The following is a 70,378-nucleotide window of genomic DNA, read 5'->3' as shown; positions in this document are numbered from 1 at the left end:
GAACAGGACTCCCAATATCTGCCACTGTGAAGCAGTAAAATTGTTTCACACTCACCTATGCTAATTGCTAGGTAGGTAAACCCCATTTAGTAGAAATTAACTTTTCTAATCTATTTAAATAGAGAAATATTCTGCACCATCAGAGCTGTCAGAACTTCAGGGGTGTGGGATAAGCCAGGTGCTGCAGACAGAAGGAACAAAAGCAATGGGCTAAGTCCCTGTACGCTGAAGGAATTCTCTCTCTATCCACTTCAGCGTGGCTAAAGCCGGCCTTGCCTGATTAAAAACAATCAGGTTGTGCAATCCTTTGGCTCCGTGGCTTTTGGAACACAGGCAGCATGAGGGGCAGGAGGATTGTGAGCTCTGGCCGGTCAGATCGAGCACCACTGTTTGCTGGTACAAGAGCACCTTCTACTGCCCGTGCCGTGCCATTGTGTTAGCAGTGCTGAAACTCAACAGCTCCCTCTGAACTCATCAGCGCCCTCCTAAAAAATGTTCAAGGATGATCTCATGTATAGCCTGGCAAAGGAAATTAGGCAGATTTCAGACTATTTGCGTTTTTAAAACTATTCTTTGAGCTTCAATTAAAAATCTCATTTATTTCCATGCTCTGTGACCCATGCAGATGCTTTCCCTGCTTTTTCCCTGCACTTATGTTGAATTTCTAGGTTTTATTTCAGTTCAGACATAACTGTTGGGACTACTTCCAATTTTGCTGGAGTGGAGGACCACATAGTTCACAAACCACCCATTAATAAAGCAGCAATTTTAATTGCAGTATGTATTCAATGTTGAAGCATTTGAATTCCACGTTCTCAAGGAACAACAGTGTCCTGCCAAATTATACACTACAGGAACTATAAACATTGTTTAGCAAAATGCTACTACAACCATAAGATACAGTTAGTCATTACAGACCTATCTGCCAGGGAATACTGGAACTTTTTCTTCCTTTTTTTTCCTTCTTCTTTTTTTCTTTTCTTGGTTCTGTATTCTTGCTGAATCTGCCCAAATTAATACTGAGTGTCCTCAGTTAAATATCTCTTTCAGGGTAAAAACACTGGTTCAAGAGTTTTTTTGTTAACTATTACATGAATCAATTCGGTTGCAACATGACACCAGAAAGAAGCTCTGACCTTAACAAACCTTATGGACATGAAAAGGGATGACTCAGCAATTGAATGGAGAGAAATAGAAATCATCCATTAAATCATTTAGTGGTGACAATCTTTTTTGTCTTAGCAACCTAGTTCTCACTAATGGAACTGATGGACCCATTGCTACCAAAAAATCCCAGTGGTTCCTTCTCTGCCAGTTTATTTGTAAATAGCCTACTCCTTTTTTTTTTTAATAATAAATCTAAACAATCTTGAAAAATCTAATCCAGTACTCTGTTCCAAACAGTTCCTATTTCAGACATGCCATGCAAAAAAAAAAATCTCCACAAATACTCAGCTTATAAACTAATACAAGCAGCCACATGCAAACAAATAGAGATTTTTGTTCTCTTAGAAGACCCCCTTGGGACTGACACTGTAATATATCTGAATGATTGTGGGTTTATTTTATTCTGTCATCTCACAAGATACAGCTTCCACGAGCTGATCCATGAATTTGCACTCCAACCACGTGCACAAGTGCTTGGAATTTATCCTGATAATTAGGATAGTTCAACCAGGATGCAAGATGTGTACATGCTGCTGTCACCCCTTGCTTCCAGTGTCCCACTCTACATGAGAAGGCTAAAAAAAAAATAATTTTCAGAGAAGAATACTCAGCAGAAATCTTAGCACCTCATTTTTGCATATTTTCCCTAGCAGAAATTTAACCCAGTTTAGCTTTTCTCCTTTTTCTAAGAGTGTCTGGATAACATCAAGTGCTTGCAGTTAGGCTAATTCTGTTCTTGTGTGAGCAGATCCATTTTGACATCATGCTAGACTTGGCCTCAGTTTTGGGTACATACCAGTGGGGACAGGTGGAATTTCAATAATAACTCTTGTCTCCTTGGCTGTGTTATAAAGCTAACCGGTGGAATCCAAGCAGATGAAGCAAAAGTGTGCTGAGGTAAACTGTATTTTATTTAGTACAATTGTATTTATACTGAACATTTTAATGACTGAGTATATATCTTAAATCTCATAGACAACACTAGTTTTACCACTTCTCATTAATAGATGACAAAATAGTGATCTGCTTTTAGAACACTTAATTTTTGTACCACTTTCTAAAATTAAGTCGTGGGAGCTCAGTCTGTTTTTTCCCCCCCGTGTGTTTGGGCATTGTGAGTTGATAACTGTAGCATGTTTGTACTACAAACCGTGCTCTGAACAAGGGCTTAAATCTGTTCAAGTTTCCTCATGTGAAAGGAATGTTGGCAGGGCTAGAGAGAAAATAGAAACCCTTTGGAAAAAAAAAAAAATGGTCCTGCATGAAGAAAGGAACTTTTTCTGTGCGGTAAATGTGATGTAAATAGAGAGAAGGACTGATTGTTTTCCTCTTGTTCTGGCACATACAGAGTGAATCAGGTGTGATTTGGTTTAATCTTGATCTATTCAAACAGGTTCTGCTGCTACTGTGCATTTCCTCACCCCATTGCTGTTTGCTTTCAGTAAATTCTCTCAACCCTCAGTCTCTGCCTTTGTCCCTCTCTAACTGAAGGGAGCAGGCAGGAAGGGCAGGAGCTGATCTGAATTTCCAGCTGGTGTTAAACACCACAGTGCCCAAAGAGGCAGCCATGACAACAATCTTTCACTGCAGGACACACTGCAAGGAATTATCTTATTTCTTTGGTGGAAACAAGGAGCCCCGGGCTTGAACTGAAGAGAGAGCTGTTTGGGATAGGCATTTTGAAAAGTCCTTCCTAATTTTAAGAAAAGTATTGATGTGTAATAGAGTGCTTAGAAAACTCTGGAGCCTGTGCCAGGGATATATTTAAGGGCATGTCAGGAATGACCACAGTGGCTTTTTGATCCTTCCTTGGGGGAAAGGACAGTCTAAACCTCTCAGGTGGATGGAATTGGGTGTAATGGTAGATTCGAGCATTTTCTCTATTTTCTCACAAGAAAACAGGTCAGAGAAAACCCCTCTGGAGGTCTGTCCAAGACTCAGCTGTGCCAGGTGCTCGATGTAGCTTTGGATCAGGCCAGCAGTGTGTGCAGCCTGTCCCCACCACTGCCCCTGCCTTCTGTGGCCCCCAAATTTGTGGCTTGTGAACCAGAGGGAGCCCAAAGCTGTCCTTCCCTGTGCCACAGCAGGGACAGACCTGCTGTCCCACCACCAGGAGGGGGAGGCTGGACTAGCTGCCCTGAATGGATGTTGTTTGGTAATTTTGGGACATCAGAAAATAAAACACTTCCTTCCATGCCTTATACATACTGCAATGGGAATATCCTCCCATTCCTGCCCTGTTCTGATGCTCTTATCCAGACATCTGCTCTTGTCCTCATTGCCAGTAGCTCTCCATTCCTCAAAATCTTTTCAAGCTGGCTGTTGTTAATCAATAACTAAATATTTGAGGATGCTTGCCTCAGGTATGGAATACTGAGACAGAGCTGGAATAGTGTTGAGTGATGAGCTATTAATAATTTTTTACTCTTAGTTAAATCATTAATGTTTATTGCCTGCAGTGCTATTTCTAAAAATACCAGTCATATTCCAATGTCAGTGTGATACTAGAACAAATATTTGAAATTAGATAAACTTCATGTTAGTAAAATGCCATAAGGTCAAAAGAGATTTGGAGAACAAAACATTTCAGTTCATGCCTGGATTGACTGAAACAATAAAGTTCTGTTATTTTCATATTAAGTTCTTTCAAACACCCTGAAAATTTTCCTTCTTCCTCCCCTGCACTGCAAGATACTAAACTTATACTAAAAGTAGAGTTTTGAACAACTGCTTAACTTCTCATTTTATCTCAGTAAAATCCTCTTAGAACTAGAAAAAGGCCAACCTGTTTGTACTTTTGTGTTATGAAAATGTAGTAGGGGAAACCATCTATAAAATGTTCACTTTGTAAAGACTTTACTGGATTTTTGGATGCAGCTTTATGTTCCATGCAAATAGTTCTGATGGAAGGTTTACAAAGTTATATATAGTGTGGGAAGAAAGATGACTCTACTTATTGTCATTCAAAATGCCTAACAATCTTCATGAAGTCCTTAAAAAGCATTTTGGTTCTTTTTATTCTCTTGGGAAAACCACTCTTTAACTTGCTCCATCCACATCTGCACAGAGTCAGAAATTGCCTGGAAATAAAACATTTAGGAGGTGTTTTATTCCTGTTCCTCAGGTGTTTTGCCTCTCAGACTGGCAGATGTTGGATGCTGGGAAGACATCGTGATGAATTGTTTGTGGGGGAAATAAATTCCTGACATTTTCACAGGTTATCTGCACAGCTGGTTAAAATACAGCAATTCCAAGGTTTTCATACAATTTCCCTTAGCCAGGCTGCTGGGAAGCAATGCAGAGCCCAGGCTGCTAAAGAACTGGGACAAGAAAGTCACAAAAAATGGAAGAAGATGGATCTGCCAAGGCCTTTAAAGCCATTATTTTTCAAGGAAAAGTGTCTTTGCTTAAATAAATTCTACAGGCATTAACTGACGTGGCTAAAGTATTCTAGGATGTCAAACTTCTTGTTTGTTCATTTTCAGAAGGAAGAAGTTAGATCCAAATATAAGTAAGACCTCTGATACAGTGAAGTATTTATGTTTGATTCAACCATGGGGTTTGTGTAACTTTTTTCTTTCTTTTTTTTTTTCTTTTTTATCCCCAGAACTGCCAGTTCAAACAACTGTAGAAAGGAGGATCATATCACTTATTTTTCTTTCTATTTATTTCTGTATCTGGAGCTCTGATGAAATTCTTGGTGTTAGAAAAGGTAACTCTGATTTGTACACCATCATCAGGTATATAAATATCACATCCTTAGCACAGAGAAGAAAAAAAGGTCTTTGGAAATGAACACCAACACCAGTATTAACTAGAAACATCTCATTTTCAAATTATAATTCTACATATGGCTTTCTGTAAGGTCTTGTGCAAACCCTCTGCCTCATCATCTCTCTCTGCAAGCTGTAGCTAAGTGCAAGAATTAATTATGTGACCTGTGGGAAGTGAAAAAGGCTTGATGAGCCAAGACCTTCCCATTCATTTCATACCTTCATAAAAGCATTGTTCTGATTTGCACCATTTCCAGCCAAAGGAGGATGGATGGTACTTGGAAGAATTGCATCAAGACAAAATATTGCTTTTGGCATTTAAATGCAAAGTTGATAGCAGCTTCAGAAATGCCTGACCCTGACAGTCAATGCCAAGGGCTACATTTCTTGTATTCTGTAATTCTCCTCAATTATTGCTCCAAGACTCATACAGAGAGAACAGTGCACAGTGAGGGCTGTTACTAATTCTTTGATCAAAATCAGATGATTTGCTCTTCTGATTTTTTAAACTTTCAAAGCTGCTCGTGCTTTGGTTTTTGCTATAAGAGTTCTTGATGCAATGTACAGCTTACATGTTTACCCCAGCTCCTGAGCCTTGTACATGTGTGAGAAATAACAATCAAGGTACAGTAAATTTCCTGAGGATTAATGCCTGGCTGGGAGTGGATGAAGGTCAGCAGCACAGCCAAGGATCATTAACCCAAACTGGTCATTAATCTCAAGAAATTATTTCATGCCAAATTCATTATTGTTATTTTAAGCTGACAAAGAAAAAAACATGGTTGTAGGAATTTTTATTTGATAGGTTTCATGGTAACATCTAGCATATTTTAAAAAAATTCATTTGACTTGGGAGAATTACATGAAGTAATCAGACCACCAGCCCATCTCCCAGTGATTGATTAGTTTTGCTTTCTTTAGCATATGTGATATCAGAAAGGATTTATACAATTTTTTTTCCATGTGCAATTGCTGTGGACCTTATTTGTGTATCTATTTACAGGTTTCTATTCCCTTCCCAGACTCTAACTCCTAGAGCTTACTTACATCTCTCTCTAAAATATCTGTTTGACTGAACATGTGCTCAGGGTATTACATTTCAAAGTGATGTTCAAAAGGCTGGTTTTTGCACAGTGAGGATACTACAGATTTATTCCCTTTAGAAGCAGTATTGTACCTTAGTACTCCCTTTCCTGAAATAAGTCCCAAAACTCCCCTTGTGTTTAGGCACCAAAGGTTCCAAGGAGCTCAAATATCCCCCCAGTTTTCTGGCATATTCCAAAGTACAACTGATACAGGTGACAGCTGATGTAAACCCTTACAGACTGAGCAAAAGGGAGGAAAAGTGCAATACATCTTACACAATATGAGAAATGTTTAGATCCTTCCAAAGCAAAGAGCATTTTTCTTGTTTTCTTTGCTTGATCTGAGTTTCTTCTTGCTAGGAAATTTCTCCCTGTGAGGTGCTCCTCAACTTTTCAGCCTTTGTAATTTAAATACCTCTAGGTGGGGATTTGCTGCTGTAAGGGACAAAAGTGTTTGAGTTCAGTCCTCCAAGTTTTCATGCAGCAGATGCAGATCTCCAGGGCTTTGTCTCAACTCACCACCACATCACAAAATGTTTTCCAACTTTGCTCACAAACTTGAGCCCCACACTAAGAGACCAAAGTGAGGCAGAAGGAGTGACAAGGATCCATCACTGCAATTTTCCTGGATCCAGCTGAGTGGATCAACCTGCAGTGCTTTGGAGCATGGCTCACCAAGCAGGCACCTTGAAAGTTTTAATTCAAATCACCTCATTCCTTCTTCCTGACATATGTTATGTCTCTACTTGTAACATATTTTTAGTATTTCCTTTAAAATATATTAACAGGTGTGAGTGTGAAAAACAGACAACTTAAGGATGTTGTTGTTATTGGACAAAGACTCAGTTTGGGTGTAGTCCAATGAAAATGTTACAAGCCAAAAATAAAAAAGTTTCACAAATCTCACATTCTGATTGTAGGTCAGGCTAACTCAGCCAGGAATGTGCTAATCTTCAGGTTCCTTCCCACATTATATTCAGTTTCTTCTTTCAGTCATGCTTTTTCATGTCTTTTTCTTTTACTTTCCCTTTAAAAAAGCTAAGAAAAATAATTAAAGTCTTGATATAAAGTTATGGAAAGCCGTACAAAACATGACCTCTCGTTCATAGTCCCTTGCACTGAGATTGTGTTGGTGGCAGTTTGCTCCTGTCTTGTAGTGCCATAAAATCCCTCATTATGTGCCAAATTTTGCTATTCTATTTTTGACTGAACAATGTATCATTTCAGAATGTGATTATGAAGAACACTCCAAAGGTTGTTTTGAAGGAAAAACCCTTTTTAATATTTCTTTATTAGGTTTTCACACAAAAATACAGACAGGGAAATACAGAGAGGGAAACCTTTTCTTGTCTTTAATTTTCTGAGTTCCCGAGAATTCACTCATATTTTCAATTTATTCCTTTCATATGAAGTAGTTTTAGACATTCACTATTTTAAAAGCTCCAATCACATTTTATTCTTATTCTTCTCTTGTCTCCCATTCTAATCTAGCCCTCAGAAAGTCCAAGTCTTTTCCTGGCTTCAACAGCTTTCCATCACCCATTTATGAGACTCTTTACAAAACCAGGACACAAAAAAATGGTATTTTATTTATATATATATATATACACATATATATATACACACCCACATATATATATACACATCATGAGGTAAGATATAATACATAAATTACCATGTTGAAAATTTCCATTATAAATATATGTATGCTTAAATATCTCAACATCAATACATATAATAATACAATAATATTTCCAATTTTATTTCCTCTCCTTCTAACCTAAAGTATGCCTATGGTATCTCAAACAAATTTTCCCTGATTTTCTATGATGCTGGTTTATTTTCTGATGGATGACAATAAATTTATCCTGAAATGCATAAGGACAATTATAACTGTGTTTTCTAGGTTTTCTATCTTCTGTTTATGAACACTAGAGTAGCTACAACTCTGATGAAGTCAATAAAAGTATAAATTAAAAAAGGTAAATTAAAATAGTGCATTTAAACCCACTCAGATGCCTATGATGAGACAAAATTGCTGTTAATTATTATTTTCTCTAGCACTGTCTAATTTAAATAACCAACTGACTGTGGTGTTGCTGCTTCTCTGTACAGGCCTGTACAGAACTTAATTTCTTGTGAGTTCCTGGGGAAATCAGACATCATTCCTGCTCACTGAAGGAGGAAATGTTGGTAACCAGTTATAAAGGAAAGCTCCACCACAACTCTGCTGCTTGAGGTGCTGTGGTTTAAAATGCAAATGAAAACCAAAGGACTTGGTCATTGGTGACTTAAAAACCCCAATTTCATTTTTGCCATTAGCAGCAGGTTTTTCCCAGGTTTCTGGCCTAAATCCAGTTAAAACATCTATATATGACTACTTACTAAACATTCCCTTTCTGCTTAGTTGATTATGGCATTATTCACTTTCTCTCCTGAAGTGCTGAAATACTTCTATGCACTATTAAAAATTCCCTGCCTTTCCCCTGAGGCAGCTGCATTTCAGTGTTGGAGTGATGTAATAATTCCTTCAAGAGCTTGCAATTGGTTTTTAAAGCTTAACATGAGCCCTGGGATCTTTTCAGGAAGGACTGTACACAAGCATCCAGCACTCCTGCTCTCCAATATGTCATCCCTGGACCATTCCTTAGCAGGTCTAAAAATCCTACAGCCATGCCATGCTGTATTGCAGCAATGTGATGGCAAGAAAATGATCTACTTTTAGGAAGATACTTGCTCAGTTGAAGAAAGAAATGATGAGGTTTCTTCCAGCCTTCTCCTAGCAGTTCTATCTTTGAAGTTATTCTGCTGGCTCTACTTCCTCAAATGCAGCAAAACAGAATTCCCAGGTCCAGCACAAGCCAAGGTCTCTTCCAGGAGATGCATCTATGAAATGTCTGAGAATTTTACAGAGGAAGCCTTTGAGGGCTGACAGGAAATCATGGGTTAAGGATTCTGTATGAGAGGCATGGCACTGAATTCTAGATGGGATGAAGCCATACAGCTTAGTGTAAACAAATGATTATGATTGCTGTCAAGATCAATTTTTCATCTCCATAAAGCCCAGTTTAATAACATGGCACAGGCACCGCTGAAAAGTGGGAGTATCAGCTTTCCAACAATATCCCCAAACTGAAATAGAATCTGTTTTGGCAAAAACAGCACAGTTGTCTACCAAGAAAAACATTTTAGGTAGGTAGTTATATAAGCAGTAAAAATAAATGTTTTATAAAATTCACCCACAAGGACTTAGAAGTATTTAAAAAACCCCCCATAATAATTAACAAGATTTCATGAATTATGAAACAGCCAAAAATAATAATCAGTACAGCTGAAGGAGGTGAAGTCATTTCTCCTACTGCACTCCAAAGTTTGACCACCTGGAGAGATTAAAAAAATATATCCAAATAATTAATTTTCCTAATATGGGCACAGTGCAAAATTCTGTCTCTTAACATGACTTCATTTGGCCAAAGGAATGGAATTTTATGAAAGCTTAGTATGCTTTACAAGTACTTGTTTCTCTGGCACAGCAGCAAATCTTTTGGAAGGCAGATAAAATGAAAGAGCATCTACTACATTTCCTTTGGAGCCAAAAAAAGCTGGTATTGTCTCCTGAAGAGAAAGTAACCTTTAAATTAGAAGGTAATATTAATACAAGATCAGATAAATTTACTCTGGAAACTGAAATATTCTGAACTTCTGAGTTTCTAGAATTGCTTTTTTTTAGACAGTGGAGCAAGAAGCCTATTTTAAGATAAAGCATGGAGGTTTATTTCCGTAACAGGACAAAACCAATCCTTGAGTCAAAAACCTCATCTTTGGACGTGTGAATATTAATCTCTGGATGTCTGATTGCACTGACTTTGTTAACATCACCTTTCTCCTTCACTGACCTAGGCAGTCACCTCACTCAGGATTTGAGTGTTCAGGGCATTAATAATCCAACACAGACATTTAATGGGAATTAGACTCTGTTCAGCTCTTTCTTCTTCTTTTGATCAGAATGTTTTTGGGTTTTGTTGAGTAGAAAAAATTATTGATCCGATCTGTGGCCTGAAATTTTTCCTCATCCTTAATTTTGCAGAGCTTCATTTCTGTTCGAGTACTGCCTCTAGCTCCGGGGTCCCAGCACAGGAGGGACCTGGAGCTGCTGGAGAGAGTTCAGAGGAGGCACCAGGATCATCAGAGGGATGGAGCAGCTCTACTGGGAGGAGAGGCTGAAAGAATTGGGATTGTTCAGTCTGGAAGAAGCTTCAGGATCATCTAATTGCAGCATTCCAGTACCCGAAGGGACCCTGCAAGGAAGATGGACAGAGACTATTTACAAGTGGCTGGAGTGACAGAACAATGAGGAATGGCTTCAAATAGTAGGATTTGAGTGAATATTAGGAGGAAATTATTTTACTGAGTGAGGGTGGGGAGGCCACAGAGAAGCTGTGGCTGCCCCTGAATCCCTGGAAGTGTCCACGGCCAGACTGGACAGGGCTTGGAGCAGCCTGGGACAGAGGAAAGAGTCCCTGCCCATGGCGGGGATGGAATGGGATGAGCTTTAAGATCCCTTCTAACCCAAACCAATCTGTGCTTCTGTGACTCTGAAGTTCAGATGCTTGGTACAGCAAGGATGCTGTCTGGTGTTGCAGACAAATGTAGTCTTTTATTTATTATTGTGAAATAGAGCTTTTTGGGGGTATCAATAGAAGGGCTTTCCCGGTGCGTTTCAGAAACTGCCTCAGCCCCTCTTTCCTTCGTGCTCGTGCTGCCTCCCTGTGGCCGTTGTTGTGATGGAAACACGCTCTGTGAAGCCGGCACCGAGACCGGGAGCAGGAGCAGGGCGCGCTGCCTCCCCGCCCTCAGGGCCAGGGCGGCGGCGAGGTTTAAAACATAAACACTCGGGATGTTTAATGCTGTTAAACATTAAGTGTTTAATGGATCCAGGCCATCACGCCGCACTGCAGCGGCCGGACCCCCGGGCCGAGCACATCTCAGAGCTGCGGAGCGATGCTGACGGGCAGCGGGCGCGTCCCGCCCCGGTCCCTCCCCTTCCCCCGGATGCGGCCGGGATGGCGCTGCCCACACCGCGCTACGGGCCCCTGGGCCCGCGGGGACCATTCCGGGACGTGTACGAGCCGGCCGAGGACACCTTCCTGCTGCTCGATGCGCTGGAGCGGGACGCGGGCAGGCTGCGGGAGGCGGGGTACGGCACGGCCGAGCTGAGGGGGATGGATGGTGTTGGAGCCGTGGGGGAGCGGACAGAGGGGCTGCGGGATGGGGAAGGGCCGAGCTGAGGGGGCGGCTGGTGTTGGAGCCATGAGGGAGAGCCCAGAGGGGCTGCGGCATGGGGAAGGACCTGAAGGCGAGGCCTGGCCTGGAGCGGCTGAGGGCGCTTGGCTTCTTCAGCCTGGAGGAGAGGGAACCACATCCATGTGTGCAGCTTTCTCTGAGAGGCAGGGGAGAGGCCAGCGCTGTTCTGCTCTCTGGGACCTGAGGGAAGGGCCTGAAGCTGTGTAGGGAAGGGTTAGGGTGGATATCAGGGAAAGGTTCTTGTTCCAGAGGCTGGTGGGGCACTGGAAAAGGCTCCCCAGGGAACGGGCACAGCACCGGGCTGACAGAGCTCAGGAAGTCTTTGGACAGCGCTCCCAGGGATGCACAGGGTGGGATTGTTACGGTGTCTGTGCAGGTTGGACTGGATGATCCTTGTGAGTTCCATCATGCTCAGGATATTCTGGGACTCTGTACTTCAGTACATGTTCTATAACTCTGTCTTGACCAGTTCTGTGTCTGTTACAAACAAAAGTCATCCAGAGTGTTCTCTCTTTAGAGTCGAGATCTGCCTTGAAATAGGATCTGGATCTGGTGTGGTTTCAACGTTTCTGGCTTCTTCCATCCTTGGACCCTGTGCACTGTACATGTAAGTATAACAGCACCTAAACTGCTGCACGCAATAATAAAGGATGCTTAGCCCAGGATGCTTAGCCCTTTCATACTATTTCTCATTTTCACATTTTAAAAACTATTCTCAATTTTGTAGATTCATAAGTCAGAGCAAGGAGAGCCTGTTGAGCATTTCCGAGCTTATGGTGCAGCCTGAATTACTTACTTCAGGTTCTGTAACAAATCAGTAGTGCTCTGACTGGAAATCCATTTTCCCATTTCTCAGATAGTTGCTAAGCCTGCACTTGTGTTTACTGAGTTTAATTCTTGTGGGTCCCTTTTAACTCAGACTCTTCTGTGATTTTATAAGCTAGCATGTGGTCCATAGAGTTAAACTTCCAGGTACAGTAACCTATAATTTACACTTTGTAATATTTCCCTTTTAGATGCACAGATATCAACCCCATGGCAGCTTACTGTACCCAGGAGACAGCTCTGCTTAACAATGTTCACCTGCAGCCTGTCATTACTGACTTGGTAAGAGAGAGGTTTCAATAGTATCTCCTTCATAGTTTGTGTAATATTTTAATACTTGCTGGAGATCATGGAGCCAGACAATAGTTAGGGTTGGAAGGAACCTCTGAACATCACCCCTTGCCAAAAAACCCCCAGCCAACTACTCAAGCCCTAAAAATTCATTGTATTAATTAAAAAAAATGAATCTGTAGATATAGTTTGGAAAGTGCTGGACGAGGAATTCTATAGTGGCCTGACATTATCACAGCCCTTTGTCTAAAGTTATGCAATTCTTGGTTCTCAGCCTTTTCTGGTCTATTTAGAACTTGTGTCTGTTGTTACCTTTAGTTTCTTATAAAATTTGATATGGAGAAAAGCTAATTTTCTCCCTTTTATATGTTTATAAAAGATGATGTAGCTAGGCCACAATAAACGGGATTTTAAATGGTTGAACAACTTTACTATATAAATGTATTCTTACAAAATATTTGGATTCTTTATGTTTCCAAAAAAAACCACAATACAATCATCAACTTCACCTACAGGTCAAAGGATTATCCCCAAGATTAAATGGGAAGGTTGATCTCCTGTTGTTTAACCCACCATATGTGGTAACACCTTCTGAAGAGGTAGGAAAGTGCTGAAATACACAGTAAAAGTAGTATTGCTACTGTGTGTTGTTGTGACAATTGTGTCTTTCTGTATTATGACAATCTTTGCTTTCCTTCTTCCTAGGTGAAAAGCCATGGAATAGAGGCATCCTGGGCTGGGGGCAAACAGGGCAGAGAAGTAATGGATAGAGTTTTTCCATTAGTACCAGACCTGCTTTCACCAGGAGGATTATTCTACTTGGTCACAATTAAAGAAAATAATCCAGGTGGTCACTGTCCTTGGACATTCAAATATGTCAAACCAGGTTTAACATGGTATAAATCAAAATGTTGATTACTGCTAGACCAAAAATGTAAGCAAATTTATCAAAATTAAGAGCTCTCCAAGCTAGTTTGGGAAGTGAAAGTGTGTGGGACCCCAGCAGCTCTTCAGTAGTTCAATTCCAAGTCTGAAAGGTGGATTAATTATGTCTAAATTAATTAATGATGCCAGGCCAGTTCTTTCTTATGGAAGAGAATGGTGGTGTTAACCTAAAAGGCTTGGTGGGAAATGTCAGCTTTCATTTTACAGATGTAGAGAAAAGATTTGGACTTGTTCTTCTGATCTAATGCTTAATGGCCACAAATGATCATGTAATGTCAAGATTATTCTTCACACCTGATTTATTAGGCAGCTTTTGTGAGAAGGTGCTACAGATTTCACTTTCCCCTACTGTTTAGTTTCATACAGAATACTAGCAAAATACTGAACTTCAGTTTGTAAATGGTGAGCTTTGTTTGGGCTTACTGGGAGATTATTTTGCATAAAAATTCCTGTCTGAAAGCGTTGGAGGACAGAGTTTATAAACTTTGCTTTACTGTTTGACAGATGTTTTAGAACTATCTTCTAGAAGCAATTTTAACTCTTCTGTAAACACTGCACTTTCCATTACAGATGAAATTCTGGAAACAATGAAGAAAAGTGGCTTACAAGGCACACAAGTACTTTCCAGGCAAGCAGGACAAGAGATGCTGACAATCCTCAGATTTAGGAAGTCTTGATAACTTCTCTTCACCTGCCAGGTAGTAGGCATGAAGAAAACTGAACACAGAGTTGTCAGTTGGTAAACACGGAGGTGAATGAAATCTGCCTTCTGTTAATGGCAGGAACGTACTCATACAAGCAAAACATCAAGAAAGAAATGAACCCAACAACTGAATTAGGGAATAAAGTATCAATGGGTTCATAATGATCTCATATCCTCTGACATAACCAATGCCACACACCAGAGTCTTACTTCTACAAGCCAGGCACACACATCACTTTGAATTTGTAGTCTTCAGCTGTCATTGGTCAGAATGAGGGTCATTTTACACCATCAACATTCACAGCAAACTGCAAGTTTACAAGCAGCAATATTAAGACATCCTTCTGTTGGCTTAAAAAGTTCTTTATTCTCCCAGGATCAGCGTCCTCAGCAAGGATCACTTTGGCCATGATTGGACCAGAGTCTTCCACATCCCTCTGACCTTCAGAGAAGAAGAAGAAAGAGCTTGGTTAAAATACACAGATGCTCAGAGTTCACCACAAAAGCATTTGGAGGAAGTTTGGCTCAGTGACAGATGAAGATACAGTGGCACTTTATACAATGCAAAATGTGAAGGCAGAGTTGTTTCACTTGTTCTCACATACCTGTCCAATATTTTGCTGCTGTACTACTCAGGGTACTGAACTTCTTATTTCTTCCATCATATGAAGATGTTCCAGCAGCTGACAAGGAGGATTCTCCAATCCTTCAATCCCTTGTAACGAGCACAACAGTTCTGTAACTCATGGAACACCTTCCCTGAGCTTCAGAGAAGGCTTCTCAAGGAATGATGGAAAAATTTATTTTAGTAATTGTACATATTTATATTGCCATTGGGATTTTTTTGAGGAATGTGGTTTTGCAAATAGAGATTGAATTTTAGTCCTTTTCACTTTTTTCCCCCCATTTTAAAGAAACACTGATGTTTTTCTGGTGTACACTGGAGGGTTTTCTGGGGCTCTCATTGTTTTGTCTGTGGATAGCTTTGCCACATACAAAGCTTAAATAAATTGGCTTCAACTCCCAGCTTACTTTTGACCAAAAAAAACCCAAACAAGTTTAGAAGGGGTAAGATGGAAGCACATTTAAAAAATATTTCCATCATGGTTCTGTAGAGATTGACTTGCAAGACTTTTGTTTGTGTAATGCTCCTATAAACATTTTTCTGGTATTTGTAGTAATTCGTGTCATTTTAGCAGAAGCTCTTACTCAAAAACTGTGACCATTCAAAGTTGAAAGTGGGATGATAATTAGATGTAGTTATGCTAAATAATTGCAGATACACACAGATAATTGCAGATAATTTGACTGCAGATGGGACCTAGAGCTTGTAGGATTTTCAGATTTCAAGTTCATGGTTGAATGCTACCAAAACCTTTGGCCATGGTTCAAAAGTACTTTGTTCTCAGGTGCTGGAGTTCTTATCTAGCCAATTACTAAATACTTCTCAGTTATTATCATTACCATCCTCTTCAATTAAATTAGGAGGCTCTGCTATGGTAATAAAATAAGATCCATTTTCTCCAGGGTGCACTGAGCACTGCTTTGGTTTCTCTTCTTCACCTGTAATGTTTAATAGCTACAGACAGGTTTAATTATGAGGCCACATCTTCCTGTAAACTTGATAATTGCTCTGAGTCAGCATTACCCGAAGAATGCACAGGAATATCCTTTTTATCAACATGACTGGAGAAACCTTTATTGTCTGGGCATTAGAAAGAGAAGGTGATCCTGAGGGTTGAAAAAACATCTCCCCTTCTCTGGCACCTGGCTCCCCCCGCAGAGCAATGAACAAAGTGCAGTTTTTTTTTTTTTTTTGAAAGATGCTCCTGCAAGCAAGGTTTTGATTTTATAAGAAGCAAGATAGCAGAGAGGAGGGATGCAAAGCAGGATTTTAAACTTTGTCAGTGCTTCTGCATGACTGTACTTCAGCATCAATCAATTTAGAAGTTGAAAAAATTCGCTGCTCACACAACAATCTGCACTGTAAGGGGTGATTGTTTCTGCTGCTTGTTCTCAGCATCTTCATGAGGACAAGTAATTTGGAGTTTGTGTGTTCCTTTCTCAGAATATCTTTGTTTTTTCCCCCTAGATATTTTTAAGACATTGAAGCACTTAGCTGAACCTTCCCAAAAACCTCTGTCTGAGCAAAGTTTCTTCATAATGTTAGAACCAAATTGAAGGCAAACAGGAAGTTTGTATATAGCAATTGTCACTTCTGCTTATGATGGAAATGCTTAGCAAAGTCCAAATTATCAGGATTTTTTTTTCCCAGAGTAATATTTTGGAGAAAATAATGGAACAACTTTCTGAAATGTTATGTTGGGATTTCATTTTTCTATCACAAATTTTGTGTTTGAATGGTGTGATGATCAGGAGAATCCTATTGATGTTTATGAGGAACTGAAAAAGCCTGACAAAAATTCCAATCCAGCCTAAATGGAAAATATTTATGGAATAAAACTCCTTGAGTGTAACTGCACACACAGCTGGGCTCCACTTGAGCCAAAACACTCCTACCAGAAATTGTATTTTTGAGCATTGAAGATACCTTGTGGCTGCATCCACAGCCAGCTCCAAGAGAAAAATCGGTTTTTCAGGGAAGTTTTTCTCTTGTTGAGACTTAATTACCATCTTGAGCCATTCTAGTTTTATGATATTAAGATACAAATGAGATCTTTTCGATCTCCAAATGGTAATTTAGATTTTTAAATTTTGCTTTAACTCAGTCCATGCATTTGAGATACTGCAAGAGTCTAGTTTTGCTTTAAAAGCACGTTTCAAGGGATAGTAAATGCTAAATAAATATAAGTGTTTGTCAAAGTAAGGAATGAGAGTCCTAATCCTGATGTGCACTGTATGTAGTAACTCGGTGACTTTGCTGAATCCTAACAAACAATCAGGTATTTAAAAACCCTCATTCAGTGTAATTGAATTCCAAGAATTAATTCAATTTAAACATAACTAGCACAGTTCTCTGTGTTGCATACGATTATTTTGAAGAAAGGCTCCAAAAATATGAGGTGAAATTCAGACCTGAGGATTGCTATAAATAGAAACTTTCTTTACCTGATTCAGTCCCCTCTGTCAGGGCTGTTGCTACTTTACTGAAAGTGGAAAGTGAAAAGGAAAACCCAGCCATAATCTGCAATGTTCTTTCTATCTCACCTCAGTTTTTCTTCCTACAAGACCACTGCTCTATTTCAGGGCTGCATTTTTCCTGTTTGCAGGAAACCACAGAGTGAGACACAGTGTTCTGAGAGTGAGCTCCAGGAAGTCTGCTGAAAATTGCCTTTTACTGCATGAAGGAGGTTTTAGTGCCTTAAAGGTACAGCAATGTTCCAGTGTGCCATCACTGATGATCACAGAGCTCAGGATTTACTGCTGCACCAGCCAAGGTGGCCCCTGCAGCTTTACTCCTGTAATTCCCTGTTAAAGGAGGGATCAGCTCCTTCATTTTGATGCAAGTGTTTCACAACACGAGATTCTTTGCATCTCCTCCCTTTCCCCTCAGCAATTTCAGTTTGAGGAGATGAGCTGAGCCTTGTTAAACCAGAGCACACATCTTGAGCCAGGTTCTGAATTGTAGGCTGAGCTGGGGTGCTCTCACAAGGGGGCTCAGTTCATTCAGTCCAGAGCTGGTTAAAGCTCCACTCGGGGGTTTGTTGTCTGTAAACACTTCCCTAAGTGAAATCATGGGTATTTAGCTGTTGGATTTGTCTTGAGGTAATGACAGGCTTCAGAAATAAGGGAAGGGAGAAAACAATTTAAAGCTAATTATAGAAGAATTAAGGTGAGAAGGTGTCAATTACTGCAGTGAAATCCAACGCTGAATTTGAGCTATTTTGTACACTGAAGGACAGATTAAAAAGCCACTTGAGGCAAACCAATACACAAACCCCTCCTAAGAACCTCTAAAGTCCCTAAATACTTTTCTTCCAGTTCTGAGCAGAACTACTGAACAGTAGCAGTAGTTGAACTGTGTATTCCAACTCTCATCCTGCACGTCCTGCTCCAACCTGAGATGTGCTTTTGGATATGAAAGAGGTGGCATCTGGCACCACATGAGCCACAAATTCCAAACCCCTTGTAAAAAAGGGGTGGGATGAGGAGGAAAAAAAAAAGGCAGAACTGCCACAGATTGTCTCTCCTCCAGCCTATGCAAATAACAGATGTCAAACCTAATTATCAATATCACTGTGGCCTGACCGTTGTGTGTACCTGATCCTACTGCATCCTGCATATGGATTGAACTGCCTTGATTCAGTTAAAAAGGTAAAATGGCACATCAGAATTTAGCATGGCCTAATTACTAAACTTTAAATATTTGCTTCACCTGGTTCTGCATCAGCTTCCACACAAATCCTGACTGATACATTGATTTTGCAAGTATGCTTGTGCTGTTTCATACACGAATTGTCCACACAAGGAAATTTTACAAAGGGTATGTTTATTTCTATTCTGCTTTTCCATTTCACAACATAAAGCACTTGATCTTAATGTGCCCTGATCTGCAAATGACTGAAAACGAGAAAATAATGGTTCATAAATTCATCAGTCAAGAGGTTGTCTGAATTTATCATTGATCTATCCTGAGATGTCAAGGCAGGTCAGAATTCTGGAAAAGAAATGTGTAAACAAACAAACCCACACTTGATGATAATTTTTGATGGGTTGATGTTATTTGCTCAATTTTCATGAAGTCCCCAAGGGAGAGGGATCAAACTGTGACCTTTTTGGATTCTTCCACATTGTGAAAGCCCTTCCTGAAAAGATCTGAGGCCTCGGATACTGCAAGATCCTATACGTACAAATCGTTTACTGCAGTGTCAAAATGCACAACAGTCATTCCACCTGGTATTCACTTGGAGCACAAGGCATCATTAGGGAATTTCTGTCACCATGAAGAAAATGAGGAATTGACAGGAAGCAGAAGTTTTGTATAATCAGCACTGAAACAGATTTTAGTGTCCTTGCACAGATAAATCGACCAACTGCTTCAATATCTGATGTTACCTTAAGCTACAGCAGCAGCTCCTTAATTTTTCCTGTCCCCATCCATTTCTCCTGTCTTACATTACATCACTGTGAATTACCACATATTCTTAATCCACTTGATTGATAAAATAAGAGATCATGCATAAATTCTATAAAAAAGGAATACCTTTATTTTTCTTTTTTTAAAGAGACCGTTTTTTCATTACCAAGTGAAAACTTTACAATGTAAAGTATTTCTCTTCAGTATTGTTTTAATATAAAAACTTAAATCACTTACTCTGGTCTTACTGTTCCTACAGGAAGTCTTGTGGCACTGCAGGACCCAGGTATCTTCAGCCTCACTTTAGTATCTAATCATAAGTTCTTGACTTTTTTTATTTTAAATAAAACCATTTCTGTGGCCACTCACCATCAACAAAACATTCCTACCACCAAAACAAAAATAAAGCATCTTCATTAGACCAAAAGAGACTAAACTCTAACAGCACTATTACAGTGAGAAGCTTTGTTAAAATAAAAATATTTTGAAAGTTAGACACAACTTTAAAATTGTACAAAGACAACAAGCACTCAAATTACACAGAGTAAGTAGCAGTGAGTACAACGTGAATGCAACAACAGTGAGCCTTGCCTCTCTTTATATGTAAATGTAGAGATTATCCTTGCCAAACTTCCAGCATTTTTTTTTCCTTTTTCCTGAAAACCAGCTCATTATGCTGCAAAACCTAAGAGGGAGCATCTCACTCCAGTTCAACAGAATTGCTAAAAGGGGCTCTGGCTAAAACCAGCCTTTCTATCATGAGAATATCCCATACTGTGCAGAACAAGCTTCTCTCTCTGTTGAAAAACAGATTTCCCTTTCATTATGCTGAATGCTTCACCTTCCCATGGCACCTGCCAAATTACAGGCTTCAAAATAATTAGAAATTTTGAAGCTTACTCATGTTTTTTCAAGAACAAGCTGAAACTATCATGGTGTGTCCATGTAAGGAGCCAGAACAGAGAATGCTCCTGTTTGTATTTTACTCTTTGCAAATGTTGTTTCAAGAAAAACTCTTGGGAGCAATTTTAGCTAATTTTGCTAAATTAGTTTAAGTATTGGTCAAATAGGAAAATACTTCTTCTTTTATTTTTTTTATTACATTTAGAGTTCAAATATATTCCTAAAGCCACCTGGCAGAAAGTATCCCTTAGAGCTTGTCCCTATATTTGGATGTAAAGTGAAAAGCTGGCATTGCTACCGTCCTCCCTTCTGAGAGTTTTCTTCTTTACAGGAAATACATTCTTGCACAAGAAATTAAACCCCCATGGTGACTGTTCAAACAACTCCATCACAGCCTCAAAACTAGGATTTAGTTATTCTTAAGGTTTAAATAGATGTGAAAAACTCCTGCTGTAAATCTTCCTTGAGATCCACAGCAATTAAAAGAAAGTCATGTTTTATCCAACTGCAGCCATACTGGCAAAATTATGGTCTGAATTTGAGTGTTTGCAGGATTCTGTTTCATGACAGAATGCAACCACTTACTCATATTTTCTCTAAAAATGTCATGATGATTTGGGTTATTTCATGATGCTAAACTTATTCATTCTTTTTAGATTACCAGAAGTGCTTTATTTTTCATAGCTTTACTCCATTATTGTTTGTTGCAATGCATCAATGCCTTGATTTTAAAAAAACTTTAAAAGTACTTTTTATTTTAAAATGAAAATACTCTATTATTAAGACAGCAGTGTCCTGCAAATTGAGTTCATTACACTTGCCAATTTTTTTATTTTTATGTAAAATTGTAACTTTGAAAGCAACTTGATTTTTTTCTTTTTTTTTTTTTCAGTTATGCAAAAACCTATTTAATGTTTCCATGAAGCATTTCAAAATGTCTGTCAGTAAAGAGAAGAACATACAGCAGCTAATCCTATAGAAAACTGTTATGGGGTGCAGCCTGGAAAATCCCATGTTAGCAAAAACTGAGTGAACTAGCCCAAATTCCTGCCTTTTGACCATCCCATTTCTCTAGCTGCTTTTGTTTTCTCAATATCCCGTTATTCTCCATTTGCTTCACTTCTAAGATAGCATTGCTGAGGTTTCAAAAAAGATTAAAAATTAAAGCAAGGATGATGTTTCACTGTAAGGAAACAGCAGCTGTGAGAAAATACTTTCAATTCTTGTCAGGACAGAAAAGGCTATTGGCAGTTTACCTTTCACTTGGCTTCAGAAGATTTATTAAACAGTTCTAGCCCAAGGCAGTTAAGGATTTTAAGGTAAACCCAAGCTTGTGTAATAAAAAAAGATATTTAGAAAGGCATATCTTGATCTCTAGGATTAGATTAAAAAGTTGCTATTTCTGTCTGAAGTCCTAGACCAGCAGTGGGCTGAGCACCCCTGGACTGATGCACATGGATAAGAAACCTTCTGCTTTTTAGCTCTGTCCATTTATTCCAGCAGGACATGGAACACAAGTGCATTTTTGCAGACTAATTGCACAAAAAATTGTTCTTACTAAGTATGTAAGCCTCTCTCAGCCCAGCAAAGGAGACTGCTCTAGGCAGAGCTGGGGAAATAGCTCCAAACTCAAAATAATTTGGTTATTTTGTCTCTTTTCAGGAATTCCTTGGTATCGCTGTAAATAAACTGCTGCGAAACTCTGCTGGGGAAAGGAAGCTGGACAACTGGCTCCACCCTTGGGAGTTAAAGCATCCTTATGCCATTGTACTCATGGAGAGGGAGGATTCCTGTGCTCCCAGGAGATGCTTGGCACCTCTCTGAACCCAGAGCATCTCCAGGCGATCTAGAGCAGGCAGAGGTCAGTTGTATTCAGCACTTTGCACAGTACTCCCTCGCTTCATTCAAAACCTTAACAGAACACTTGTGTCAGGTTAACTATTAGGCATCATCATTTGGAGTAGCTTAGTAACAGTTTACTGTATTTTGGAGAGAGTAACATTATTGACATTCTTCAATTTCCCATTTTGGTTTTTGCCAGTAAAATAGATGTGGCCATGGCACAGAGTAAGAAATACAGCCCAGATCTGTAATTCCAGTATAAATTCAAAGTGTATGTGCCTTCCTACTTTTGTTTACAAGTATTCAAGAGCCTTTGCAGAAACTGCTTTAAAAACTATTTTAGTCACTTCACCTCCCTTGACTGAAAGGCTGATGACAAGGCCAGAGATGTAAAGGACCTTCAGGGAAAGATAGAGCAGCCTCTTCTGTGCCCAATGAAAAAATCTTCCCAACTCCTCAATTTAGTGCCTCTGCCATCCCCAATTTAGATTTAGCTTAGTCCTGCTAGTAGGAAAAAGGCATTAATCTTCTCTGCTAAGAACTTGGTCCAGCATAAGCTTCACTTGACAGCAGCTGCACTGCAAACCACACTGAGTTACTCGTTTGTCTACTCATCTTTCAAATATTGGCACTGAAATGGAAGGGGGCATGTGAAACCAAGACAAAAGAACAGTGATTTTAGAAAAGCAGACATGGCAAACCTGCAGAACTCCCAGCCTTATGAGAATAGTGGAGTTCAGAGGTCAGTACGACAGACTGGCTGGTTAAGCTGGGTAATGGATACATCCACAGTTGCACCAAACAGCGTAAGAGAGAGAGTTCTAGAAGAAAAATGTTTCCTGTTTCAAAACGTAAACCAAGCTTGAGTAGAAAGTTCCAATAGTCCTCCCCCAAGAGAGCAGTGATATTTTAACAAACCATCCTAGAGCTTCTTGCATTTCAAAGGTGCAGCACCTCTTCTTGGTCACTCAGGGACAGGATAATGGACAAAGCAATCCACTGCCAGGAGTAGCAATCCCTACCACACCATCTTCTTAGACGCACTGTGAAGTAGGGTCCTCCATTCAAGTGCCTTTTTCTCAGCCTCAGAGATCAGGTGTATGCCAGGGATGCTCCCTACATTCCTCATGAGCTCTACATCAATGTAGCTCTGAAGTCCACAGCAGGGTTAGCAACAATCTGTGGCACGCGGCTAAGTTCAGAAGCAGATTGTCATTTCTACAAGAATACAAAATAGCTTGTAAAATCAATATGTAACACTGTATATATGCGTGAATATAAAAATAAACCACACCATCAATATGTAAAACTTCACAACAAGGATGAAAACAGTTCTCTTCTCAACGGTCTTCGGTGTTGATGAGCTGGTTCTCATTGTCATAGCCATCGGGCAGATACGCTTTCCTCAGCTGCTCCGACTTGGGTATGGAGCTGCCGTTCTTCACGTAGCGGGACAGGAAGGCTCGCACAGAGGGGTGATCGGCCTTCTCCAGCGGGATATTGGCCTCCAGGCACATTTTCACAAAGTCCTGGATCACACTGCTTTTCTCTGTCTGGGCAGTGCTGTTGCACTGCAGGGAGGCAGTCAGAGTCCTTTGCTTCTTCCTGACGTTCTGCTCCTCGAACTCGGCCTTCCTCTTGGTGTGCGTTTTGGACTTGAGGTGGTCGTTGATGGCGGACTTGCGGACGTGGTTCAGCACCACGTTGCAGGAGGTGCAGAAGAGCTTCCCCCCATCCTCGTGCAGCTCGCTGCCGAACTCCGTCACTCGGTCCTGGGGCGTCACGTACAGGGCGGTCTTGGAGCGGTTCCGCGACGGCGCCGACTTCACCCCGAACCGCTCCATGGCTGCCCCCAGCCGGGCAAAGCTGCGAAACAAAACAAGGGTTACATTCCGTAGCCAGCCTGGCACCTGCTGACACCTAAAACGCCATTAGTTACACGTTTGTGACACTGGTACTGAAAGGCTCCTCATTTGGAAGCCCAAAGAAATTGGCAGAATGAACTTCCTTGTGGGTCAGAGTAAAACGCTTCTTAGTTTCTCGACAGAACCCTCAAAACTCAATCTGTTAATCACTTAAAGTCTAACAAAAACTTTTTGCTTTTCTTAAAGAGCCTTTTTTATCCTTATATTTTTTATTCTTAGCATTTTCGACATATTTGACAGTTCCTTAATTACGTTGAGTCAGTACTTTTCTCTGTATTTTGTCCATACAAAGCAAGAAAACCATTACTGTCACATATAAAAGCCAGTAACCCCCAGCTAAAAAAAACAAAACAAAAACAACACAAACCCAAACCAAAACCAAACCAAAGCTTTGCCAGCACTTGTGTGGAAACAGCCCTCGTTTTTAAACCACAGCTATTGGATTGAACCTGAACTTGGAGCTTAGAGCAAATAATTTTGTTACTGCTATTACTGCTGGAACAGCCTAAAGGGAACACAGAATTGCATATATTGCCACACAAAATAAGAATAAAGGGAACATAGAATTGCATATATTCCCATGCAAAATAAGAAACAGTATCTTCAAAGATGCTTAATATCACTCTAAACTAGACCATGTCACCAAAACAGGCAATAACCCAGTTAAGTGCTCTGAAATAAACCAGGACCTATGTCCTTTTGTTGTTGAGGTATGGAGTAGCTACTGCAAATCTCAACTAAAGATAATTTAACTCCTTTTTAAAGTAAAGTTGAAGTCAAGTAATAGCTCTGTTCAGATTTGGGCTTTTCTGAGCAAAATTAACGGTCATCATATTAACTACCCATTTCCTTAAAAAAAAAAAAAATCCAAACAAAAAAACCCTAAAGGCAACAATATTTCTTCTAAGTATCCAGATACCTCTAGATGTACTTCTTTGTATTCGTTTTCTTTTGTTAACCAGTTTGCTATTGCAACATTAAAAAAAAAAAAAAAGGTTGAATACAGTTTCTGCTGTCCAGAATGATTTTTGCCCACCCTGGAGCTAAAGGAATAGAGAATTGTATCTTTAACATTGTCTTTTTTTCTCAGGCCGTTGCTACCTGAAGAGATTACAAGCTTCTGCAAAAAAAGGAAACTAAGATCTTGGTATTAGCTGCTTTCCTAGAGAATATTTTTTGCTCTCAACTGTGGCTTTGCAGAACCGTAAGTCTTGGACTGATACAAAGATAAACAATCTTTATTTAGCGTCAATGTAACCTTCTTCACGCTTTTTCTTGAGTTATACATGAGTTTTCGAAGCAACCATTTCCTGAAATCAAGCAGAAAAAAAGTCCTAAACCAACACAAACTTGTTGCTTTGGCTTCTGAAAGGCCAAACAAAAATTCCTCCACCAAACCAGGTGTTGCAGTCCTACTGCAGCAGAATCCCTGGGGATTCTGAGAGCAGCTGAACACAGGATTTTTGGTAGGCCTAAATTCGGCGGGGGAGGTGTCAAGTTTTGTCGTGTTTTCCTTGCAGAGGGCTGCTGCCTCCCCACCTCGGGGTGACGGCGCCCACGGATCCGCTCCCCGGGACACTCCTCGGCTGTGACCGCTGTCACCGCACCCGGAGCCGCTGCCAGCCCCGGAGCCGCTGGGTGACGAGCACAACGAATCGCGATCTCCAAGCACCGGGCGGGTTCCGCCCCGGGATCGAGACCAGAACTGGATGCGTTCCTTGCCCAGGTTTGTTCCGCGGGCCCGCGCGGGTTAAAGGCGCAGAGCCCGGCCCGGCACACCCCAGGCCCCGCGGCCGCGGCCCTTCCCCGCAACGCGGGTGTTTCCCCGTAAGGCCCCGCAGCCTCCTCCCCACGCGCGGATCCGCGCAGGCCCCGTGCCGGGCACCATTACCCGCAGCGGCCGCGCCGCCCGCCCGGGGCCGCCCCGGGGCTCCGCCGCCGCCTCCGCCGCTGCCGCCGCCGCTCCGCGCTGGGCCCCGCCGGGCCGGGCCGGACGCGCCGCTCCGCCGCAGCCACACGGCCCCGCCCACCCCGCCGCCGGAAGTCACTCGCTGATTGGTTCGCCGCGGAGATGGGCGAGGCTTTCGCCCAATTAAGAGTTGGAGGCCGGTGTGAGAGCGCTGATAGAGGCGGGCGCCGGTCAATCAGAGCGCGGGAGGCGGCGCGCAGCGGACGGGGCATAGGGCAGGCGGCTGCGGAGGGGAGCGTGACAGACGGGGAGAGCAGCCAATGGAAAGGCGGGAACGAAGTAACGACGAGACTTTTTCACCAATCGCAGCGCGCTTCTGCGACGGGGCGGACCCAGAGGCGAGCGGCGCGTTGATGGGCAGGACGGACGGACCAATGGGAGCGCGGCGCGGCGGGGGCGTCGCCGGACGCTGGGCGGCGCGGCGGGGGCGGCTCTTCCGGCGCGGCGGGGCGGGGCGGGGGCGCTCGGTACGCGCGGGGCGGCGGGGCCGCCATGGCGGAAGACGAGAGCGACCAGGAGTCGGAGCGGCTCAGCGAGGAGCTGGAGGCTCTGGCGGCGCCGGGGCTCCCGGCCGGGCTGCCCGCTCTGCTCCGCAGCCAGTACTACTGCCGCCGCTTCTGCCAGGTGAGCGCGGCGGCGCGGGGGGCAGCGGCGGAGGGAGCCGGGCCGGGCCCTCAGCCCCGCCGGGCCATGAGGAGCGAGGTGCGGGGCGCGGCCCGGCCCGGGGGAAAGGGAGTCGGGCCGGGCCGGGAGGGCAGGGAGGCTCCCGGGGGGAAGGGAGTGGAAGGCGGCTCCCGGAGCGGGCAGGGACAGCCGGGGGCGGCTGCGGGGACACGCGTGGTGCTGCCGGTGCTGCGGACAGAACGATTCCGGCTGGCCTCGCCTGCGTGGCGGAGGGAGGCAGAGAGGCAAGAAGGGCCTCGGGGACCGTTCTCGTCTCGCTGACCGAATAAGACCAGGGTGTTTTATGATTTTCAGGTTTTGTGCTTGGAAAAGCAGCGTTTCCTTGATGCGGGCCCGGAATTCTTGTGCTTCTCGCAAGCCCTTTAGGTGTGCCTTGCAAAGTAACAAGCACCAACAGGTTGCTTTTCCTGGCTGTTTTCATCAGCAGGTGTGGATGGAGCATTAGTTACCTCTGGTGTATTCCAGCCATACCACTTGCTGCTTCCCAAAACACAGCCCAGAGGTTATTTTATATAGAATTGCTTCATTTTATCAACTTTTGGACTTACCTCACCACTACAGTTGTCTTCTGCCATCTAAAGAAACGTGCTGCCATGTTGTCACTTTGTTCCTGTTTTATCGTTCAGTGAGACATGCTGTTTGAAATTTTATTTACTTTTATACGTGCTTACAATAATTTCGGGGGTCATTCTGCTCACTAACCCTGTAGGTTGCTTTATGGGGCTGTTGATCCTTTCATATTTTCTTCTGTTCCATGATTGTCAAAAATTGCAGAGCCAGTAGAAGGAGAAGCACATGTTTTTGAAATTCTGGCGTTTTCTGGAACTGTAAGGAATGACAACCGTATTTGATTATGTTGGTTGGAAAGACATTTACTTTTGCTCAGCCCTGAGGGTTTTATCTTAAATTTTTCTCTCTATGCTTTCTGTAGGTTGAATTTATTGTGTTGAGGAAGTGCAGACAAGGTGATAGCTTCATGTACTAATGCCAATCCCAGGGAAAGGAATGAATTTGTAGGAAACAGAAGAGGACAAGAGCAGGGGAAGAATTTTCCTGTGAAGTAGTTGTATCACAAGTATTTTATGTGTTATATATCTGGTGTTGAATTCTCTTGCAGTTGTGGGTTTGGTTTTTTTTTTGTGTAGGGAGGTTGCCAAACCCTCTCCCCTACTTTGAGTTGATGAGCTCTCCAGAAAAGCAGCCAATGTTCTGAGTATGTAAAGGACTCTGCTCTTTTTCTCTTAAACTTTCTTTTTAACAATGACTACTTTAATTAATCCTGATGAGAGTAAGTTAATATATTAGTAGTTTGTCCCCAGGGTTTCTTTTTTTTGCTTCTTTTGTGTAAATTTGGCCTGGTGTGAACAGCAGTCATGTGCTTGCTCAAGGTAATCAGTGTTTTGTTTAAGCATGTTTTGTAGTAATGGGTTTTTCTACTGATTTAACTACACAAACACAAGATCCTGAGGGGTGTGCTGGTGTGAAAAGCCTGTAGCTGTGTTACATTCATGGATTGACAACAAATGAAGTTTGCATGTGCTCCACGTGAGCTCATTTCCCCTCATGGGATTGACGCCGTGGAATTATCCACGTAATACATATTTGTACTTTTCTATCCAGATCTTCTGAAGGACGCATTTGGCTGCTGTGCAGACTGGGCCCTTCCACCTCGCTCCACTTTGCACTGATAAAGCACTTTTGCTCATCTTCCTACTCATTTGGTCCTTCTGAATGTCCTAGTTTGCCTCCTGTGCTCCTGGTTTTGTGTCAGATGTGGAATAGCAGTTGTCAAAATAGTTGCTTTGTGATGGTGCAGTGAGTTTGGACTCTCCAAAAGAAACATGTGGTTTTCAGAATAACAACCTAGCAAAACATGTGGCTGTGCTTCAGACATGGTGCTGAGGCTTGCTGTCACCTGAAAATAATATTGTTTATTGCTTGTAGTTAAGCTGATGAAGTCTGTGAGCATCTCTCAGTAAGAGCTACAGGAGAGATGAAGCACAGTGTAAATAAAGCCTTTTTCAGTGTGTAGATCTGTTTTCTCTACACAGAAAATCCTACTGATCTTTAAGAGAGTGGCTTACAGCTTGAAATGCATTGGTGTGCACATCTTTCACCCTTGAATGATGTTAGAAAGGTAAAAAAACTGCTGTAAACAGCCAGATTCAGTTCTCTCAAGGCCTGGAGTTGTAGCTCAACTTCACTTTTGGATCGATTAAGTACCAGGTAAAAAAGATGAGATGTCAGGACTATGAGAGTGTTTTCCATACATTTCTGGGTAATCACAATTTAGTGATACAGGGTGCAATTGGAATGTGGCATCTTGAAGCCCGTTTGTAGTTTTGGGATCTGTGTCTTGTAGGTGTTCGTGGTCATAAAGAGTTGTTACAGCCTGAATCTTTCAAGGCAAAATGTTTTCTTGGAAGGTTAATTGAGATTGATGACATGGGCAAAGCAAAAATCGAGCTTTCTGTGGCAGGAAGGGTAAGAAGACAGTTGGAAGATGAGTCAAGTGCCCAGCTTATGCATCTTGCCAGCCGTTCCTATGTTACTTTCTGCAATTTGCTGATGTGGCTTTTCTTCACGTTTGTGGATTTCCAAGCCCACTTGGATGTTGGGAAAAGCAAATCTGCTGTTCCCAGCTTTGGCAGGCAAAAGAACAACTCATCTGTAAGTACTTTGTAAGTTAAGGACGTTTGAAAAGTGGTACCTAGAAGAAACTCCCTCAGCCTAAACATTTGGAAGAGTTTCAGCTTGTGTTTGTATGCAGAATTTGAAATTGTTTCATGAGGTTTCTCAGGAACTATAACCATTGAGAGGTTCCTGTGAGACTGAAATACAAATGGTGAAGGGCAGTGAAAACAGCATAGATGGTGACTTTTTTGGTATGAGGGTTAAAGGGAATACTTTTGTAATTAGAAGGATGAATTTCGAATTTTACCTGGCTTAAAAGCAAACTTTGATGGCGAGCTGAATGTAGCTTCCTTCATTGCACTGGAAGTGAGGACAGTTTAATTAACAAGGAAAATAAATTAATTTCTTTTTCAGGATATTTTCTCATAACACGAAATACTATCAAAATACTACAAGTAGCTTCCAGCATTTCTGTAGTTGTCCTCAGGGCTACATAACTGTTCTAGATGTTATTTTCTGTTGTTGGTACTGACTGGAATAAACACCAGGTGAGTTCATCTCAAGTGACAAGGTGATGCTGTGAGGGGTAAACACTCCTCGATCTGTTCTTCCTGTGGCATCAGCTTACAGCCTTCCAGGGTGATCCCACTCCTGAAAGAAAGATTACCTCCTTTGCCTGCATTAACTGGTGGAAAAACAATTCTTGGGCTTATAAAAAAGTTAAGTAGTAAAATATAGTAACACACCAGAGAAGATAGTGTTTCCTGGCTTTATTTTAGCAGGCAAAAAGAGGCAGGGAGGGGTGTGTGACTCAACTGTTGTTTATCTTGCTATGTGGTGATGGAAGTAAAAAAAGATACAACTTTAGATGTTTGTTCTTCTGACTTTGGGGTTAATAGAGTTTCACACTTTTTGTGCCTAAATCTGAAAGTATTTGCTTTTGTCTCTTCCTCTGGGCTTCAAATCAATATTGGTTAAGTTGTTTTTATTTTAAAAAACAAACCCACAAAGCCAAAACAACTGCCAAGAAAACCTCCCCAAACCTTTAGGTTATGCCAGACTTCTGTTTTATCAAATTTTGGGCCTTTGGGATCCATATTTGATCTATATACATCTTTTTAAGGCTCAGCTACACAAGTTTAGTATTGTGCTGCTTGAGATTGAAGTGAATTCATGTTTAAAAGGAAATACTTCTGAAATAGATGTGGCAAAACCATGTGGTGTTTACTGGCAAGGTAAGCTTCCAGTTGTGGTGAGGATTTACCTGTGTGTGCAGCAGGGTGTCCTTGGCCTGGGTTAGGTGCTGTCACTCCTTCCTCTGACACTTGATGGGAAAACTGCAAAACTTTTTTTTTAACTTTTATCATGCAACAGTTATTTAATATAAATGAATAAAAATAAAGTTTATCATGCAAAACTGGGCTGTGATGGGTGAAGTGCACTTGGCTCCTCAGTCAGGTCGTGAGCATTCACAATAGCAGTTGATTTGCAACCTCTTCATCTGAAGATTGACTCCTCCAGGCTTCCAGTCTTCAGTGCTCTTGTCCTTAGCATCATAAAATCTTTTCTTCACATACTCAGGATGTTCTCATCAGCTTTGATGTCTGCTGTTCTTTTAGCTTTATCCCAGGAAATGATCTCCCTGTTTTACAAGTAGGATTAAGGAGCTACTATTTTCAAAAAGAAAAATTTGCACATTTGTGCAATACATTGTAGACTTCTTGATCTTTGTGACATATTTTTACTTCTCTGAAACTTTCCTCTTTGACACTTTAAAATTTCTTGGTATTGCTACTTCTCCAGGTTTTAATGCCTTTTCATTAAGTATAGCTTTTGGGTGAAAATAAGCTTGTGATTTTTCCTTGGGAAAATGTATCAGGATTATAATTTAGAAAGGAGTTGCAGGTTTTTATAACTAAAGGAAGGATCTCCATTGAGTAATGCTTCTGTGTTTGTTAGCTTTGCTACATGGGCTTGTTCAAGTTAGGGAAGGCACACTTTAGTGCAGGAGGTGATGTAAAAATCCAAAAGTTACTACATCCTTTTGGTTAGATGAGGAAAAGAAGTAATTGTGCTTCTTCACTGATAGACCTAATAAATTGTGTTTTACTGGTTGCCAGTGATGTGGATGTGAGCATTTGTGTGTTGACAGGATTGGCAGTTCTTGCTTTCATGTGTGAGCAAAACAATTCCTGTCATTAGCTGACTTTGGTTTTGGGGGTGAGGTGCTAATCAAAAGATGAGGAGGAATATTTCTGCATGTCAGTATATGCATTTATCTCTCAGCCAGAAATCCTACATAGGAACACTTCCTAGAGTGCTCCAATCAGCTCCAACTGCTTTTCTAGAATTAATCTACAGTTTTCACTGTTGTGCAAGTGACAGACTATAAGCATACTTGACTTTTTGGCTTGCTAAATGTAATGGGCATATGGTACCCCATTTTGGGAATTGTTCTTGCCTCAAGCAGGCTGAAGAGATGGATGAGATTTTGGTGATTAAGAGTAGGGGGAAAGCATTTAGCTTTAAGGGTAGAAACTTGTCTCATAGGATGTGTCATGCTGTTGCTGGGTGATGTGTTTTCTTTTGCCAGAAGTGTGATTATGTTTGCTTACTCCTTATGTAATATTCACATGTAAATTGCAGTAAAGCCATTGCTTAACATATTTTAGTATAAAGCCATTTTAAACTTTTCCATGTTAAGTAATATTTCATATTACTCTAAAGTCATAAGGCTTTTAGAACTCTCTATTTGGATAGTAAAATCCTTATTTGTAAGGACATGGTTGGCTTGTTTGTATTTGGAAACAAAACAAAATGCTCTTCATCCACTGAACAGGCTCAAAAATTAAAAAGCTGTGTTTATTTCTTGTGATGTTTCCAGGAAGAGTAAATGTTGTATTACTCAAGTTCTAGAGCTGAACTTTGATATCTGAGCTCCTTTGGTATTTCTGCTGCTCAGGCAACTGTAGTAGGTGTTGCTTTTACTTAGGGATTTTAATTTTCAGGAAACTTTGGGTTTTCTAAGCTTGCCCTTTCTGGGCTTGCCCTCTCATGTGACAACCCTTAGGCATGTTTATTATAATGAATGACAGCCATTATATTTGCCAAGAAGTTTTCCATGCCTGAAAACTAGAAAGAGAAAAACTCACAGAATTGTTATGGTTTTACTCCTGTGGTGATTTTAATGTTAAATCTCACAAGAAGCTGTGGAAATAACTTTGTTTGATATCCTAGTAATGATAAACTTTTAAAATTGGGATTTGTCTTTTGTTTTTTTGTTTTGTGGAGGAACAGGAAAAGCTGTAGCAACTTGTGGCCTAACACTGAATAAAACATTTGGGGTTTGTGTCTTGTGTATTTGCAAATCTAATTATTTGCAATGGTGTTTCTCTTAAGTCTTTGAAATATAGCCAAATAACTTTATATGTGTGTATTTAATTGCTTAAAATATATGTGTATAATTAATCAATTAAAACATAATCTTCTGAGAAAAGTTATTGTTTCACTAGTTCAGGTTTTTAATTACTACCTTGTTATTTTTGGGGTTAGCTGCCTTAGCTGCATGATCAGAAATTTTTCATAAGTTTGGCCTTGATTTTGTTTTAGTGGGACACGTCTGAGTTTTGGATTTTCCTGAGTTTTTAAAACTTATTAAAGGAGGGGAAGTAGTGTATGGGTGTAGGAGAAAGGTGGAGCTGAATGAGGGGCTTGGTGTGAGGAAGGTGCTTCAGCTTCCTCTCAGTACCTTCATCTGCTCTGAATGAGAGAGGGACAACAAAAAGGCCCAGTCATGGTTATTAGCAATGGCAGGCACAGACAGACAGGGGATGATGCTTTAAGGATATTAAAAATTGCACTCTCACACAGACTTTGAAAGCAGCTGTTGCAGAAAGTCACATTAAAAAGGTTGCTTCCCTTCTGGTTTTCTCTCCTGCATTGGACAAGGAACAGGCCACTGTGCTTTGACAATGTTATGTTCTTTGGGTTGTTTTTTTTTTTTTTGGTTGACTTCATTATATTGAAATTAGTGTGCCTGTTCAAAATGTGCTGGTAAGCTTTTACTTATGTTCTGCTTTGCAGTGCTGTTTCAAAGCATGGAATCTTAAATATTTTGTTCACAAAAAAAGAGCTTGGTTTCTATTCCAGAAAGTTATTCCATGAGATTACTTAAAAACAGACATTGAAGTATACATTATCCCCTGCTCCTCCTATATAGAATGTGTGTGAAGTATGGTTTGGAATTTATTTTATACTTTGTTTAGCTTTTTGTCCACACACTCCCCATACCCCCATATTTTCCTGATTGTTTTAAGTCGTCTGAGAATTGACCAGTTAGACTTCTCTTGTGACTGATGAATTCATGGTTTCAGGTTATCTACATTGAAGAAAGTTTGCTATTCCTGCTTTTCCTGAGCAGTTTGGCATGGGGGGACTGTTGCTGTGAACCTGTTTTGGGACATCTGAGTTGCAGACCAGCTGCCAGGCCAAGGGGGTGTTGCTGTTGTGTTCCTTTCTCTGCTGGCTCTGGTATTTGTGTGGCAGAGGAGCTGGTGCAGGCTGGGACTGATGGGTTTTTTGGGGGGAGAGGATGTTCCCTGCCCATTAATTCCTCCTTGGGCTTACACTGGGTTCAGAGGAGTGCTGGAGGTGCAGTGAGGGCTGTACAGCAGGACACAAAATGTTATTTTATTGCTTGAAATAATTTATGAGCATATCTATACTGTGCCCTTCAGGTGCAAGCATTATGAAACAACCTGGTGGGAAGCGATGCTTTATTCCCACTTTGTTTGACCTTTTGGAGGCTCACACCTCTAAAGGATGTTTTTCCTTTCTGTCTACTTTGTTTTTCTAAGGCTTTTGTGGTTTTCTGTAAAAGGGGCTTGGCTAAGACTATTTCAGGGAACTCTTAATAGGTCTGTGAGGCAGGACTACCTTATAAAATGTTTAGTCTTCTTAAGAGGAAGAGTATTTATCTACAAGTCTGCTAATTCTTCTTCAGTCGATTTAGATATTTGCTGCATTAAGCTAACAGTTGTTCGAACAAATTATTAAAATAATTTTGGAACATTTAGAATCTACATACAGAGTATTAATCCATCTCAGCTGCTGTTGCTGTAGATCCATCCCAAGTCTAAATAAAGCCAAATTTACTCGTTTGATCAGATAAGGAAGAGTGACTGGAATCTTTGTTACTCTGTGCTGACATAAAGGCTGGAAGAGTGCAGGTTACTCTTTCCCCTCTTGGAAAGTTCTTGGACTAGAATGTCTGGATGTTGTTACAGACTAATTTGCATCGCCTTGCAAAACAAAAACTTGTGTTTAAATGCAGAGTTCAGTATTATCTGTGGTACAGCATAAGAAGAAAGTATTTCCTGTCTTATATTCTGAACAGAATAGTTGAAGATCCCTTGTGATATTCCTTTGGCGATACAGGTGATAAAGCAGAAAACAGTCACATATTTTAGGTTACAAACTCTGCTCCCGAGGGAGAAGGAGGGGAGCTCTCTCAGGTCTAGTGTTAACTGCGTTCTCTTTGTGATCAAGCCGGGTACTGATGTGTGTTTGCATGTTGTGCCCAGGTTGTTGAAGACTACGCTGGAAGGTGGCAGGTGCCGTTGCCGCAGCTGCAGGTGCTGCAGACGGCGCTGTGCTGCTTCACGTCTGCCTGCGTGTCCTTCCCCGCCGAGTGCGAGCACGTGCAGTTCGTGCTGAGCAGCCTTGCTCTGTGAGTACCCCTGCATTTCCATTGCTCCTTCCTCACCAGCCTCAGAGCTCCCCACAGAGCTTTTACAGGTGGTGGAGCTACAAAGAACCCAGAATTGATAACTGGAATTTAGTTTCGTCTTTTTTTTGTATCCTTGTTAAATAATCAAGTTGGCTGTGACAGTGTTTTGTCGTAAGGGATGTCTGGCAAAATGAATAATCTAAGAAATAAGTGATCATCATAACCTTATTTTGGAGTGTTTGCAGACCAACTTTTGCCAGTAGATAATTTAAAGTCATTCATCTCAAATTTTTATTTCTGTGCTTCCAGTGATATAATAAACTAAGCACTTCTTAAGAAAGAAGTAAATTACTTTACAATTGAAGATTTTTATGTTTCAGTCATCAAAATGCTTACTTGTCATGCAGTTAACTGACCCAAAGTCACATTCAGCTTCAAGAGTTGCAGGATGTTGTGTGATAAATTATGCTTTAATTTCAATTTTCTTGATGCATTGGTCATCTTCCCATGTGAAGGCTGGAAGTGTCAGAGTAATAAGGACATAAGGAAAAATAAATGCTGCCTTTAAATGCTGGTGAAGCTTCACTGTGGACATTTCCTGTTTCTTGTGTGTGAAACTGTTTGACAGAGAACTATTTGTGGCATCATAAAACCACAGTTTTCAAAGTCACATCAAAACATAGTGACATCTGCTGCTGTAGGTTTTTTCACTAGTTTTAATGGAAAAACCTCCAAGTTCAAACCATGTTTATATGTACTTTTAAATAGCAAAGCTTGGGAGGCAAAAAGGTGGAAATTCAGGTATTTTTTTGGATGGATACATTGTGATAATTGAGAAGCAAATTGGTCACTGAGTTGCTGTCACCCTTGTCTGTTTTGATTTTTGAGACTGTTTATTCCATGGGATTTGCTTCCATTCTGGGATGTCAGATTATTTATTCTTCTGCCTGGCTGGCACAGTTTTGCATGTGATGTGATATAAAGGGATCCCAGGGCTTAATAGCTGCAGTTACCTGGGCAACCTTGCTCAAATCTCTCTTGAAAATTCAGTGTATATTAGGTTTTAGTTCTTGGAGAGCAAAACTCTGCCTGAACTATATTGTCATCCTTGAGTAAGATTTCCTTGGTAACCAGACAATAAATAGGAATAACTGGTTTATTTCCTATACTTAATAACCTTGCTATTTGTATCAAATGAAGCAGCATCTGCATTAATGTCAGAGGGTTTTATAATGGTGACACACTGGTGTTTTTAGGCAGTCTTTTGCTGCCACAGCAGTGATGTGATCAATCTAGATGGATATAAATGTGGATATGCAGTGCTGCAGACAGTTTTGAGATAAACAAAGTTGGAACTGACTGTAGTCATTTTAACTGGAGACTGATGATGAGGAAATAAAAATATTTTGATGGCTTCCCTTATTAGACTGTGAGCAGGTGCATTGATAAAGCAGAAAATCATAGTGTAGTACACTTGTTCACTCTTGATTTCCTGGTTTGTTTTTTTTTTTTTTTGCAAGCTCCTCCTCTTTTTAAATCAATCAAAGCAAATTTAAATGCAAGCATGTATCACTTGCTCTAACTAGTTCTGTCTTATTATTTAAGTTCCAGTTTGGTTGCTTGCCAGATCATGACATGACTCATGGCTGACCTTTGCTGAGAGTCAAGTATGCTGCAAAATTTTGTTTAACATGAAATGAGATAATGTTTTTTCAGGACCAAGTACTTATTTGGGTAGGGATTGTTTTTTCATTGCATATATGAATTGAGATTCAAAGACCTAGCTTTGAGAGAAATTCTGTCACTGAATGTAATAAATTTGCATCTATTTCTCTAAGACTGTTTTTGGCATAATTAATAATTGGTTTGAAAAAAAATTACTTCAGCATAATCTATTGAAAATCTAATTTTATGGTACTTTTCCATTTTTCTTATAGAAAACTTAATTTTGTCTGTAAGTATTAAGACTTTTTTCATGCACAGTATTCCTGAAAATGTTACTGAGGAGAAAAAATGCCTTTAATTTGCACAATATTTTTTGAAGTCCTGCCTGTCCCTCGGAAAGTTTCTCAGTTCTTGTCTGCTGCTCTTGACTTTCTCAATCAGCAATTGCAGCTCATTAGTGCAGTGCCTGCCTGGTACTTTTTCCAAGTAGAAATGCAATTTCTCAGAATCTTCAGGCACAACAGTAACGGTTGCATTGCAGATCCACGAGCTACGACTGCCAAGTTTTTGATTGAATTGACTTAACTGCATTATCCGGAAGGAGGCTTTTATAAACGAAAACCTGAATTGAAAGGAGATCTGGAAAGCTGCTTTTTTACCAACCTCTGATTCTGTAACAGGATTTAAAAGAAATAAAATGCTAGATCACTATTTTGAAATTATAAAAACCATGAAGGCCACAAATCCATTTGAATCTAAGCAGCTGTTGGATATATTATTCCTTTCTTCAGCCATTTCTGCCACCTCTTCTTGGGGTTGATTTCTTCAAGTTGTATGAATTTGAATGCCACACAGAAGGTGAACTGTAGCTTTGTTTGCATATTTGCACAAAAGCTGTCCCTTTATAAATAGTCTTCAAAAGCTTCTTTTGAAAAGATAAATTAATTAATACCTTTAAACCAACATGTTCATAGAGAGACTCAAGTTGTGGCAAGACAGGCTGAAATGAAATCAAGTGTGTTTGTAGCAAGTGCCTGAAAACATGAACTGTTAGCCACCAAAAACCTTTGAGTGACTCCACATGGACACAAGTCTAGAATTCACAGAATTCCTAATTTTGGTTTGAGTGCTGAGAAAAGTAAGAACCTTAGAGTAGTTTCATTTTTTGAATCAATGTTTTTAGTTTGACTTGTCACTTCTTCTGTTTTTTAGGAGTTTTTTTGAATTGCTGCTGTTCTTTGGAAAGGATGAGTTCTATGAAGATCCTTTGAAAGATATTTTAGGTTCAATCCAGGTAGTGTTGCTTACTTTCATATAAACTTTCAATATTATTTTAGTAGATGTAAAGACAGATTTTGTGAATATATGACTTGGAGGAAATGTGACATTATAATGAAAGAAATTCTGCTTGTTTATGTCTATTTAGAGCTTAATGTCATTCAGTTCATGACATGAAATCTCATGTTTCCTCTCTGGTTTTAAACAGCAAATTTGAAATTGAAGCTTCATCTCAATGAAGTGTTCAAATCAGCATAAACATGGATAGTTTAAATTGTTCTGTTCTTGGGTAGATTGGGACAGAGTTTCCTATGTCTATGTACAACTGTATAAGATAAATGACCCTGGATTAAAAACTTGTTTTGCCAGATAAGTGTCGTGTTTGGGGTTTTTTTAATACCCGAATGGAGTTTTAGGGTTGTGCCACCACGAGAGGAAACTTTGCAGGGAAAGAGGATGAAAACCAGGGTTGTGTCTCTATTAATACTGCTCATGGAAATGCAGTTTGAGAAAAAGCTCTTCCTTTGCTCTTTTTATGTTGATACCTGATTATTGCTGCTTCTACAAATGAATGTGCCAGCACTGTTGCATCAGTTGTGTAATCAAACTGGTAGTGAAAAGCAGGTAATTGTATGTGGATGGAAACCATTCTTCTACATTTTTTCTTTCAATGTTAGATAACTTTCTCATTACTAAAATTTCCTGTTGATTAATGGTGGTGTTGACACTTTTACAGCAAATAAAGTGGAGGGATGAGAGGGAACTTGACATGTGAAAATCATGGCTGGCTCAAGCATTCCATGATATTACAGGCAAACATAATTCCTGCTATGTAGAAATCTGGAGAAAAATGGTTGCTTGAGGGCTGGTGGTGACTCATGGCTTAATTCAGTTTTTTCCTCAGAAATCACAAATCCAGCTCAACATGTCTAAATCTGTGCAGGTTGCCATGAAGTGAAGACTTGTCTCAATGTGTGCCAGTAATATCTCAAATCCAACTTGGTTTTGCATTATTATACAGATGGAAGGCTCTTTCTGGTGTCTGTAGAAGCCATGAATTTGACATTGAACAGTTCTGTATTGCTGTTTTTAGATAATATCAGTTGTTGCTTTAGGGATTTTTGTATGGTCAGTGAAAGACTTTGTAGCTCAAATTACTGACTGAGGAAATACTCAGCCATGCATGGATTTCTTGGTTGGTATTTTTGGGATAGCCTAACTATTTTTAGACAGCATCTTCTAATTCTTTCTAATTGTTTCTCTTTTTACATTTAGGAATGTCAGAACCTTCTTAATAAATACAGGAATCTGAACCTGGAACTAGTGACTCGAATCATTCGAGATGGTGGACCATGGGAGGATCCAGTATTACAAGCAATTCTTAAAGCAAAGCCTGTGTCACAGGAATTAGGTACTTCATTTATCACAATAATTTTCTAGAGTACTGAAAAATGTGTTCAATTATGCTTTTTAACAATATATGGGGTCAGGTGTTATCAGCTGGCATTGCACAGTGTTTTAACTATTTTTCTGTAGTAAAATGTGCTGGTCCCTTTTTTTGTTTGAAATAAAACTGAATTTCTTTGCTAATTTAAGTCTACTTTTATAATGTAGAGATCAGATTGGTCAGACACAGGCAGCTATGGAGTAGTTCATAAAATTCATAGGGTGGATTTCCCAAATCTAAGTGTACACTTAAAGCACAGAGTCCAAGCTGACTTCCATTAGACTCCTGAAATATCGTGTTTGGAGAGGATCTGACGTGTATTTGTCTCCTGGCACTCTGACTCATTTAATTTTTCTCTTCAGTTGTAAATACTTGGTCTTGTGGCTTTTCTTGGTTTTCTTTCCAATGATGCCCTTGGCTACATGAGACAGCTGCTTTCTGTTTATGGATATGGAATTCCTGGAGCTGGGAAAGGTGCAGGGCATGGGAACAAAATCACTGGAACGTTAATGAAAGAGGAAAAATACCCAAGCTACAGTGAAGTCTTTGCTAGAATGTTAAGCAACAGTGTTCACAGGGGAACTCTTAAAAGTTGTTTTGATTTGGTAGTGATGGGAAATGGCAGTTCTTCTCTAGTTGTTATGGTGCAGTGCCTGATCGAAACTCATCACTTTGTTTGTGTGTTCATTGAGAGACAAGGGCAGCAGTAAAGTCAGGACAGCTCAATGAGCTGCCTCCTTAACCAGAACAAGGGGTTTGAGAGCAAATTCACATCATTATGCCTTTGTTGTTCTCTTTTGTGAAGCAACTGCTTGAGCAGCAGATTTACCCATGATTTTTATTAGATATTTCATAAAATTCTTGTCAAATACCTACAGAAACAAAATGAAAACCAAGACGAACCTTGTTTCGTTCTGCATCTCATGATTTTGGTGATTATGATGTGGAATTAGGTCTCCATCTCTCCAGTAAAGAATTAGTTTAGGCCTTTGCTATAATGACTCTCTTGATTGTCATGAATCCTCTCTATGAAAGGCAGCAGTTTGAGGATGTTTGTTTTAAACCTGGCAGAGCAGAGGTTGAGACCTGTTGTCTCTAGCACTTTATTCCCTTTTGTTTCAAGCTGCATCTCCTTCCCCTCTGCTGAGAGATTTTCTCTCCTTTTATCTTCTGATATCCCCACACACACCATTGACACATCTCATCTGTGCTGACAAACGTTTTCTTTTAGACAGTTATATTTTGAAATCTTGTTCTTTCTTCCTCTTACTTCCTCTGAAGTTTGATTCTTGTGAAGTCTTACACAAAGCAAACATCCTGGGCTGCTTTACAGGCTAGCAGTGTTTAGTGTGTATTTTGAAACTTAGCCATGTAGTTCCCTCAGGGGTTATTTTAAATAGGAAAAGCTGCCTATTATTGCTGAATCACCAACCATTCCTTGCAAAAATCAGTTTGTGTGAACTACATAAACCTGTCGTCGATTCATTAACTCCATGGAGAAGCTTAGGCCAAGACAAACCTCTCTGTGTCTGTCTTTACGTGAGTTGTAGTAAACTTGGAGATGTCACAATCTGTTTGGAGATGGCTAGGAACAAAGCAGTCACTGAGTTGAAAGAAAAATAGCAGGGTTGGAGCATAGGAACAATCAGCTTGTAAGGAGAATAAGGTGAGCATCTAGGAGAGAACAATACAGAGGTGCAGTCAGATGGAGCAGTTAATGAGTTTCTGAGCTGGTGGTTGATGGCTGTTGCTCTAAAGCAAAGCATCACTGCCTGGATAAGAATAAATGTTGTTTTTTAGTGTATCACAGGCTTGGCCAAAGGCTGCTGGATCTGGCAGTTGTCTTTGGCCTGGGGGTTTAGAATAGCTGTGTGTGCTGCCCTGGGACAAGAGGACACTGCAGGACAGGGAGGGAGCACTGCCCTGCCAGCAGCATCAATCAAACTGCTTGGAAACAGAGGATGTAGTTTATTATCCTAAGGGTGGTAATTCAGAGAAGGAGAAGAACTCCTGACTCTCAGAACTTTTCTTGCATTTCATCACCACCATTAGACACTGGCTTTCCTTTTAGTCCTCTTCTCTTCTGAGTTGCTTCTCAGAAGTGCTAATGGATAGTGGGAATGAGATGATTTTTTTTTTTTCTTGCAGTGCATCTGTTAACAAATCAAGTTGAAACCTGACACCTTGAATAATACTGCTTAAATGTTCGTTAGCATGGAACACTGCTAGCTTGCATAAAAATATAGTTGCTAGAGAAATCTTGGTTTTGAGTGTAAGGAATTATTTCAGTCTTTGAAAAAAAAACTGAAAGCTTATTGTACAAGTCATCTCTTCATTTGGGGGAAAAATTCTTTATTTAGATTGTGGTTTTTAGTAACCGTTTCTTAAGTATCACTTTAAGTTGCTTGTAATTAATACAGATTCCTTCCAAGGGATGAACTTTCAGCCTTCACTGACTTTAAATTGACAGTCTCATTCTTTCTTTAAAACATGAAACACTAAAGTACTACAGTTATAGCCTTGAGTCATATTTTAACTTTTAATCCAAGGAGATACTACAATCTGTATAATCTTTTATAATAAAGTTGCAAAGCATGTCTTCTAGGTATTTCTGAATTTCCAGTTTCTTCAATGTTGAGTATTTTCAGTATCTCACTTGAAATGATTTCATTCAAATATTAGTGTAAAGATTATCTTTTAGAGCCAGAAAACAGATTTCCAGAAATTAGGAGCCAGAATTTAAAAGCATTTAGATAGGAATTGTGCCCAGCAGCACTTTCAGAGGAAGATGTGTTTTCCAAGCAAGCAAAATCAAGGCCTTTAAACCTTCTTAAGGTAATAGCATTTGAATGGTAGTTAACTTTTTTTACCACTTTGAGGTCTTACATTTTAGTGGATAATGAGTATCTTCAGGTTTTAAAAATATTTATAATTATAGCTTTGGAAGTGATGTCAATCCTATACTTCTGACAGTGACATGGATTCTGCTGCTGAGAAAGGAGGGAATTTTCTTTCTTTAAAATGCTCACATCTGCTTCTATATAATAAAAATTTTATCAATCCTTTGCAGCACCTTGTGTTAACTTGTTAGAAACAAAATACTGAATTCTATTACTGGTTTAAGGAAAATAACAATTTCAGTTTCCAAGCAGAAGGACAGATTTCCTATGGTATTTAATTTAATATTTGATAGACTTTTTTTAGCAGAACCTTTATTTTTTTCTTGATATTATTTGTTATTAAAACCAACATTACATTTAGATATATTTGTTGTTTGGACTTCATATTCTAATTACCTTTAAATCTTTCTTTTCTGTGCAGTTAACAAATATTTAAGCTCTGAAAATCCACTGTTCTTTGAACTCCGTGCCAGATACCTTATTGCCTGTGAACGCATCCCTGAGGCAATGGCTCTTATCAAATCTTGCATAAATCATCCAGATATCAGTAAAGATCTGTATTTCCATCAAGCTCTTTTCACCTGTCTTTATATGTCACCATTAGAAGATCAGCTATTCCAGGAGGTATTGTTTGTCAGTATACATTTCTTTTTTTAAAATTAAGTGGTGCTTTATACTTGCTGTGTACAAGTTGTCAAGAGGGGCATGTGAAACTCTGATTTTGTGGGACCAAATGTCATAAAATCAGGCAGCCATGCTCCTGTTGCTAAACTTAGTGCTGGCTTAAGCTTGGAAAAGTTGAATGTGAAGTGCCTGCAAATCTTGTTGACCTAAATGCAATTTTTTGGTCAAGTATTCTTGTAGATATATTCCCAAAAATATTTGTAACTTCATGTATTGATTATTTTAGTAAAAGCACTTGAGCCTAATTGATGTTAATCATACATTATATAGTTTGGTTAAAGATTTTTAATGAGCCCCAATATGTAAAATGACACTTGAGCTGAATGTGGCCCTGTTTTATCACTGATAGTAGATAAGTGCTTTTCTTAACCTCGTTTTAAGAATAAGCCACCAAAAAGTGTCAAGAACAAGGAAAAAAGTGCTTTTGTGTAGTATTTTAATTTCTCAGACCATTATTCTGATGGCCATTACACTAAGAAATATGAAAGAGCTCGAAATGCCTCCAAAATCTTTACTTAGAGATGTACACAAAAGCCATTCCAAAGACATCCTGTGTTAATAGTGATTCCTGAAGTTTTTAGTAGAGCAGGGTCTGATTGGTTTTGATTTCATGTCAGCAAATTGATCTAAATCAATTTTATTTTAATTGTATAGCACTTGTTGAGGACTGATTGCAAGAGTGGAATTGAGATCATCTGCAACACTGAAAAAGAAGGGAAGACTACCTTAGCCTTACAGCTTTGTGAATCCTTCCTAGTCCCACAGCTCCAAAATGGGGACATGTATTGTATATGGTAAATACTTTATTTCTGGGGAAGCAGCTGAGCAGAAAATACGTGCTTATTGCCAAAATGAAACTCACCTAACTTAAAAATAGCAGCTAAAAATGATTTGTAAATGTTCCTAGTGCTTCTGTTGTGCCTGTTTGCCCTTTTACCCCCAGTCATATGCAGGGTAGCCTAATAGCTCATAACTCTTCTTTACTGTTTCAAAGTAACAGAAAAGTGAGCCTTTACATACCTTACCTAGAAATGTTGCATTTATTTTTAGCACAATGCAGTCTGTAGGCTTTAGCCATTTAGATATTTTTCTCTGTAACTGTAGTGTGTCACCAGTGTGCCTAAAAAGAGAATGTATGGTGCTGGAAATGTGCTCTTATATGGAAACTTGGATGTCATGAGCAGAGCTATCACCTAGGGGTTCTCTAGAAAACATTGAAGATGTCTTTACTTATGTTCAATTGTCTTGACACCTGTCTTGATATTTATTTTTAGGGCTAAGAAGTGCTTTCTAGAGAGGTGTCAACAAATTTCATCATTCTGAGGGCTGAAAGATGATTAAGGAATATAATCCTTCTGTTAAGCCTGTATAATTTCTTTACCTAAAGGAACATCTGCATTCCTTCATAAAATATGCTTTCTTTATGTACTAAAAGCAAAACATCCTAGCAAGGATTTGGTAGAAATCAAATTATCAATTTGTCTAGCTAATTTTAATACTGAGTTCAGAAGCTACCTCGGACTTCTGTGTTCCCAGATTCCAGGAAATCAAATAGCTTTGTTGTCTTGAAAAAACTAATGCAAGTTAGATATGATAATGTTTGCTCTGATATTAATATTTTTCCTGAACTGTTGGACTGTTGGATGAGTAATTGCTCAATCAAAACCGTTGGGATTATGATAATGGCATCCATTTATAGTACATTGTGTTGGCAATAGCTACTGGCATTTTTCATCCAGTCTGTCCAGGAAAAGATGGGCACGACTGTCCCCATAGGAAAGATGAAGTTCAACCAAAAAGGTAGAGTTTGTGTGAGCTCAGTGGGATTTGAATCCATCTTTGCTGATTCCTGACCAAAAGGTGCATCTCCCTGTTTCTTACTAGGAAATTACAGGTGTAACCTCCATGGATTAATGCTTTCTGTTTGGGGGATTCAGTCTTTGAAGAAATGCATTTTTAATACTGAATTATAACTCCTTTTGCTGTAGTAACATGTTGACCTTGCTCTTATCCAGCTGATCATTGTGTTTTGCATCGTCCATTTTTGAAGTTGCTGTTCAAAGTGAGATGTATCTGGTTTTGTTCTGGCAAAGCACATGTCAAAGATGAAATTGCAGTAGAGGCTCAAATACTGTTTGATACCTGGTTTTAAGGGAAATGATCTTGGCATCTCTCAGTATTTTAATTTATTCAGAATATAGAACTTGAGGATCTTTGGAAGAGAATTCAGAGCAGTTATGTCTGTGCAGCTCAAACAGCTGTTTCATTCTTCACAGATGCTGAGCCTTAGTAATTGTGTTCCCAGCAAGAACTCCGTGTAATACTTAATAGATCATGCAGCAAAGCTTGGGAAGGCATGACTGTACTGTAATCCAGTTTTTTGAAGAAGTAGGAGCCAGGTTAAATTAACCTAGAGAGTCTATTTTTCCCCAGGGAAGATATTAATGTCTCCAGAACAGTATAAATCAGCTTGCCTTGTTCTGGAACTGAGGGCCTTGCAGATCTAAGAGAGATCTAGCTGCTAACACTACAAGCAAAGATAAGAAAACAAGACAGATTAGAAAGCTGTAAATAGCAGATATTTGCTACAGCCTATAGGAAATCTTCAAGCTAAAAACATTAGCTGTCATCTTGGGGGAAGGTGAACATTAGGCAGCTTGGTCACAAAACTCAAATTTTCACTGATGTTAAGAATGAATTCCAAATTCAGATGAACAAATTACTTTCCTGAAATTAAATCATCAAGCAAGCTGTGCTTGGTCATACTAAAAATATTTTTGTGCAAGGTAACTGCTAAGAAATCAATATATATTACTGTGTATCAAAGTATTGTCTCTTCAGGAAGACACACAATATTTTGATGGAGCAGGCATAGATGGCCTTCTTTCTTTGACAGATGATTTTTAAATGCTGTTTTGCCCATTTTCAGGTGATTCCTATGCAGTAAATTCAGTAAGTCCAAGAATTTTTACCTCAGGTTTGATCAGTCTTTTGGCAAAGCGTGTTCCCTGCTGATGAAGAGTAGCAAAGGGTTTAGATCCAGCTCAGTTAGGGAGGGTTTAACCATCATTTCATTGCTGGGGGAGGCACACGGTGGTTTTGGTATTTTGTAGGTATTTAAGAGGCTGGATGCATGGTTGCCTCTGGTAAAGAGATGCTGAGTTGTGTGATCTCCCAATAACAATTTCAATTGTCCCAACAAAGTCAGAAATGGACTTGAAAAGGAGAAGCCATTGTATTGACATAGAGAAATAAAACTAAAAGACTGAAATACAGTTTCATGTCAGGATTTAGGTAAATGATGGGTAACAGCTCAGTCTTCACCCATGCAGCTCTTCCTTCTGCTTGCAGTTTCCTGCTCTCCTTTTTCAGCTCTTTCCTTGTGCCAGCCTAGCACTTGTCTGAACACACAGCAAGCCCCTTTAACCACTAATCTCTCAGGAGAATAATTTGATTTTTCTCACATTCTCTGGGATTAGTATTGAAATGGCTTGCTCTGAAATGATGTGAGGCAAAGCAGAGAATGAGATGGATTATTGAGTTGTAATATATAACATAAAAATACTCAGTGCTTAATTCTGTGCTTCAGGTTGAGACTTCTACTGAGTTGTTAAGAATGGTTTAGTGTGTGAAGACACTAATTTCAAACTTGCATATGAAGTTTGCAAATATGTAGAATTCAGGTTTCCATCCTGGTAAATGCAGAGATGAGCAGTTTGTATCTTCAGAAATCCAGAAAGATTAATTTGTTTGTGTGTAGAGCTGCTTATAGGTCTCCCTTTTCAGTTTCCCCCATAAGCTTGATCTTTCTTTCAACTCGTGGGTTCTGAATGAAAGAAAACAATCAAGGTCTCAATGTCAAGCAGAATTCTAGAGCTGTCCTGAACTTAAAAGTGGAGTTGGTTTTGTTATAGGCAGTTCTGTCACTTCCCTTCATTCAGGGAGCTCTGAGCTCACTAAGAGAAGCTTAATCTCAAAAGGTTTGTCTGAATCTGGAAATCAGCCAAATATTTTGTCAGGAACCAGGTTTTTCTGAGGGAGAAGACTGCTGGAGTAGCCAAGTGTCTTCCTTCAGAAAATGCAGGTCACTGGGTTCTGCTTTCACTGTAACATTGTGGTGGGATTTCTCCTGAGTCCTGACACTGTGTGAGATCTTTGCTGGCAAATCTTCTTGTGACTAGAAGTTAGCCCAGCTGCCTTCCTGAGTCTCTGAATGAAAGTGCACAGAACTTTTATGCTGTGAACTTCAATTAGCTCTGTTGTATAGGCTAACAAATCACTTGTGCAGAGTTTAGCACTGATCTGTTCTTACATTTCCTTTTCCTAGGCAGGAATGTTTGACAGCAGATCAGGGAGGTGTAGGATAGCTGTGGAGCCTGAACCTTTGGTGTAACTGCTCTAGGCAGAAGAGTGTGCTGTAATAACTGGAGAACATCTCTATTTCCTGCCACATCAGGAGCTTCCTATGCTGCTTCCATTTTTCACATTCAAAAGCTTCTTTTCCTGGAGGACTCTTCATCCTTTTACTGGAAGTGACTTAATCCCAAGAGCACACAGATGTTAATTGGCTGTGGTGTTGAGGGCTAGGTGATGTTCCATGTGATTTTATTGTGCACTTCTCTGAAACTGAGCTGAATACATGAATGTTTTGTTGAATATTTAATTGGCTGGTGATAGGAGATACCCTGAATGCTTTAACAAAGTAATTAAGTTGCATTTTCCGTTGTGCATGTTGTGTGCAGTCGTGGTGTTAATTAGCTCAGTGTCACACCCTCAAATATGATTGTAGTCACAGAATATGCAAATAATTGTCTTTAGTAATGCATTACACTTAGTGAGAGAGTTCTAAAACTCAATGTAATTGGAATATTTTGTTCTCTACCTAATAGGGACCTGATCTTCATTTGGAGTAAACTGCAGCTCAAATCTAACCCATCAAAGCAAGTATTTGTGGACCAGTGCTACCAGCTTCTAAGAATTGCTACAAATATCAGAGTAATTTTCCCTTTCATGAAAGTCATTAAGGATGAAGTAAGTTCTGTTTGTTTTTACCTCATCCACCATTCTTTGGGTAACTAGTTAAAGTAAAGATAAATCATGTTTATATTGTGTGATGACCACTTTTGGTGGAAAGTTAAAAAAGAGAGGTTAGGTAAGGACACAATATTATCTTTAAAAGTTTGTCATGTTCCAGAATGGGCTTCAATATTACAATGGCTTGTGTGGTTTTGGGATTTTTTTTTTTTTTTTTTTTTTTTTTTACTGAATTCTGAGTTTTTCTGTTTCTGGAGCAAGTTTGAGGAATAAGTCCATGGAATAAATGTGGACAATTTATTAGTTGGGTTTTTTTTATTTCAGCCTGACCTCTTAAGGAAATAGCATCTGTGTAATTGTATGTACCCTTCATCCTTGTTAAATTCTGAATCCTTTTACTAATTCTAATCAAATCTGGAAAAAATTGCTTAATAGAACATAAAGGGAAAGACAGAATACTACAAGAGAAGACATTATTTTGCTTCAGAAAATTATGCTGTATTTCATGCTTCAGATCTCAGTCTTATTCTGCCTCATCTGCAAGAGATGTCACATGCAATGCTTTGCACACAGGCCTGTGAGTTGTTCCCCAACAAATGTTATTTATCATTGATCAGACTAAACAGAGCTCCTTCATATTTTATGGCCTAAATGAATTCTGAATTTGTCAGATTTAAAGGCAATAACTTGCTGCTCTTCAAGGGTATGTATTCTAAAATGCTTGCAGTGATGTTAATAATTCTATTTGCATCTGAATAGTCATATTTTTAATAACGTCCTACTTATGGAGCATTGTCTGTATTTGTTAAAACCCAAATATAGCAAGTATTAATTATTTCTAAATTTCCTGTACCTCTTTTGACTTTAATCTGCTGTCTGTTGGGTAGTGTATTTCTGATCATTCCTCTGAGCTCCATGTTCATGACAGGGCCCTCAGCTTGAAGTGTGGAACAGGAATTCTGCTCACTGGAAGGATGGGTCATCAGTTTTGGAAAATTAAGCCTTTTAGAATTCTTGGCCATGGGTTGTATGGTTCTCCTGCTGGTTGTTCAAACCTGAGCAATCTTAGCATGGTTTTTATGTAATGCAAGCTAGAAAAATTAGAACAGGCAAAATACAGAGAAACTGTCCAATTATAGTGTGAAACAGCCTAGGCAATGAATAGGCAGGCAGAAGATACTGAGAGATGAGATATGAGCTCTTTCAGTTTTGGTTTATGTCCCCAAATAATTGTGTTTAACAATAGAGCTGCGTGAGGCAGAGCTGAAGCTTCGTAGCTGTACAGCTTTCAGTGCAAACCATTTTTCCATCTGTGTTTGTAGCTTGTTTGAGCAATACTTAAAAATGCCCATGCCCTTGGGTGAAATTCAGTAGTAGGATGCTTTCAGGACTCCTGTTTTGCAATAGATGAATTTAAATACGTGGGATGTTGGGGAATTGTTCATGTACACTGTTACTTCCTTCCTGCAGGTTGGTGAAGATGGCCTGCAGATCTGTGTTGAGATATGTGGATGTGCCCTACAGCTGGATCTCCGTGAAGATCCCAACATGAAAAGTCTTATCTATAAAGCAATCGCTCATTTCCTGCCAAATGACTTGGAGATCCTCAGAATTTGTGCCCTCTCCATCTTTTTCCTGGAGCGCACCTTGGAATCTTACTACACTGTTGAGCACTTGTATAAATGTGCAGATGAAGAATACAATGAGTGCACTAGTTCTGTCCAAAACCGCGTGCGGTTCGAGCTGCTGCCCATCTTGAAGAAAGGATTGTTTTTCGATCCCGAGTTCTGGAATTTCTTGATGATCAAGCAGAATTGTTTAGCTTTATTGGGGGATAAAGCTTTGGATGGCTTGAGTGAAAGTACACTGGAAAACTCTCCTGCGAGCACAGAGAAAACAGCAGAGTACAGGGCTCAGGGTGAAGAACGGGGGTGTTTAACAGATGTCAGCAATGGGGAGCTTGAGCCTGGAAATTGTTCTGGAGCCCGCTCCAAAGGGAATGCCAGGAAGAACCACCAAGCTCTTGAGGCATCCAAAACGTTGGATCAGAGTGAACCAAGGCACCGCTGTGTGATCTGCAACAAGGAGTTCCTTGGGGATCACATAGTGAAACACGCACAAGCTCACCAAAAAAAGGGCAGCTTCTCCTGTGTGCTTTGCACAAGGAAGTTCAGGCAGAAAGGACTCATGCTGAAGCACCTAAGGAATCATGTCAGGAAGATAGAAAGGCAACATCTTGCTGCAGCTCTTGAGGCTGTTCAGGAGGCTCCTGCTCTTCATGAAGTGCAATGTTCTGGTGTTTCTGTGTCTCTTGAAAATGGGAATTCTGAGGGTTCCAAAGATACTGAACCAGAGGCTACAGTAGCTCCGAGTTCTGATCAGGTCCAAGAGGAGGCTGAGAATGCAGAACAGGTTTTTGATGCAGTGGAAAACCATCTAAGTGACCAGGATGATGCTACTGAAAGCAGTAGTGACAGCTGTTTTAATAATGTTCCTGATGCTTTAAGTACAGAGAGCTTGCCTGAGGATGACGAGAGCTCCTGTAAAGAGTCACCCATTCTGCATAAAGTGAATGGAGTGTTTTGCCCTCAAAAAGACATTGATGCTTTGGATGAGGAAGGAACCTTTAAGTGCCCTGCTAATGGTTGTGCTAGAGTGTTTAAAAAAATAAGATTCCTCAACAAACACGCCAGAAAAACTCATCCAACTGATCTCAAGGTGCAGCAGCATATAATGAAATGGAATAAAGGAAAATGCCGCTTCTGCCAGAGGAAATTCGCCGATTCCCAACATTTTATAGACCACCTGAAGAGACATGTGTATCCAAATGTTTACTTTTGTTTACACTTTAATTGTAATCAGAGATTTAAGCTGTCGACTGAGCTTGCAGAACATACAAAAACTCACAGTGTGTTTAAAGCTCAGTGTAATTTCTCAAACTGCTGTGAGCTTTTTGAGGAGCTCCCTTTGCTGTATGAACACGAGGCTCAGCATTATTTAAATAAAACCCCAGAATGTTCAGAAGATGCAAGTGAAAAAGATTCTTCAGATGATCCTTCAGAACCTTGTAGTTACCAAGATGATGATGAGTCTGTTAATGAAAAAGAAACTGTAGATTTACCAATTCCAACGTGGAAGTCAAGGAAGGATTCTGCAGAACCAAAGACATATATTCAAAGCGTGGAGAAGAAAGCAAATAATGTAATTCACAATGGAAATGAAAGCTCATCTGAGGGTAGTGCTCCTGTTTTAAGTTTGATAGACCAAAAGACGCCTGTGTTACAGCCAAATCCTGAAAACTGTAATGTTGTTAGTGACCAACTGGTCAATGGGCACAGTGACCCAGATCAGACATCATCCAAGGCAGCCCAGGTACCTTTGGACAGAGTAGCAGATGAAACAAGGACAGAAAATGGGTCAGTGTTACCAGTTTTACAGAATTGTCACGATGCACCACAAAATAACGCTCCTGCAGCCTCACAAGTACCTTCTAAACCAAATCAGACAACAGAGACTACTTCATATGGTGTCATCTTAACAAAACCCTACGTCAGACCTTTGCCTCCCAGTTATCTTGATGAACGTTACATTAGCATGCCAAAACGGAGAAAAATTTTGGCTGATGAAGTAGATGCTTGTTCTGAGCAAGACAAAATTTGTAGCAAATCAACAGAAAGATTTAGGTGTGGCAACTGCTTGACCATCTACTGTAATTCAGAAGCACTTGAGGCTCACCTTGCACAAAAGAAGTGTCAGACGCTCTTTGGATTCGATTCAGATGATGAAAGTAAGTCCTGCAGTTCCTTGTGTGTTGCTTTCTTTGGCAGTCAGTAACAATCAGAAAACGGTCTTTGAAAACAGGAATAGATAAGGCAGACACTAACTAAATCGCAGTACTCTGCTAAATTGGAAGTTGAAATTGGACAGGCTGTTCAGAATAAGAAAGAGGTGGTGAGAATTTGTAGGCAAACTAATGAAAAAGACTTCTGATAAAACAGAATGGGGTAATTCAATCAATCTGTCTTTCCTTGCATGTTTCAAACTAAATATGGTGAAAAACATAAGCAGCGTTCTAGATTAAGGAATGATTTACATTCCAATCTTTTGTCTTTTACAGGTGCCTGATTCAATGTTGTGGAGAAAAGTATCAGATGAGGAGTGGTGTAAGGAAACACTACATGAAGCAGCATCAGTTTGTTTCCCAGTTGGCCTTAATCAAGAAGCAGTCTCAAATTCCTATAGAATAACATGACCTTGATAAAGACAAAGCACATTTTCTAGACAAAACTCACAGAGGAGTAATAGGAGCTCTGCAGGTCTTGAGTCCAGAAAAGTTGCTACAAAACCCCCAAAGTACCAGTTATCCAAAAAAAGCCATGTTCATTTCAAATGTGTGATTGAAGCTTAATGGCACAGCTTTTCTAGCATGAAAGTTGAAGGACAATGAGGCATAGAGGTGAGCAGGAAGAGGAAGCAGACGTGTTCATTGCCATGTGGCAATCCAACCAGCCAGTTCTGAAAGCTGCTTTAGTTTGTGTGGTTAATGGGTATCTGTCCACACTGCTGAGAAGGAATTGTGGAAGGAGGTGTTACATTCTTAACCTTGTGGATAAATGCATAAAGAAACCATGCGTTCTTCTGTTTTCAAAGTTTGAGTGTGTGAGTCCATTACCTGCTCAAAAGCATGGAGCTTGTTTCATAAACTTCTACTCAGAATCCAAAGAGGAGTGTGGAAGGAAATCTTGTGATAGATGGGATGCTGGAATAGCCAAAAACTTGAAATACAGAACAAGCAGGAAAAAGCAAGTTGATGTGATATTGTGTGAGACTTGCACCCAGTGGAAATGAGATACATGCAAGGGAAGGCCTTTGCAAGGCTGAGGTGAAAGTGTCCTGTAAAACATCCACTGTAGGTGTGGGAAGACCAACACAAGGGATAGGTTGTGTGGATATTAACAGCAGCTGGAAGCAAATCCAGAATGTTGGGAGGGTTAGGCTTGCATTACAGAGCAGAGTGAAATTCTGCAAGTACAGAGGTCCCTCAGCTGCTGGTAGGACCAACAAGAGTTTGAGAAGGCAAATAAAAGCAGAGCACATCGGGTTGGGGTGAACAAAAAGGTCAGGAAGAACCTGTTTAACATCTGTGATGTTGCTTAATGGTGATGGGCCACAACTCAGTGCTGTCACTGTCTAGAAAGTAGAAAACGGATCCTCTCAACCCTGAAGACAAATTGCAATCTTATTTAGTAGCATCCCTTGAAAGGAGAGCCTTTCCCAGAGGCTGGTGAAGGAGTTACTTAAATGTTAAGCACTTTATTCACAATTCACTGTTCATAAAAACAATCACAGTGTGAACATAGGAAATAGGAGTCCTTCAGTTCTATATGGAAAACTGAAATACAGATGATTTTGAAACCAAAAAGATGGTGTTGTAATTTTTGGTCTTCCTACCCTAAGGCTGAGGTGTGGTAAACATGCACATTGTCCAATTACTGTGCTAATTTATCCTCTAATTTATCTCACACTGTCTTGCTACTCAGTATTTTTTTTTTTAATTTGGGATCCCATTCTATGAAAATAGTAGTGGGATTGCAGGCAGGGGAGGAAAACTGATGTGCAGAGTCATTCCAGAAATGTAGGACAGCACATAGCAACTGTTCCTGCTCAGCTGTCACTGAAGAGTTTGTCACAGTGTGTGCAGGGCTTAAATCAACAGGTGGGTGAAAATTCATGAGTCAAAAATCAGGGGGTGCAGAAAACCCCCTGTTCATTGTAGCAATGGCTCACACTTGCAAACCCGAGGCTTTCTCTGTAAGAGGGGCTGTGAAGTAGTTCTGGAACATAAACTCAGTAGTTCAGTAATGCCTCTGCTAATAATCCTCTGTGGAAGTAAACAGATATTTGCATTAATCCTGCTTTCTTTCCTCTTCCTGCAAGGTAAAAAGAATGCAAATTCAAAATCATACTCTTGAGTTCTAGAAGAGTTTTGCCTTAACTTTGACTTGGATTAACATAAAAGGTTATAAAATTATGATCACAGGTATGTGTGCATTACATGAGTCCCAATTATGGCCCACTTCCAGAGATCTGTATGATGCTTGAGGCACCAAAGAATTTTTTTTTTGCAGTTGCAAAAAGCCTGATTTAAATGCGTCATTCATTATATATGCATATATACATACTATATATCTTTACATGTATAAATACATTAAAAGTTTTAAACATAAAGTTAATGGGGTCCTTATCAGACAAATGCACTTTGACATTTTTTACTTTTAAGATACCAACTAATTTTTAAGGACCCAGGTACTGTGTTGAATGTTCCCAGGCTCCCCCTTCTTTGCTTGACATTGCTTAAATAGATTTGGGAAAAAAGAGGTTCATTTTCAAGTATAACAGTTCTGAAAATCTAAAAACTGAGTCAAAAAAGATACAACAAAGATGTTTGTGTAAAAATCTTTTTAATGTACCTTTTCATCTTTGGTGCTTTTTTGCCTTTTCCCTGGAGCTCCATATGTTTGAAGATGCTTTAAAAACATGATTGAGACTTGTATTATCTTTGGTTTAAGTGTGTAGATAAATACATCTGTGTACATGCATAAACTGTGACCATAATTTTTTGTACCTGCATTAAAGTCATTTTTGTTCCAAGATGCTTTTCTGGGACACCACCATTTGTTCCTCTCATGTATTCAGTGTGTACACTCTGGAGAACAGGAAATAGGAATTCTTAGGTGGGTGAAGATGAGCATCACCTACCAATTATCAGAAATCTGTTCAATTGACTTAAAGCAGCAAGTGGGTGGTAACGTTTTAAAATAATTATTTTCACTTCAAAAAACATTGTATTTTCTTTAAGTTACTCTCTGATACCTTTTGGTATTCTCAGATAGTTGCAGTATTAAGCAACATTAATCAGAGGCAAAAAGATACTTGGGTCCTGTGTGGAATAATTCTTTGTGCTTTTTAAGGATTCTTTATTATCTTGAGTATTACTCCATATGAAGCCTGCAACTTCTAAGGCTGAAAACAGGTTACAAGTCTTGAAAGTTGGAGGTTGTTTGGTTGATTTTTTTTTTTTTTTTCCCCAGGCATTAAGCATTGTGTGACATAAATGGAAATCCTTGAAGATGTATCACTTTGATTCAATAAATCTTCAAGTACATGTGTAATGTAAGCCTAAAGCTGCCTGAAGTTAGACATGAGCTTAGGAGCCTTGTTGGATCAAAGTTGGTGCAATTCACTGCTGATAATTGTATTTAATAACATTCCTCCAGCTGGATTTGGACTTTCATTTTTAAGAGTGTCTCCTCTAACCCCATCTTGTTTCACTGTAAAGGTCATGTAATTCCTAATTTCAAAAAGCTGCCATTTGGTGTAGGCACCTTTCACCAAAAAAAAAAGGAATACTGAAAGTAGGTTGCAAGTGGTCATATCTGTGGGGCAAGGTCACTGGTACTTTGGTTATTTAGCCATATTCATTAAAATTATATGAATTGTATAGTTTGGATAATTTATAACATTAAACTTGGTGATTTTAATATCACATGGAAGGTTCAGCTGTACTCATTTCTTTTATTGTTTAACACCAGTGCTATGGACAAAAGACCCGAAGGGGGTGGTAGTGTTACTATTTTCTTAATTTATTTGGTACTGTATAACACCTTTCTGATTAAATGCAGTGTATGCATTTTGGGACTCTTAATTTGTAAAAGCTGTTACAGGTTCAGCAAGAAAGGAAATTTGTGCTTCCTTGTTGAATGTTAAATTATTTTACTTTGCATTTTATATAAGAGTACAAATTCAAACTGAGCCATCAAACTGCAATAAATCTACAGTAGTGTTTCATTTTAAAAACCTTTTGTACTGTACATAGATTTGTTCAATAAAACATTGTCTTTGTTGTTGATAGAAACTGATCTTGTCTTTTGGAGAATCACTCTGGAAATGCTGCTGTCATGTTCAGAGCTACTCTGTTATGTTTGGTACATGATGGCTGTGGGGTACCTGTGTGAAGATGCCAGGTCTTGATGTTCCTGCTGTGTGGATATTTGGATTTGAACAGACCAAGCTTCAAAATGGGGGCAGCAGCTAATTCCTGGGGCTCAAAATCCAAATTTGGGGGCACAGACAAGTCTGGGTGCACCTGTTTTAAGATGCTTCTGGTTGGTTGTCAAGTTCAGAGAGAAAGACAGCGTAGCTGCTTTTTTCTTTTGCTTCAGAAAGTTCAATACTGCCATCTGAAATTAGTGGATAATTTAGATTTATTATTCACAGCCCTGTAAATTCCTAGCTTCTTTGATTGCAGATTTTTAACTGTCTTGTGGAAAAATTTGGATGGTGACTCTTTTTGTGGGTGTAACTTCAAACAGCTTTATTTTGGATACTTTGGGTAATTTTGACCAGGTCCTTGCCTGAGCAAGTTAAGTGTGGGTGTAAGGGTAAGGGGCCTCAGGTACATTTTGCCAGCAAAAATATTTATCCATTTGACAGTGTGTACATAAGCCATTTAATAAATTCATTGTTAAATTTATTAACACCAAATATAAACTTTGCCCTTCAGACAGGAGAGAGAAAATACAACAAAAGCCTTTGTAGTGACTCCTTGAATTGTGACAGCAATTTATTATTACAGAAGCACTGTTCACCTTTTGGTTTATATAGGCTAATAATTTTCCTGTTTCTTCCCCTTTGGGAATGCCAGTTCCTGCTCAATGCTCAAGGCAATTAAAATTTTTACTAAAAACTCTATAGGGAATTCTGAGTTATGAGAAAGAGAGAAAAAATGAAACCTACTTCTGAGATTATCCCCTTTCCACCCCCATCACCTCCAAAGGGGAAGCACTTACAAAATAAAAAAAATATATTGTAAATAATTATAGGTAATCCTGCTGAAAGGGCTGGTCTTGGTTTAGAACAGGAAAGGGGCTGTGGGGAGACTTAAGTCCTGAATATTGAAAAGTCTCCAATCTCCCTGATGCCAGTGCACTTTTCCTCTCTTAGAATTAATGGGAATGTGACCATTCCGAGGCAACCTGCCCCTCCCTTCCCATCCCACCCCTCATTTCTTACTGAAAACACCACAAACGTCTCAATCTAATTTTTAAAATGGCATCTTGATGGTTGGGGGTTTTTTCCCCTGAATTCCAGAAGATTTGGATAGGTATTACTCCTTGAAGGCTGCAAATTTGAAGGTTTATTGAAACATAAGCAAAATGAAGCAAAGGTAATTTATATTTTTCAGATGCATTGTCTAATTTGTAGTTTGCGAGATTGATACTAATCAAGAATATTAAATCAGTGTACATGTGAGGGGAAGTTTGGCACAGCAGACAATAAGCATTATTATGTTAAAGCTTTCCAGATGCTTCCAGACTGAATTTTTATCGGAATGTTGAACTTAAAATTCATGTGCAAATTTTGTTCAGCTGTTTCTGGCTATATGGAATTGATTCAGCTCAAGAGAACAGTTTGTACTCAGCTGAATGTGTGCTGGTTTTTCCTCTGATCAGCCTAGGAAATCTGCATGGACTTGTTTTAGATTTCAAAGAGGAAACAATCATCTAAAATGCAGGGATAAGGAATGTGTTCTCTGTGCCCATCAGTGTTCTGTTGTAGGTTTGCCGGATTTTGAGGGCAGGCATTCCTTACTACAGCTCTGAATGGAGTCCACCATAACGAGGAGTTCATTGGTAATTCGAACATGGTTGTTTTGTGTGTCTTTACAGAATCTGGGTCTTCCTGGGTTTGAAGTCACAGTCAGCTTCAGCACAAGAAGGTGGTCTTTTTACACATTCATATTAAAGCATGGGGTGGAGGAGAATGTTGGCTTTTTCTGCCACAGAGAGGTCAAGCACTCGTTGCACCTTTATTTTTCTTGGCATGTAGGTTACGATGCTTAGCTCAGCTGAAGTTTCTGCTGTCTTCTATTCCATTATTTGTTCATCTTTCCCCCTTTCTCTTTTCTGTCTTTCTATGAAGTGTCAGTCACTGGTTGCTCTGCCCCTGACAAAGAAAATAGTGCCAAGTGGAAGAGCACCACAAGGTTGAGAGCTTGCATTTAAAAAAACAAAACATCTTTAGCTTATAGGACTTTGTTTCCTTAAACAGGTGTTGTACTGTTGGGTTTCCCAGTCCTGGGGCCATGCATCATTTGAGAACGTGCAGTTCCTACCTCAGTCACAATTGGATGACTTACTGCTTACTGCAGCTCAGCTGGCCAGAGATGGCTTGGTCCAGATGAGGTGACCGGTGGTAGAAATCATAGAACGACATCAGAGAATATCCTGACCTGGATGGGACCCACAAGGATCACCCCTGAGAGTCACACCCTGTGCTAAGAGCATCGTCAAGACACTGCTTGAACTCTGCCAGGCTGGTGCTGGGGAGAAGAACCTTTCTCTGATACCGAGCCTGGACCTTCCCTGCCACTTCAGGTCATTCTCTCGGGTCCTGTCACTGTCACCACAGCGAGGTCAGTGTCTGTCCCTCTTCCTCCCTCCACGAGGATGCTGTAACTGCAGTGGGGCCTCCTCTTGTCCAGCTGAAGACACCAAGCCCTGCTCGCACGGCTTCTCCACAAGGCCCTTCCCCTTCTCTGTTACCCTCCCTTGGACACTCTCTAATGCCTTTATAACCTTCTGTCTGGGGGTGAGGCGGCCCCAGCCTGGAGCAGAGCAGGACAATCCCCTGGCTGGCCATGCTGCCCCTGATGTCCCCAGGACAGGGATGTCGCCCCTGGCTATTCCTGATGTCTCCAGGACAGGGATGTCGCCCCTGGCTCCAGGGCACTGCGGGCTCACCCCCACTGGCCGTGGGCCAGCACCCACACATCCCTTTCCGTGGAGCTGCATCTCCCCGGAGCTCAGCACGACAACTTCAGCAAGGGAAGGACACACCCAGCTGTAACCTCTCTATATGTGTAATTCCTAATCCATCCATTTTAGCCCGTCTCCTCGGGGCCGTGCTCCCCCCGGCCGCTTCCCCGTGCGGAACCTCGGTGCCGGCCCCTCTTTCCAGCCGGCGCCCGCCGCTGCGGCGCGCGGCCAGGCGGGGCGGCCATGGCGGCCTCGGGACTGAGCGAGCGGGAGCGGGCGGGGTGCCGGGACCTGCTGGAGCTGCTGCAGACCGAGGAGCTGCTGGCGCTCACCGACACCGTCACCAACCGCCTGGTGCACCCGGAGAGCCGCCAAGGTGCGCGGGCAGCGCCGGGGCCGCCGGGCCGGGGCCTGCCGAGCGGGGCCGGGCCCTGCCCCCAGCCCCGCGTTCGCTTCCCCAGGCCCGGGGCTGCTCGGGGGGGCCGCGGCTCGCAGGGCTCAGCCGGGGCGGGGGTCGCTGCCGGGAGCCTTCTGCTGCACGGCCCAGCAGCTCCGGGGCTCGGCTGCTCGGAGCTCGGAGCTTGGCGTTGTTCAGGCCGGCGAAGTTGCGGTGGTGACGGGCTCGTAGCAGATCTTCGGCTCTGCGAACGCATCTTCTTCCTCTCAGAGCCCTGCAGTGAGCTGCGAGCATGGTGTGCCCTTAGCGCTTAAAAGTATTGAAAGCTCAAGAGTCTCTCCATGTTGGCGTCACTCACATTTGCTTTCAGGTCTTGAAAGGGAGAAATGCGAATCTGCATTGAATATACTTTTTTTGCAGGATGTTATAAACACACATTATGGTATTGGCTTTTCACAAATATTAGGGTGGATACTCTATGTGTGGTGTTGAAGTGGTTTTTAAGATAGAGTTTTCTTTAGGAGTAACAGAGGCTGATAAAGTGTCTTTGTAGTAAGTGAACTGCCCGCTTGGTTGGGTAACACCCAGTGAAGACACCTGCTACTGATATTCCAGCTACCAGCACTGACAGGCTGTAGAAATTGAAGAGCACAGCCCAAATTAAGACTGATAAGAAAAATAAATTAAAACCACAGTAAAGAAACACACATGCTCTAAAATGGCGGACTCAAGGAGTGGCCATGTAAAACAGTTCTTGGAATATGGAAAATAGTTTGTAGAAAAGTTTGAAAATGTACGATGGGTCTATGAATATGCAACAGGCTGATGAATTTAAGGGGTGTCTCCAAAACAGCAGGTGTGCTCTCAACGGAATGCCAAGCACCTGTTATAACCTTTATTGTTTATCTTTTATTAAAACTTTTAAAATCTACCAGGAAAGCAAACCTCGTTTTTCACAAGATCTTCAGCTCTATACACGCATCTTCTTCCTCTCAGAGCCTGCAGTGAGCTGTGAGCACGGTGTGCCCTTGGTGCTTAAAAGTATTGAAAGCTCAAGAGTCTCTCGCTGTTGGTGTCACTCACGTTTGCTTTCAGGTTTTGAAAGGGTAAAATACCGATCTACATTGAATTTACTTTTTTTGCAGGGCACTTCCAGTTGTGATCTTCCCTCATCACTTTGTTGACATTTGTTTCATAGGACTTCATTTTTTTATGTGAGTTATCTGAGGCCACTGAGTTTGTTGCCCTGATATATACTCATCCTAAAGCCTTGAGTATGTTTCATATGAGGTAACTAAAACCTGTAAGATTTGCCCAACACATTTCTTTGAAAGGTCTTTTGCCTTTTATTTTCTGACCTTTTTTCCCCTACATTTTGTGGTGGTTATAGGTTACATTAAAAGATTTTTGTGTTTTCTTTAGTTATTTCTTTCTGGTTAGATTTAGGGTTTTTATAGGTCCCATGTTAAATGCTAACCTCACTTCAGGTGGGAACTGTCTGCTGTAACTGCTTTAAAAGTGAATTTAAGTTTGGCATGTTTCCTCATTCTGCCACAGAGCCTTGTAGCTGAATTTTGCTCATTCTTGCCATTCAGTGTTGTTGTGCTAGGGTGCATTTTCTCATGAACACGAGAGTCGTAATCACATTAGTGTGGAAATAAAACAGATTTAATTCCATTTCCAGCAGGCTTCAGAAAGGAGATGGGACCTCACTTTCATGAACTGCTGTGCATTGCTGAAGCACTCCACTAGAATTCTTGTCTAAGAAGCACATTTGCAAGCCTTTGAGTGTATTCTGTGTCTTATATGATGAAGCCAGATTTCAGTTTACAGGCATTTCAGTCTCTTCATGCTCTGTCACCTTGTCTTGTACTGTGTTTGGAAGTCAGGAGTTTAAGAAATGGCTTAGGTTTGAGGTTTTATTGTGAAGAAAGGTAACTCCAACTTCAATATGTTTTTTTGCAGAGGCCATTCATGCCATTCTGGTGTACAGCCAAAACGTGGAAGAACTTCTGAGGCGCAGGAAAGTCTGCAGAGAAATCATCTTCAAGTATTTGGCAGCTCAGGGTATTGCAGTGCCTCCCTCCTCAGAGAAACATCTGCTCATCGAGAGGGTGAGGCAGCTCTGGAGTGGGCAGCTCACAGCCCGGGCCTCGGGGCCAGGACACACAAAACCTGCACAGGTGAGCGAGTGCTGCTGCTGCAAATGTGCACTGGGTGGTGTTTGCACTTAATTACTGCCTTGTCTGTGGTTTCTTCTGTCTTCATTCAGAGCCAGGATTAAAAAACACAAAAGGAGATGAATTTTCTCGTTTTCGGGCTTGGTTGTTTTTTAAATCTTAAAGAACAGAGAGTTCAGCAGCACTTCTAGCTACCAGCTAAAAGTGAGCAAAATTATGGCCAATCTTGCTAGCTACAAGGTCTCTTAAAGCTAGACAGTCCAATAGAGAATTAACACTTACATTATTTATACTTTTGACCAAATAGCCAAACTCCTGTTGCCCACAGTGCAGTACTGACTGTCCAACCAGAAACTACTGCCTGAAACCAGGAAGGAGAAGGAAGATGAGCACTGAAAAGGAGACACCACCCAAATCCTCCATCTTTTCCCATACCTATTACTGTATTATAAAGGCCTCAAATTTAAAACCCTTCACTGTGTGAAATCACACACTTCTATTTTAGTACACACCTGTGACTCTTAATTCCATCACTCAAATTTGGAAGCCTTCTCCAAGGCCTCAGGTCAAAAGCAGTATTCTCCTGGGGGTCAGTGCCAGGAAGCACAGAAAGCTCAAAAAACACAGGTTTCTGGGACCCTACAGAAATCCTCAGGGTGCTCAGCATTGCTTCCACAGGTTGACCAGAGCAAATGTGGCTCTGCACCTGTAGGAAGGTCCCAAATCTTTGTAACTGTTGGTTGGTTTGGTTTTAGTTGGGTTGGTTTGGTTGGTTTTTAAATTACAACATCTGAAGGTGTCTGCTCTTGTTTTCCACAGTATTTAAACTCTAATGTGTGGGGTCTTCTTCATGCTTTGATTTTTATACTTGTCCTATGAGCTAAAATAGAAGATACTCACAAATAGTTTTGTGGGTTCTGGAACCCACAAAATGAAAACAGAAATCCTGCAGAGGCTCTTGTGATTTTAGTGAGTTTATAAGTTGGTAAAATGTGCAGTTTCCAGCAATGACAGGTGCCCTTTGTTTTCCCTTGGTATTTGCAACGTTTAATACAGTGAAATGAAATCTGGTTTTGTTATTTTGAAGGTAAAATCCTTGCCATTTAGGAAATGCTCGTGGTGTAATGAACTTTAAGAGGTTTATCTGTGGTTTTAATTGGCCACCTTGCTATAATTCAGAGCCCTCATGGGCAGCAGCCCCACCTCCTGGGCTGTGAGAGCTCTGTCCCTGTTGAGAACCTATTGCACTGAGCTTTCACTCAGGGATTAACTGATGACAGGATTTAGCTGAGAATTGTTCTCAAAACAATTTTCTGTATTCATAATTCGAGAAAAAAAATAGGTTTCTCTTAGAAAAGTCCTGTGGTTGTTGGTGCATAAATGAAGTACTTAAAACGCATTCATAAATTTAAAAGAAATCAGTTAATTTATTTATCACATACATCTTTCTTTGCATTTGTTTTCTCTTAATTCTCATCTCTTCTTTCTTCACCACTTTGAAGAAATGGGAAACCTGGACCTATGTAACAGAATTGGGAATGAATTTCAACTTGTGGTGAAGCAAATCCAGCATTTGTATACAGAATTCTCCAAACTTTTCATGCTTAATTACTTAATGCTTAATTTATTTCTTACTAGACTTTGGTGTTAGCAAACTTGATATTTGATTTACTTCTAAAAAAGTCTTGCTGTCAAGTCATAAATACTCAGAAGTACTGCAAACTAAGTGTACATTTAGCTCCAAAAAATGTAACTTTACATCCTTCTCCTGCCCTTTTTCAGTAGAACCAGGATTTTCCTCTTTGTCTGTAAAGAGCCCAGGACACTGAAGCACTTTCTAGGTGTAATTCAGGGAACCTGTCATGGTTCTCTACATTAGATAATTATGCTTGTAAAAATAAATGGGATTTTACTTTGGTGTTTCTCTTCAGGCACTCTGGCTCAGAGCACTCGAAAGGTTTAATATAAGCATGTGCATGATTTGATGTTGCTGCTAAACAGTTCTAAGAAAAAATTTGCTTGATTGCAGAGTCATGGAAATGGACAGAAATCACCACAAGATGACGTTGGAGGTCTGGGAGGAGAATTCTGCCAGTGGTACTTTGAACTCCTGAACTCTCAACATCCTTTGGGAGTAAAATCTGAAGAGACATGGGGACCACAGCATTTTTGGGAGGATGCCACACTGAAGTTCTGTTACAACACTTTGGAAAAAAACGTGGAACAATATGTGGGTGCAGACATGGTGAGCCTGCGCCTGCTGTCCTTGGTTAAAGAAGAATGTCTCCTCTTCAACCCAAATTTGAATTCCAGTGGCCTGAAATGTGCCATGTCCCCTCATGGATTGGTGCTGGTGGCAGTGGCTGGCACAGTGCACAGAGACAATGCTTGCTTGGGTGTCTTTGAGCAAATCTTTGGACTCATCAGCTGCCCCATGAGGAATAACACCTGGAAAATAAAACTGGTGAACCTTAAAATAGTGGGACAGAACGCTCTGGAGCCTGGGATGCAAATTGAAAAACCTTCCATAAAATATGAGTCAAGCCAACTGAGAGAGTTCTTTGATGGGTATGAACTGACTGTGTTTGAACCTCAGAAATTCTGAGCATTTTATCACAGCTGGGTGAGGGGCTGGCTTGTTGCTGCCGTGCAGTTTCTCTTCTCTGAGTAAGATTTGCTGAGTAGCAAGTGAGGTACAGGGTTTTAACACAGGTGATGCTTGTGGGCACTTTACAAGAGCTAACAAATACTTCATGGGTATTCCTTCAGGTTTTGCACTGTCATTAGAGTGGAGTTTGGTTACAATTAAATATGGATTTGCAGCAGTGTGTAATGAGGGGATCACAAACTGCAAATTCTTTTCAGGACACCAGTTGAAACTCTTACCTGAGCTGTAGCAGGGAGTCATTGCATCTGGATTTTGAATCTGGGAAGGGTAAGTGTCTAAAGGACATCTGAGTTCCAAGAAAACCAGTAGAAAACCTAAAAGAAAACACTGAATGGGAGTGGATGCCCTGTGAATGTGCTGTGGGTGTTCTAAACAGTGATTTAATGGGACAGTGCAGGGAACTTGGCATTGTTGAAGTATTTCTTTAACTTCTTTGCATTAATTGCTCCCTGTCCTTTTACCTTATGGTTGCAGTTTTATCATGAATGCACACAAACTGTTCTGTCTGTGTCCCCAAGCACACAAGCTTGAGATGTTTGCCCATTTCTAGCACTGACTGTCTTGGACCAAGAACTTGGTTTCAAAACTTGCAGCAACACTGTATGAACCAAATGCTCTGGTAGTTATTTTGTATATAATTACAACAGAGTCCTTAATATAATAGTTGTGATTTTTTTATGCTTTCTCAAAATAAGTATTTTGTTTACTCTGAGCTGCTTTATTACAGGTACTGAAAGTCCATTTGTTACCACTGGGTGGTTACAGTGATAGGTCACACTAAGAAAAGTATCCAATTACTACTTAATAACTGAAATTATTGCCAGTGTAAAACTTGATTTTTTTTAAACTCTATTTATTTATGGGGGATTAGAGCTGAAATGAGGTGAAAACTTCTTTTTCTGCATCTTATTGGGATTGTTTGGGAGTTTTGTTTGTTTTTTTCTGGCTTCACTATTTAAAGTTCTGAAAACATAAGCATTCCCCATAACTTAGCAGAACCAAAAGAACTGTTCCCAGGTTTGTCATGGTAAAGTTTGTCTGGGTGAGAGGAAACAAGAAGGTTCAGGTATGCACAGAACTGATTTTTATGAAGAGTCTGATTCGTTCTTTCTCAATAAACAGCTGAGTTGTGGCTTCTAATTTTGCTGTTGTTTATAATAAATATCCTTACTGAAAGTTCCAAATTCAATTTTTCAAATCATTGACACAGGCAGAATTTTTTAAGAGTTGACTGTGTGGTGAATGTGAGAAGGTAATTTTAGCTTAACCTTGACTTAAAGGGAAAAGTTAGACATGTTGAAATGGAGCTGAAATTGTTTCTGGACTTTGTTAAATGGAGCTGGACAAGTTTCAAAAAGCTGAAATATTTGCAGGAGTGATTTCATCCCTTCTGTTAAATGCTGCTGTTCAGAGCTGAATTAATTAATTGTTGATTTACCCTTGGAAGCACTGGAATACATTTTACTTGTATTTAGGAGATTAAAAGAATTAAGTAAAATTTCCTCAAAACTGTTGTCATCCATTTCGCTCGGTTTCCTATCACGATAAATATTTTCAATAACAGTTTCTTATGTCTATCACTGCCACTGAAGCTACAATGCTAAATTTGGCTTTCTAGATCTCTCTATGGTAAATGGATAAAAAGCAACATTCTGATTTTTAGCAAAGCATGTGGAACTTTCTGAATGTTAAACAGTGGAAATTGTGTCTCTCTGTGTTTTCTTCGGATGCTCCCCATGAAATGAAGTTTTTAAGTGTATCAGGAATTTGTAAAAGGTATCTAATACTCTTCATCTATTTATACTTTATCACTTTTTATTCTGTTGTTTTCTTCCTGTTATAATTGTCTTTGTTACGACAGGAAATCTTTTCTATTCCCGTGTCACAAGGTGCTTCTGTTTCTTTCTGCATTGCTTGCTGTTTCTTGTAATCCATTATCTGTCTCAGTTCTTTTTCCCCTAAGAGTTAGATAAGGGTAAACTCTGCAAGGTGATAAAATTAAAAGTAGAAATACAGGCCTCCAGTAAAGATACCAACAACATTTTGCTTTTAGCTCATGCAATGTACTTCAGTTTTCAAAGCATTTTGAAGACATAGTGCGACTTGAAAATTTATTTTCTTTTTTTAGGGCACAAAGTAAAAATCTGAAGTTAAATGTGGGTGTAGCTGCAGGAGAGATGACAGTGCTGTGACCATCCCTGCTGCCTGCAGGAAATCCAGGGCCTTGCTGGAGTCTCAGCAGGCGACAGGAGTGGCCTCTGAGTGACATCTGGTGGCAGATGCATCACTTACCCGGAGCTGCAGTGCCGAGGAGACTGTGCAGAACAGGCTGCTTTATCCCATTCTTGCTGGCAATAAAATGCCCTGAAATTGCCAGGTTCCCCCTTTCCTTCATCTAAAGGAGAGCTTGAAAAGAATCCCTCAGCAGAAAGAAAAGAAACCTCCTAAGAAACCTCCCATCTTTCCAGTTTAAACTTAAAGAAATGACAAAAATACAACATTTATTGGACTTGTTGCCAGCAGTAATTGCCATTACAGAAACTCTTTAGAGACGTTGGTTAGAACAGAGCAGAGATTTTTGTGGAAGTGGTGTTTGTGCAGGGAGGCATCTGCTGGAAGGAGCAAGGGATGTGCAATTCCTGCACAGCCACCTTTTCTCTGCCCTCTGAGAGCATAAATTGCAAGGGAAATAGCATCATGTTGTACATGCTGCCATAAATCACTGATTTTATTACCAGTAAAAGCCTGAGCTTCTCTCTAGATGAGGTTTGAGTGCTTTGCCAGCATTTTCCCACGTAAGATTATTGAAAGGAAATGGTGATTTTTAATAACTTGACTGTGTAAGAAAACAGGCTCATCTTTGATATCTGAGCTTTCTTCCTCCTCAGCTGCTGAAGTCTCTTGTCCCAAATAATGGACAGGAGCAGCTTTCAGGTAAGGAATGAGTGAGTAAAGTGGGGATCTTCCACCAGGAGAAGTGGCAGCACCTCCTTTGGCATAAGAACTGTGGGATTGAGTAAAACTTGCAGGTGCCACATCCACACCCTGTTGGACACCTCCAGGGCTGGTGATTCCATCAGTTCCTGAGCAGCCTGTTCCAATGCCTGACCACCCTTGCAGTGAGGAGATTCTTCATAATATCTAATCTGAGCCTTCCCTGGCACAGTGGAGAGCATTTCCTCTCTTCCTCTTTGGTTCCCAGGGAAAAGAGAATGATCCCTGGCCTCACTGCACCATCCTTTAAGGTGGCTGTAGAGAGTGATAATGTCCCCCTGAGCCTTCTGGCTAAACAATTCCAAATCCATCAGCTTGTGCCCCAGACCCTTCCCCAGCTCTGTTCCCTTCTCTGGACACACCTCAGCCCCTCAGTGTCTTTCTTCTGTTTCAGAAGAAGCCTGTAGAAAATCACTGCAAGTGTCCTCTGAAGCAGCCTGGATAACTCCCAAGTCTGCTGTTTGAATACCATGTTATAATTCCAAAATACCAAACCAAATTGATTTTGATATTTCCTTTTGGCAAATCGTAGAACCTCCCAAGCACAAAGAAAAACATGTTCTTGGGTTCTGTCTTGACAAGCTCTCCCAGTGAAAAGTGAAAAGGCTGTTTTAGATACCCGTGGGTGTCACTGGGTCGTTTGGGTTGTGTGGGTGAGTGTTGCACTGAGGTCTCTGCCGTGTCTGGCTCTTTTGTCCTGGGGTGAGCCCCTTACAGTGCCCTGAGTGCTCCTGCTGCAGGCGACATTTGAGTGCCAGTGAGGAGGCTGCTCTTGAGGAAAATGCTGTGCTTGCTGCCACGCCCGCAGTCGCTGTGATCTGATTCACATTACAGTGTCCACCCTGGAGTTCCCTTGGGACACAACGCACCAGGGAGATCCTGAAGCCCTGTGGCCAGGGTACCCTGCTCTCTGTGAGGCACTTGGGCTGCAGGACCACCCTGGAGCTGGCTGGCAGCAAACCCCCAACACATTTAGAGATGCTGTGCTGGCAGCATCTCAGCAACAGCTGTTTCATGCTCCTGCTGCACAGCACTGTTTGCTAATGTAAACACAGCTTAGGGGTGATGAAAAAGGTAATATGGCCTCCTTAGGATGAAATTAAATTCGTTTTCATCCTAATGCCTTCTTAAAATGTGTGTATATGTATGTACATACATATTTTTAACAAGTCTTTCACTCACTTTCTAGCATTTCCCTTGCAGGATTTATATTTCAAATGGAGTAATTGTCAGCTCCTCTTTAACAGCAATAAGCATAAGACATCATGTCAGTACTTGTTCATTTATTCCTTTTTCTCAGTTCATTAGCGTTATTTATTGCCTGGCTGGATTTTGAGTATTAATGAATTCTCCTCAAAGTTTGCATTTTTTATTGAAACAAATCGATCCCTTTAATATCTCTTCAGTAATTATGTGTTTAGATATATTTGCACAGTGCCCCAGCTCTAACAAGATTAGTGGCAGGAAAATCCCATTCTGCAGATTAGCGTGATGTATTGAGTTGAACTTTAGGATTTTCCTCTGGTGCTTCATTATGAAGGTTTATTACAGAAAAATGCTTTGTCTTCAATTACTTGCTGGCTGATGTGCATCTGAAAGGTTCAGATGAGCAGTCATTTTTTTTTCTCTGAAATTAGAAACATCATCTTAGGAGACACAAACTCTTTAAGTGCCACCATTGGAAATACATCTCATGACACTAAAAGGATCTCAGTATTTTCAGTTTACAATTCAATTTTCCATTTTGTCACATCTGTGGCATCCTGACGGTGACCAAACCATGAGCTCCCAGCAATGTCTCCTGCATCTTCCAGGGGGTTGCCAGCCCCTTGCAGCTGCCCCTCTCTTGAAACATGCCTGGGCTGGGGTGCTGTGGGTTCCCCTGGCTGCCTGCAGACCCATTTCTACATTCAAACTTGTGTCGGTGACAGAAACTGATAAATACCTGAGCGTTACCACGGCACAGATGATTTTGCAGCTACTGTAATAATCATAAAAGTCTCCTTCCAGCTGTCTCCAGCAGCTGCTTTCCCCACATATGACAGGCAAGGACTCTGCTGGAGGCAGGAGAACATCACACAGTACTTGGAGCTCGGTGAGGGGTTAACAGCAAGGACAAAGGCTGTCAGAGCAACAGAAGGGCAAATTCTTCCCCAGATGAGCTGAATTTCAGTGCTTTCATGTCTTTCATGTTATTGACCCAGACTGGGATTGTGTTGTGGATCTTGCAGGTTTTGTAGGATCCCAGGAGGGCTGGTTTGTCACTGGCAAGGCAGCTCCTGCTTCAGCCCAGGATGCCACCCCTCTACAGCTGGCTGGGAAACATGAGCAGTGGCAGTGGTGACAATAAAACCACTAGATGATAAAACTAACACATTCAAAACATTCTAATTCAAACACTGTTAAAAGAGTTTTTGCATCGGGGAGAAAACCACCCACAAGAAATTTTGCACTGTGAGTGCACACACTGTGTTTGCCCTAAAGCTTTCAGATATGGAACAGAGGGCTTGGATTCCAACCTAAAAAAGTTGGATGCTTCCAGGCTATAGCTGACAAACTTTGGCAGCAGGCTGACACTGCTAAGCATGATAGATAGGAGTTTTTTTTAAACCCTGCCATGGAAAATATCTGGCTGTGGGCTCCATGGGGAGAAGCTGGTGTGTGGATGAGCCCTTCCAGTGGTCCTGTGACACAAGGAGACAGCTCTGCAGCCCTTTGGAAAAGACCACCCACCCTGTCCTCCATGGGACCTGGGAAGAGGTAAAAATGTCTGCTTATCCTAAAATGTGTTTTCTGGGACTTGTGACTCTACATGTGGGAAGTTGCTGAGCAAAAGTGTCCTGCCTCTTGCTTGCATGATGTCAGCTGTGATTTCTCATGTCCTGGAAGCCATAAGCATCCTATAAATGTGTAAGTTTAATTAGTAACTATGCCATGGAGGTGGTTACCTGGGTTACCCAGTTACCTGGGACAGTTCCTTGTGTCCGATTCACTCAGTGCCCTAAACCTGGACTTTTCTTCATCAGAAGGCACATGTTCTACCTCCCTGTGTGCTTCCCCTGGCCTCCTGCATCCTGGGCAGGGCTGCAGAGAATCAGAAACTTCGTATTTCCATATCTGCTCACAGTAACTAGAGCATTACAAATTAGAGAATGGGCTTTAAATTAGCTTTACTTTTATCTTTTAGTTTTCACCCTTTTCACTTTGAAATTCTGAGTTCCTCACTTCACTTATTGATTCCTTCTGCTCTCAGTGTCCCCATAAGACAGTAACATAGTCCTTATTGGAAAATCCCTAACATTTTCAGTGTGCAAAAGGAAAATGGTGCTGCTGGAAGGTTGTTCCCCTTCTCCCAGTCCCAGCGAAAAAAAGTTTAATCAAAACACCTTAAATGTCTATTTTTGACCTGGGAAATCCTGGATCAATTGTCTGCAGATAAGCTTTTTGTAGTATTCCAGTTTTTAAACAGAAGTAAAATTGAGCCAGAAAAGTATGGCT

The 70,378-nt window shown here is 40.6% G+C and overlaps 4 protein-coding genes across 4 annotated transcripts; 3 read left to right on the top strand and 1 right to left on the bottom strand.

Annotated features, from left to right (window-relative positions):
* The first annotated feature begins 10,830 nt into the window (after positions 1-10,830).
* Positions 10,831-15,264, top strand: HEMK2 (HemK methyltransferase 2, ETF1 glutamine and histone H4 lysine). Its single transcript, XM_014888474.2, has 7 exons — positions 10,831-11,222; positions 11,847-11,936; positions 12,346-12,436; positions 12,961-13,044; positions 13,151-13,292; positions 13,961-14,088; positions 14,470-15,264. Exons 1-6 carry the CDS (start codon positions 10,930-10,932, stop codon positions 14,065-14,067), a joined length of 807 nt encoding a protein of 268 aa, XP_014743960.2. The 5' UTR covers positions 10,831-10,929; the 3' UTR covers positions 14,068-14,088; positions 14,470-15,264.
* Positions 15,265-23,065: 7,801 nt separating this feature from the next.
* Positions 23,066-25,800, bottom strand: CGGBP1 (CGG triplet repeat binding protein 1). Its single transcript, XM_088158546.1, has 2 exons — positions 25,693-25,800; positions 23,066-23,742 (listed from the first exon to the last, which is right to left on the bottom strand). Exon 2 carries the CDS (start codon positions 23,718-23,720, stop codon positions 23,217-23,219), a length of 504 nt encoding a protein of 167 aa, XP_088014672.1. The 5' UTR covers positions 23,721-23,742; positions 25,693-25,800; the 3' UTR covers positions 23,066-23,216.
* A 436-nt stretch (positions 25,801-26,236) lies between these two features.
* Positions 26,237-55,739, top strand: ZNF654 (zinc finger protein 654). Its single transcript, XM_014888465.2, has 9 exons — positions 26,237-26,394; positions 34,671-34,816; positions 37,694-37,775; positions 39,035-39,170; positions 42,528-42,730; positions 43,445-43,584; positions 47,680-47,821; positions 49,295-51,611; positions 51,942-55,739. Exons 1-9 carry the CDS (start codon positions 26,263-26,265, stop codon positions 51,947-51,949), a joined length of 3,306 nt encoding a protein of 1,101 aa, XP_014743951.2. The 5' UTR covers positions 26,237-26,262; the 3' UTR covers positions 51,950-55,739.
* Positions 55,740-58,850: 3,111 nt separating this feature from the next.
* On the top strand, positions 58,851-65,395 carry C2H3orf38 (chromosome 2 C3orf38 homolog). The gene is made up of 3 exons (XM_014888467.2): positions 58,851-59,017; positions 61,004-61,221; positions 63,248-65,395. The coding sequence occupies exons 1-3, from the start codon at positions 58,885-58,887 to the stop codon at positions 63,821-63,823; spliced, it is 927 nt and encodes a 308-aa protein (XP_014743953.2). The 5' UTR covers positions 58,851-58,884; the 3' UTR covers positions 63,824-65,395.
* Positions 65,396-70,378: the final 4,983 nt, after the last annotated feature.

Source organism: Sturnus vulgaris, chromosome 2, assembly GCF_052056855.1.
Source record: "Sturnus vulgaris isolate bStuVul1 chromosome 2, bStuVul1.hap1, whole genome shotgun sequence".
Lineage (NCBI taxonomy): Eukaryota > Metazoa > Chordata > Aves > Passeriformes > Sturnidae > Sturnus > Sturnus vulgaris.
This window is presented reverse-complemented; position numbering and strand designations above follow the sequence as displayed.

Bases quoted from the DNA above. Each gene is read 5' to 3' on its own strand.
- HEMK2 (XM_014888474.2), top strand. From the start codon at position 10,930: ATGCTGTTAAACATTAAGTGTTTAATGGATCCAGGCCATCACGCCGCA. The intron at 12,437-12,960 runs GTAAGAGAGAGG...CTTCACCTACAG, and splicing joins AGCCTGTCATTACTGACTTG to GTCAAAGGATTATCCCCAAG. The intron at 13,045-13,150 runs GTAGGAAAGTGC...CCTTCTTCCTAG, and splicing joins TGGTAACACCTTCTGAAGAG to GTGAAAAGCCATGGAATAGA.
- CGGBP1 (XM_088158546.1), bottom strand. From the start codon at position 23,720: ATGGAGCGGTTCGGGGTGAAGTCGGCGCCGTCGCGGAACCGCTCCAAG.
- ZNF654 (XM_014888465.2), top strand. From the start codon at position 26,263: ATGGCGGAAGACGAGAGCGACCAGGAGTCGGAGCGGCTCAGCGAGGAG. The intron at 39,171-42,527 runs GTACTTCATTTA...TTTTCTGTGCAG, and splicing joins GCCTGTGTCACAGGAATTAG to TTAACAAATATTTAAGCTCT. The intron at 42,731-43,444 runs GTATTGTTTGTC...TTAATTGTATAG, and splicing joins AAGATCAGCTATTCCAGGAG to CACTTGTTGAGGACTGATTG.
- C2H3orf38 (XM_014888467.2), top strand. From the start codon at position 58,885: ATGGCGGCCTCGGGACTGAGCGAGCGGGAGCGGGCGGGGTGCCGGGAC. The intron at 59,018-61,003 runs GTGCGCGGGCAG...GTTTTTTTGCAG, and splicing joins GCACCCGGAGAGCCGCCAAG to AGGCCATTCATGCCATTCTG. The intron at 61,222-63,247 runs GTGAGCGAGTGC...GCTTGATTGCAG, and splicing joins GACACACAAAACCTGCACAG to AGTCATGGAAATGGACAGAA.